Source organism: Elaeis guineensis, chromosome 3, assembly GCF_000442705.2.
Source record: "Elaeis guineensis isolate ETL-2024a chromosome 3, EG11, whole genome shotgun sequence".
Taxonomy (NCBI): Eukaryota; Viridiplantae; Streptophyta; class Magnoliopsida; order Arecales; family Arecaceae; genus Elaeis; species Elaeis guineensis.
Window position 1 is genome coordinate 114,428,096 of NC_025995.2, and position 51,439 is coordinate 114,479,534.

The following is a 51,439-nucleotide window of genomic DNA, read 5'->3' on the forward strand; positions in this document are numbered from 1 at the left end:
GGTCGCGCAGGCATTTCGCCTTTCTTTGATCGGGGCCCGATCGGCGTGTTAGCCGAGGGTCTGGCTCAAAAGTTCGACCGTAGAAGGAGTGTCAACTCCCGTCAATATAGATACGTCGGTCCTCGTAAGAGTCCGATGCATCGTCGAAGGTCGAAGGAGTGTAACTCCCGTCCATATGGATGCGTCGGTCCTCGTAAGAGTCTGATGCGTCGTCGAAGGTCGAAGGAGTGTAACTCCCGTCCATATGGGATTGCGTCGGTCCTCGTAAGAGTCTGATGCGTCGTCGAAGGTCGAGGAGTGTAACTCTCATCCATATGGATGCGTCGGTCCTCGTAAGAGTCCGATGCGTCACCGACGGTAGGGTCGTCGGTTTCAGGCGGATACCAAGTCCAAGTCGACATGTCGGGGCTTGACCTTGGCGAGCGCCGATCGTTAGTCGAAGAGTTAAAACTCTGAGATTTCAAACTGGATTTGTATTCCGACTGGTCAAGTACAGAGTTCATTGGTAGTATAATTTCAGGTTGTCGGCGTTCCATGTTCGGGGGATGGTTTTCCCTTCAAGGGTCTCCAGTCGGTAGGCTCTCGGACCATAAGTGTCTGCTACCTTGTAGGGCCCTTCCCAATTTGGAGCCAACTTCCCTTGGTCCAGGGGCTTCGAGACCTCTGCCTTCTTCAGGACCAAGTCTCAGGCCTGAAAAGCTTCGGTTTGACCTTGGCGTTGTAATACCGAGCGACCTTCTGTCGGTACGAAGCCATGCGAATTTGAGCCTCATCTCGTAGTTCGAGGAGGAGGTCTAGGTCGGCCCTCCGACACTCGGAGTTGTTCGGTTCTTGATACCGCTCGACCCTTGAAGACGGCAGTCCAACCTCGAGCGGGATCATCGCCTCCGTCCGTAGGCCAAGCTGAAAGGCGACTCCCCGGTCAGAACACGGGGGGTCGTTCGGTAAGCCCACAGAATGGAGCCTAACTCGTCGACCCAGAGGCCTTTGGCTTCATTTAGTCGGGTCTTGAGTCCGTGGAGTAAGGTCCGATTGGTCACCTCGACTTCGCCGTTGGACTGTGGGTGCCCGACTGAAGTCAGTCGGTGTGTGATGTGGAACCTGGCGCAGAAGTCTCTGAAGTCTTGGTTGTCGAATTGCCGTCCATTGTCGGTGATGATAGTATGCGGCAACCCGAACCTGAAGATGATAGATTTTTGGATAAAGTCCTCCATCTTCCGCTCGGTGATCTGCGCCAATGGTTCGGCCTCCACCCACTTGGTGAAGTAGTCGATGGCGACAACTATGAACTTTCTCTAACCCGACGCTGGAGGAAAAGGACCGAGAATATCGACCCCCACTGGGCGAAGGGCCACGGAGCGACAATAGGAGCAATTTGGCTGGCCGGTTGGTGTTGAATGTTGGCGTACTTCTGACAAGGTTCGCACCTCCGGACCAACTCGGCCGCATCCTTCCTCATGGTAGGCCAATAGTAACCCTGTCGCAGGACTTTGTAGGCCAGGGACTTGCCCCCCAAGTGATTCCCGCAAATTCCTTCGTGCACCTCTCGGAGAGCGTAGTCGGCGTCGGTCGGTCCAAGCACCTAAGCAAGGGGAGGGAGAACGACCTCTTGTAGAGTCAGTCGTCCATGATCACATATTGGGAGGCCGACCATCAGAGCCGCTTGGCCTCCGCGGGATCCTCGGGGCCGATCCCGTCGGTCAAATACCGAACGATCGGGTCCATCCAGCTTGGTTCGACCGTTAGTTGTAGCACCCCGTCGACCCGGTCGACACTCGGCTGCTCGAGGTTCTCCACGAATGTCCGACCCAAAGAGTCGAAAGCCGAAGTCGCCAGTCTAGAGAGTGCATCGGCACGGGCGTTCTCCGACCTAGGGATGTGGAAAATTTTAAAATACCTGAGGCGTGCCACGAGGTCCTTCACTTTCTGAAGGTATTTGACCATGGTCGGATCTCGCACCTCGAATTCGCCCCTGACCTGCCCCACGATCAGCTGAGAGTCGAAGAATGCCCGGAGGCTGTCGACGCCCAGTTCCCTCGCCATCCTCAAGCCAGCGAGGAGTGCTTCGTACTCGGTTTGGTTGTTGGAGGCCTTGAAGTCGAATCGAAGGGCATACTCGGTGACCACCCCATCCGAATTTGTGAGCAGGAGCCCGGCCCCGCTCCCCTGAGCGTTTGAAGCCCCGTCGATGTGCAATACCCAGGTGGAGACCGGATCTGGCTCGGAGACCGCATCTCGTCCCGGGTCTTCAGCTCCCGATCCTTGGTCGGTTGTCGGGCACTCGGCGATGAAGTCGGCCAAGACCTGAGCCTTCAAGGCGGGCCGCGGTCGGTACTGAATGTCGAACTCGCTGAGCTTCATCGCCCACTTTGCCAGTCGTCCAGATGTATCCGGTCGGCGCAATATCGCCCTCAGGGGCTGGTTGGTGAGCACCACTATGGCATGAGTCTGGAAGTATGGACGGAGTCGTTGCGCGGAGACGGTCAGGGTGAAAATTATCTTTTCCGTCTCCGAATATCTGGCTTCGGCGCTGTGGAGCACCTTGCTGATGTAGTAGATAGGCTGATGGGTTCGGTTCTCATTTTCTCGGACGAGCACCGAACTGATCGCCTCAGAAGATGTGGCCAAGTAGAGATACAAGGTCTCCCCGACCTGCGGCTTTACGAGCAGCGGTGGGGAAGCCAAGTACTTCTTCAGATCCTCGAAGGCCCGTTGGCACTCATCCGACTAAGAAAAACCATTTGCCTGGCGCAAAGTTTTGAAAAAATGGGAGGCACCTTTCAGCTGATCGAGAAATGAATCGGCTCAGAGCGATGATTTTTCCGTTCAGCTGTTGGACCTCCTTCTTGGTGTTCGGATGACGCATGTCGAGGATTGCCTTTATTTTCTCAGGATTGGCCTCAATCCCTCTCTGAGAAACGAGGAATCCGAGGAACTTCCCTGAGGTCACCCCAAAAGCGCACTTGGTCGGGTTGAGCTTCATTCGGTGTCGTCGTAGGGTGCGGAAGGTCTCCTCGAGATCCCGAACATGATCCGAGATCTACGCACTTTTCACCAGCATGTCGTCCACGTACACCTCCATGTTGCGCCCGATCTGGTCTTTAAAGACCTTATTGACAAGTCGCTGGTAGGTGGCGCCGGCGTTCTTCAGTCCGAAGGGCATCACCCAATAACAGTAGAGGCCCTTGGGAGTCACGAAGGCGGTATGCTCCTCGTCTTCAGGTGCCATCTGGATCTGGTTGTATCCGACGAAGGCGTCCATGAAGCTGAGCAGTCAAAATTCGGATGTCGCGTCCACCAGCTGGTCGATCTTAGGAAGTGGGAAGCTATCTTTTGGGCAGGCTCGATTTAGGTCGGTATAGTCGATGCAAATCCTCCACTTCCCGTTGGCTTTTTTGACCATGACAACATTGGCGAGCCAATCGGGATACGTGGATTCTCGGATGAAGTCCGCTTCGAGTAGCTTGTCCACTTCTTCGTCGATGGCCCTCTGCCTCTCTAGAGCGAAGGACCTTTTCTTCTGCCTCACCGGCCTCATCGTCGGGTCGATGTTGAGTCAGTGGGTTATTATTTCTGGAGGGATGCCCGACATATCTGCTGCCGACCAAGCAAATATGTCGGCGTTGGCCGTCAGCAGCTCTGCCAATCGTCGTCGTTCGGGGTCGGGCAGTTGGGACCCGACCCAAACCTTTCGATCCGGATTTTCCGCTATCGGGATCGCCACGAGCTGCTCGGCCGGCGAACCTCGTTCTTTCTCCTCCCGCTGGTCCAGCTTGTCGATCGTCAGGGAGCCCTTCGACTCGTCATTTTGAGCGGAGATCTGGAAGCATCGTCGGGCGAGCTGTTGATCCCCGCGCATCTCCCCGACCCCATTTTTGGTCGGGAACCGAACGAGGAGATGGTACGTCGAGACGATTGCCCTGAGGGCGTTTAGTCCGGGTCGTCCAAGTATGGCGTTGTAGGCCGAAGGCACTTGAACGATCGCGAAAGTTAAGTGGACCGTGCTTTGCCGTGGTTCGGTGCCGGCCGTCACAGGTAGGGTAATTTCTCCTTCCGTCGTGACAGCGTCCCCGGCAAAGTCGATCAAGGGCATAGAGACCCTCTTAAGTCGGTCGGTTGACAGTTGCATCCGGGAGAAGGTCGAGTAAAACAAAACATTCGTCGAACTTCCATTATCAATAAAAATTCTTTTTACATCATAATTTGCTATTGTTGTCGAAACAACAACAGCATCATCGTGAGGAGTTTGGATGCCCCAAACGTCTTCCTCCGTAAAAGTGATTACGTCGTCCGGGCGCGGCTTTTTCATCGGCTCCCCCCCCGCAGACGTCCCCGGGCCCACCGCTTGAAGATCATGTTGATGACTCCGACCGTCGGCTGATTAGTCGCCGCTTCTTCAGTCGGCTGGGGTCGTCGATCGGCAACTGGTTGGGTCGGCGGGCCCTTCCAAAATTTATCGAGATACCCCCGGTGGATGAGAGCTTCAATCTCATCCTTGAGCTGGATGCACTGCTCAGTGTTGTGGCCGTGGCCTCGGTGAAATCGGCAGTACTTCCGACGGTCGAGGCCTTTTGCCTTCAGAGGCGGAGGCCGTCGCAGGTATTCTTCCCCCTCGATCTCCATTAGAATCTGTGCACGAGGAGCGGAGAGAGGAGTGTAGGAATCATACCTGGGGCGTGCCGGCCTTGGAGTCTGTTGCCGGGGTGACTTTTGGATTCGTCGGGGTGGCGAGACCCGACTTTCGGTCGGGGGCCTTCTGGGTTCGGCGGGTTCCCGACCCTTCCTTCGCTTCTCCTTCGGGCCTCTAGGTTCGGCCAAGCGTCGGTCGGAAGCTCCTTCATCCGCGTGCATGTACTTGTATGCGCGCTCCAGCAGCTCGGCGTACGTTCAAGGGAGGGTCTTGTCCAGAGAGTAGGTGAATCGGGACGCCCTCAGCCCCCATTTCATGGCTGAGATAGCCATGTCTTCGTTGAGGTCCCGGACCTCAAGCGTGGCCGTGTTGAATCGCGCCACGAAGTGTCGGAGCGTCTCATTTTCTCCCTGTTTGAGGGAGAAAAGGTTGTCCGACGTTCGTGGCGGCTTCCGACTGGTGCTGAAGTGGGCCACGAACGAGTGCTCGAACTGTCCGAAGGAGTGGATACTTTCCGATCGAAGATCGGAGTACCAGACCCTGGCGGCCTTGCGGAGTGTGGTGGGGAAGCCGATGCAAAAAAGAGCGTCGGTTGCCCCTTGGATCGTCATGAGAGCTTTGTAGCTCTCAAGGTGGTCGATCGGGTCGGTGGAGCCATCGTATGGCTCCACGTGCGGCATCTTGAACCGACTGAGAATCGGTTCGTCAAGAACTAGTCGGGAGAGAGGTTGGGCAGTCCGGAAGTCGACGTCGTTCGAAGACTTCTGGCCGTCCACCTGCAACTGCGCCAGCCGACGATCGATTTTCTCGAACCTGCGCTCGTAGTCGTCTGTCCGTCGGTGCTGGGAAACCCCAGGAGTGGAGTCTCCGGAAGATTCTGATAGGGAGGCGGACGGCGTTCGCGGTCGCTTCTCCTTCCTCGCTCGTTCCAGCAGGGAAGGAGAGGGCTGCTGGGACCGTCGGTCATCGCGCCATGGCCGTCCCTCCTCCTCTCCGTGGGGGTGCTGTTGCGGGCGCTCGCGTGGAGGCAACGGGGATCGGCGCGGGCGTCGGTGGCTGCTCCTGGAGGGCATCGGATGGGCCGCCGGTTGTTGCTGGAGGCTCTTGACCACGTCCATCAGTACGGTCATCTGCCGTACGATGGCCGCGATCTGCGCCTCCATGGTCACCGCGAGGTGTGGAGAGTTGGGCTCCGCCGCTGAGGGTGGCGGGGAGGCCTCTTCCCGGCGGGAAGAGCGCCTCGCTGACCCGGTGATCCTCGATCGTTGGGCTCTTGTCTTCGTCATCGTTATCCCCTACCTGGCGCGCCAATCTGTTGCGGCCAATCGCCTCATCGTCTGATCGTCGGGGAACGTGCGCCTGCAAAATGAGAAGTCCACACTGACCGGAGGCGGCTCCGGCGGGGACCCTCCGACGGTCAAGTCAGAGAGGTGACTGGACAACAGTAAAATGAAGACAGAGAGCTCAATCGAGAGAGAGAGGGAGAGGAGCGAGCCTGTGGATTCGAAGTCGAGAAGTGGGGGGGGATCCCTTGCATTGTTGCCTTCCCTGATTTATATAGTGGAGCACGGTATGGCGCCGTCATTAATGGCGCGGACAATTGAGGAATTGTCAACTCACTGTAGATTGTCAGAGTCGCCGTGAAAGTGTCATATCGCCGTGGGGCCGTCAAATCACTAGGGTTGACAATGCCCTCGGCGGGACAATGCCCCTAGGTGGCCGTGCCGCATGTTGCTGTCAGAACTGACAAGCTCTGGCGGCTGTACGACGATTGGAGGAGTTGACCGACCCTAGGTCGGTGGCCAGCTGAGAGGCGTCGGGCCCCTCTGTTGGTCGGCGAGTCTTACGTGAGTCGGCCATCAGACCTCCGGGTTCAGTCGGTCGGAAAAGGTACGCCCGACACATCCTCAGTCGGTGATGGGCCGTTAATTGGCCGGTGATGGCGTCCGTCAGTCGGTCGCTTCCGGCTGTCAGTCGGTCGGTCGGTCCCTCCGGCCGTCAGTCGGTCGGTCGGTCCCTCCGCCTGTCGGTCGGTCCCTCCGGCCGTCAGTCGGTCGGTCGGTCCCTCCACCTGTCGGTCGGTCAGTCGGTCCTTCCGGCCATCAGTCGGTCGGTCGGTCCCTCTGGCCATCGGTCGGTCGGTCGGTGGATATTTTCTAATAGATCTAAATCTATTTAATCTAAATCTAAATTTATTTATGATTGATTGAATATGAATCGGATTGATGGATCGAATCATATTTTAATAATCCTACCACCGTTATATCTTTGTGTGTAATCCGGACCGACTCTCCCTTATCGGGCAATTGACTCATTTAGTATGACCATTTGTCTGGTTTGAGAAGTCACTCGATAAAAGACAACAAGGTCAGCCTTATCAAAAAAATAAAATAAAAGACAATAAAGAAAAGTACTGATGATCTGTCCGTTCCTTTCATAGTATGCTCGTCTCGTCCAGATAGCGGCAAGGTTTGGTGGGCGCCGGTGTGGCTGCCGGTGACCGGACTCGAGAGCAACGAATCTTTTGTAGAGGTGTTTTTTAAGAAAATCTTTAGGCCGGTTTAGACGCAGCCTTCTCCCCGACAACCTTCCAACGCCGCAGTTTTTTTTCTTTTCTTTTCTTTTTTTTTTTTTTTTTTATCGGAACTTTGAAGCACCTTTTCTGGTGATGTGAACTAGGCTTGCGCACCTCATCATCTCGGACAAGCGGCCGACTTTGATTAAACGAACAAGAAAAATTTCTTATGAGCTGTTTGTCCGGGGAAGGGACTTGAGAAAAGTAACAAGGTAAGATGTGGGCCATAATGACATAACGAAACAGAAACATACAAATTCTTAGGTTTATATATGTATACATACATACATACGTACATATATATATATATATATGTGTGTGTGTGTGTGTTCCAAACTTAATTCTTCATAAGTCTTGCTGATCTTGAGTGTGATACACAAGAGCCAATGGATTTTGCGAGAGCACAATTTGCATGGTTAGCCTTATATGAGTTAGATGAAAATGATCTTTTTAAATAGTCACTACCTTAGCTATCAGCCGGCCTTGTTATGAGTGTCATTAGATATAAAGTATTTTTTCTGTTTAACACTAACTGCACCATTTGATGAATTTTAAAATTAGATATATGAGGACTATGTAGGCATGCGTTTAATCCTATATCGACTGTATATCAGATAGATTTTGAATATTTATATAAAATCAAAAATTAAAATTATATCTTTCGATTAGCTTTTTCGAGTGAGATATTAGTTTATGACAATATATATATATATATATATATATATATATATATATATATATATATATATATATATATGATATGCATCAAGTTCTAGCTATAATGTGTCCATTAAAGATTGAGTGCATAAAAAACAGGCAATAGTCAATAGATCTAGTAGAGGAGTGAGGTTTAGAAATGCATTTTTTTAATATAAATAATATATATTTTATATTTAATGATCTAGATTTTTAGTTTAAGATAGATTATTGAATTTGATAATGGATGTAAACTTTCCATTAAAAAAAAAAGGTTGGATGTAACTCCCTCTCTTCCCATTTGATCCGTATCGTAACCAAACTCGTTACTTTTTTTTTTTGGTAAACACGATAAGCTATGCTATGAAAAAATCTGGACATGCAACCTTCCCCAGTAGAAAATACTTGACAACCAGCTAGAGTCCTATTTGCAAGCTGCCAGACCTCTAGAGCTCTCTCATCTGTTTTGATGGGAAGGGAAAAGTAGCGCCACCCGCTTCATTGAAAAGAAAGGATGATGTAGAGCGCTCTCATTGTTCATCTCAATAATCCAAAGAAGACAATTTGTAGCCCTCAAACTTTTGATTTAGTCATGCGAGCACTTTCCACGATCAAGGAATCCGAAGCGCCGTCACTATACCAAAATAGATTCGTTTGTCTCATATCTTAGACGTCACACCAGAGGTTAAAAAAAGGTCGTCCATCTAAGGTATATTTGATCGGCCAAAATTTGGAATCGGCGTCCGAATAGTCGTAATCAGAATTAGAATGAAATTTGATAGATGAAAATAAAAAAATAAAATAAAATTTTCTCAAATAAGAGTTTTCTCATTCTCATTTTTATCTCATTTCTAAAGTCGAACTCTCCCCAACCAAATATATCCTCATAGTAAAAGAACCAAACGAAGGTAGCCATGTGCATTAGGACGACCAAAAAGCTAATTCTTTACACCAATGATCTTCAAACCCCTATAAGCCTTATCAGTTATATCTCACCCAAAATTTAATTTAAGGAAAGAAAAAAGCCATTCTTTTTAAAGCCTAATCAAGTTATCATGGAATCTGATACAGGAGGTTGTCACGCTTAAATTCCATGGACTGTTGGGCAAAGCCCAAGGACCAGAGATCCTTACAGCTAACATGTACATGTTGTCTTCCAGACTGCTCATATCTACCAGGAGGCAAATGATGCAATGGATTGGATAGCTTCATTTGTCACCAAGCACACATAAGATTTGATATGATCTGACTGGTCTATCATTCTTAGGGCTTTTTTTGATATGTGGCTTTCTAATTTCTTTGGATATACTCACACTAAATTAGTATGACTTCTCCATCTCATTTTAATAAAAAAAAATAATAATAATCTCCGTTCAAAGCTGCCAAGCGCATACCAACCAAATATATTGTGGATCCAAAACCAACCATAGCAGCACATTAGTAGTCAAAGAAACTGCAGTCAAATTGACATCATAGAAATGCTCCGATGCTTGTATATGAGCAAGAATTTTCCTTCCCGTATAGATCTACAAAAATCTTGTTGACGGAGAAAGTTGAGCTCCTCATATGTGTGGGACCATGATGGATGTTGTCCTATCAGCCTTGAGCTAGCACCAAAAAAGCGCAATTGTTTGGAAAGTTTGGAAGTATTGGCCGTGGTTTCTGTCAGTCCATTTAAGGTAGTGTTTTACCTTGGCGCTGAAGGACCACAAGCCCTTTCAACAGCTGAGGAGCGTCTTGAATGGATCATATAAGCAAAATTTCTCTGCTAGACTGCCACCAATTCGATTAAAAAATAAATAAATAAAGCAATGAAAAACACATGAGACAGCTGTAGAAAACTAGCTATGATTGCTAACCTACACTAAATTCACGTAATGAAACGCATACATGCACCACAGCTCGATCTCTCGTCTAAAAACAAAAAAAAGGATTTTTAAGAAGCGTGATCAGACATGATTGTGCCTTGTCACACATCTCAACATATGATCGGCTGATCATACACATGTGAAAACTCATGATGATTAAGGCATGATTAATTTTATAGCTTGAACAGTTATTTTTAAGGGCCGTTTGATACGGATAATCTGGTATGGAAAAATGAATTTCATATCAGATTATCATATTTAGCATGAAAAGTGAGAGAGAGAGAAGATAAAAAAAATTGATGGATTTCATGTTTATTTTCTAGAGGAAGAATGTAAAACAAAACCATGAAGAATTGATATTTGATAAATTTTCAAGTTATGGTAATCCATACTTGATAAAAATATCTCCAATAAAGCTGCATATGTAATCATTGAATTTATTCTAATGCCTTTTCAAATTCATTCAATAAAGAGCTTTTGCAAAAAAATTAAGATGAAGATGGTATTATGCAGAAGAGTTATGTGATTATAGTTGTTATGGTTCTAATAATATGGAGGGCACCAATAGTCCCATATCGGTTGTGAGTCAAGAGGGACTCGCGCTTATAAGGAGAAAAAAATTCTTTCCACGTGAGGTGCATTTTAAAGGGCAAAACCGTAAGGCCCATGGACCAAAGCGGACAATACCTTACATGACGGACCGAGCCCTTGTCCACAATAATGGCACCCTAGATAGAAATCGAGATCTGCATCGGCTGACTGTAGGGCTTTTCGGACTGTATACATCAGAATCTCTCTTGATTGGAGGGTTCTGTTATGGTTCTAATAATGTCGAGGGCACCAATAGTTCCATATCGATTGTGAGTCAAAGAGGACTCGTGTTATAAGGAAAAAAAATTCTTCTCACATGAGACGCATTTTAAAAGGCAAAACTATGAGGTCCATGGACCAGAGCGGACAATACCTCACGTGATGGATCGAGCTCTTGTCCGCAATAATAGTTATTATATTAAAATTGATGGAGATGATAATGCTATTTTGATATTAAAAAATTATTTTATATTAAATAATATATTTATAAATTTTATTATATTTTTATATAGAATTATTTTCAATCAAATATAATAATTTTTTTTAATATTATTTTCTGCGATCAGTTTTTCAGAAAAATGATTCCCAAGAACCGTTACATTGACTCATAATCTGAGACACTCCCACCAAATGGATCGCTGGAGGTTTGATTTCTTATTGCAAGAATGAATAATACTAGCCCCAGCTGTTGATAGTTCGGATGATACCGTCTCTTGTTCTTTAAGCAATAAGCCAGGGCTTGATTGAGCCTAGGTGGGGTGGGGTGGCTTTATTTAAGACTATATTAACCAAATGAGTTTTTCACTAATTTTTGAGTGGTGTTTGACTAGCAAGCTGGATAACATTTAACTATATTTTACTACTTCTGAATGGTGTTTGACTGATTAACTGGGTAATTTTATTTATCCATCCTTTGATGGCTTGGCTTGTGTGGAGTCCAGGTATAATCCTCTTGGTCTGAAAAATCATTAACAATGTTAATCACTAAGATTGTGTTGATTCACTAAGTTTATGTACTACCTTTCGATGAATGTTTGGCTAGTTAGTTGGATAATTTTATGTTAAGTATATTTACAACTTCTTGGGTGGTGTTCAATTGGTTAGCTAGATAATTTATGTTATTCATCCTTTGATGGCTTAGCTTACTCAGAATCTAGGTGGTGTAGGGTGGATACAAGGTATTGGGTGGGGATTAGCCCCCTCGAGGGCTCAAAAAAGAACGAATTACATTAATCACTAAAAACTACATTGACTAAATAAGTTTATTACCACTTACTGGAGTGGTGTTTGGCTACATAGCTGGATAAATGAGTGCTTTTAGTTGAGTCGACGATAGGCACAAGTGGAATTAATTGGACATAGCATAAGGATTTGGCTCGAGGACTTTGATCTGATTGAGCTGAATCACCAAAGAGAAGGGGCTAATTCGGGTGACACAGTGAGGAGGTGTTGGGCAGCAGCACGGTGGAAACCAAGCAGCACGCCTGAAGTCTGGCCCAATAGACTTCAGATATGGGCTAACAAATTGCAGGCCCAGTAGTAAAGAGCGCAGAACAACATAACTATTAGGACCAACAAATCAAAATAATACTCTAACCTCATTGAGCACGGATCCTCAGTGGTGCACCATGGGGTGCGGTGCATCACGTGTACCATCTATCGTATGATGGATGGTTATACATGAATGCAGACCATGTGATGCACACCTCATGTGGTCACATACAACCGTCCATCGTGCTACATCTGATGCACTACGCTCATGAGTACCGCATGCTGTGGTGCACTGTGAGCACCGCAGAGAATCTGCTGTCAACATCGCAAAAGAAGAGCAATTGCTCTTTGGCGTTAAAGATGCAACCCTGAACCCCCACACACACACGCAAAAAAAAAAAAAAACAAAACAAAACACAGTTGCAGCTGGAAGCAACGAATAGCAAATAACAATATTTGGAAGAAAATATTCTTGGCAGACAAATACGCAATGAATGAGCTATCACTCTCGAGCACCCATCAGCAAATCTTTTACTTGCTGGGATCAAACGAGGCCCGTTTCTGAAACGGTGGAATTTGATCCACACCATTTGCTTGCTAGTGCTCTCTACGAAATTGGAAGATTAGTTCACAAGAAACCAAAACTGGGAAGTCGAAAGCCAGCAAGGTTGGTATTTGAAATCCGGAAGTAAGTTCTTGACAACTCCAAACGGAAACTGGAGACAGGACGCGAATCTCGATTACAACGAAAAGCCAGGAAGCGTGGCCCAATTCCAATCCGTCCACCATGGTCTTCTTGGGTGTTTAGAAAACAAAGACAATACCAAATGGGCTCTTAATTAGCAAACCCTCCCCCCCACCAAACTTTCCTGTGATCATTTGTTCTAATCGGAACTCAAATAGATGCCAGTAAGCATTGCTTGGTGCATCATCATTAATCTTTTCATTAAATTGTCAAAAGGAATTCCCTTCATTAAATCCTGCACGGCTGGATCCAAGAAACGGATCTATAAGCAGCTGTATCTATTATTATTTTTTTTTTTTAGATTTCATAAAAACTCACATGTGGCTTAGATCGAACCCCTGTTGGCTCGTACAATTAAGAACCCTCGTATCTCTCTAATAAAATAAATTATTCACCAAGTCTCCTCATCTACCTCCTCCCCGTATGAGTCAAGGCCTGATGCAAGAGTTGGGCATCCCCTGCAAATAGTGGAAAGGTGACAAAGGGAAGAGGAACATGGGTGGTAGCCCATGGACCTCATCCATTCAAGATAATTTTACAAAAATATTTCTATTTCTTTTATCTGGAAATGATTTAATTTTGAAATTTTCTGAGGGTTTTGTCTTTGTCCCCATGAATTCACTTCAGTCATTTTTCACAGAATTTATGCCCAATAACATAAAAAATATAGAAATTTTTGTACAATAGTAAAAACATTCAGTATTATATATTATAAAAGTATTGATATTTTTATATTAAAATATTAACATTATTTCTAGATTGCGGCACAAATAGAAATATAAATTATCTATTTTTTAGAGAGATTTTAAAATATTATACAGAAACAAGGCAATATGTAGAGGTCATTGTGATTTTTTCAGCTCATAAATCATTAATGGTCGCTCAAGGAGAGGCTAGGAATATCACAGGGTCCGTTAATAATCCACATCAAAGATATACAACCTCTATAGGCTGGTCCCTCTAGAGAAGTTTACCACAAACATCCATAAAAGCTATTCGCCGGTCTATATACAGAATCTTACCATCCTTTGTAAGATTATATCCATGAAATCTTCCTCCAGAGAAACAGGAAAAGCTTAAAACTGTGTGCTCGATGCAAAATCCAAAGCCAGATGGACCTTATAAGGAGAACCAACAAATTTAGCAAAACTTAATCTATTGATTATGAGAAATAATAAAAAAAACAAAAGTAAAACATTTATCAATTGATTACAAGTTAATGAAGATAAATGTTAGTTAAGCTGCAGAAATACAACTGTTATCTGTTACTTTCAAGCAATTATTGTGGGGCACTATTCTCTCTGGTCCATACCGACACAGCCACAGTGTTTATCCACAAAACAAAGCAGAAGACAAGGTTTTATATGAAAAAAATATAAATTTTAAGCTTAATATTATACCTGGATTAAAAAAAAATTCCAGCTGAATTAGGAATCCTAAAAAGAGAATCCATCCTAACAAGAAACTGTAATTTCATGATATTTTGATCTTCATAATAATTTTTCTGGTCCTTCCAAAAGCAATTTAGAAACCCAATCATACATATGATAACACAAGATCATCATGAACATTTACACAAACTCCCCTCTAATTCCACATGAAAGAGAGAGAGAGATAGAGTGATTCAACTATACAAACATAAAAATATTAAACAGAAATAGAAACATAGAACATAGAAATCCATCAAACCATACAAACATTAAATCCATCACACCATGTCCATAGAAATTAGAAATAGGTTGGGACGTATGTCCGCCCGTAATATTTGTTTTCAGAAGCAACCACCCAGATGCAAGCTTCCTCTCATGGTCGGCGGCACGCCGTGATCGGTGCAAAGCAGTTTGAGCTTCCACTCCGGCATGGCCTCGCTGTCGGCCCTGCCGCCACCGCCGCCGCGGGGCCGGTGCGACGGCACCTGGAACGAGCTGGCCCTCTCCTTCCCCTTCTGCGGCACCCCGCTTCCCCCCATGGGCCCAGCGTTCGCCACCCCTTGGGCCATCGACGCCATCCCACTCCCACTCATCTCTCTCTAATGTTATTCTCTTTCTCCTGTCTCGGTTCGGTGGTCTCAGAGCTCTAAACAAGGGAGTTGATATGGAGAAGGTCAGGGGTGGGGATCGTAGATAAGATTAGAAGGGGTTGAGGCTGGAGAGAGAGAGAGAGAGGTGTACCAAAGGTCCAGCCTTCACTGTTGTGCATTAATTACGGTTGGGATAATGATTTATTGGCTTCCTTTCGAAAGATTCCGGAGTCCGCATGCCCACGGTACTGCGGGAGATATGGAGGCCGAGGCGGTGGGTGATGAGTCGACGCAACGTGGACGAGAGAGATGAGCCCGAAAGCAAGGCGAGGCCAGCAATTGCAAACATAGTTTTAATCAATCACGGTCACAAGAAAGTGATGGGCTCGTGGATGAGGTGTAAGTTTTTTTTTTTTTTTTTTTTTTTTAAATATCAATTTGACTCTTATATATCTTTAATTGTCAGCACGGGCATTTTGGATTATTTATGGGTTTTTCTTTTGAGAATTTCCACCCTCAAAGTGGAACCCACACCAATCACATCCTCTCAATGGCATACCGTGCTGTGCATCCCAAAATGACCATCCTAATTATGAATAATACATCACGCGAGCCACGATCCTCTACACTGACATACAGTATGTATATGATCGCCATTGAACAATATATAATATATATGGCATGGTATGTGCTCGTAGAATATTTTGTTCAATATCCATCGAATTTTGATCATGACTATCCATACTTCTGTAGCATTCTATGATGCCACTCGTACACCATTAGAAAATTTGCACTCAATTCTGAGTTAACAAGAACATGGCCCTGTAGTGAAGCAGCGAAAAGCCAACACGCTTTAAACCATACACAAAGTGAATTCTAGTGGTAGGAAGCATCCATCATTTCAAGAACATGAACTCATGATATACTCAACCTTTGCAAGGTTTAAAAGGGAAATATGCTAGTCAAAATATCTAGGCTTTTAATAATTTTTTTATAAAAAAAATCAGCGCAGGAGTTATATCTGTCCACGGTACCTCTTAAGTGTATATCTCATATCAATATGGAGTATTTTTGTAATAATTTCCTAACCAAATCTAATTGAAGTCTAGTTGAGTTCCACCATTCCGATCCATATAAACTTTTATTTGAGTATAAAATTTACAAGTCACCTCGGGTAAGAATAAGGCCTTAAATGCCAACTAACCACTTAGAGGAGATAACTTTCTTAACGAATAACTTAAAAACCCTAAAAAGAACCATAAAATTGCAGTGCACTCCGGGCCACGTTCTCATTTTCTCATCTGTAGTGCACTTTTTGGAGGATTCATTATGGATATCCAAAGCATTGCTATTAGACGTTTCAACAAATTTAGGTGCCGTATTCATGATTGCGTTAGAAATCACGTGCATGATGGCCCTAACCAAAGATTATGATTAAATATGACTTTGATTCAATATAAAAGGGAATCTAGGCTTCTCAATGACCTTGCCCTTCTTCTCAGCAACTTCATGAAGACTAGAAATTTTGAGGATTTATAATGACTAGCTGAATTGATAATCCAGTTATCCTCTTTTTCCTTTGCATATAACACCTAATCTGAAGTTTTTTTGAAGCACCAATCATGCAGCTTCTCATGGGACAGGTTAATGATGCAACAATGCAACCTATAAAGGATTTGGGAAGCTTATTTAACATTATACACATGTAACGGATATTTTAATAATGGCTATTGTACTTATCACATAACCATCTTTGTTTGACATTTTTATTATCCATCTATAAAGCAATAATCAATACGTAATCCCACCCAGAAAAAAGAAAGGAAAAATGACCTGGTCACGTAAAGTCATTTTGCTTCAATCGTTGTCCATTATTTCCCTTGACTTGGCTAATAGTGGGTGCTGTAAGAGGTGTTAGATTAGTTGGTGAAGATCTAGTCAAAAGTTGGAGTATTCAAATAACTCATGTTATTTCTATAATAACAACACATACGACTTCAAAAGAAGGGTCAACTACTATTGGAGAGTTGGGGCTGCCGAAACCGTGCCAGGATGTAAGATTTTGAAAAATGAATTTAGTAGAGTAGTTGTCTGCACTCTTCAGTTGCCTGACAGCATTCTGTGTCCCTCAAACTGATGTTATCAGTGGAAAAACATACATGATCCCAGATTTGAGCTTCCTATGACTACTTGCTTCGTCTAAGCAACTACGTCGAGACTAAAAAATCTTACTTTTAGAATGCACCACCACAAAAATAATTTGCTTCTAAAAAATTTTAAAATTTTATCAAATAGAGAAAAGAAACAAGAACATTGGAGGTTAACCCTTGCCACTTTCTTCTCTCACAAATTAATCCAGGATGATACCAGCTCGAGATGCTTTGAACTGAGATCAGCCCAGATTGCAATGAAAAATGATATATTTTCCCACTAACATATATCAAATCAATTATAATGGGTTTTTAATTTCTAGCAAAATTGCCCAAAATAGTCTGGCAAAATCTCCCAAAACATCGGAGCTTTAACAGTAAGTAAAAAGGAAAAAAACAACAAAAACAACGTCAATCAGCCGGTTAGGATGGCAACTGGACCAACTTTTCATGATACAAGTTGCATGAGCTACATGATCCGAAAAAAATAACACTAACATGATGGCTCTTCAGTGGTGAAATCATGGGTCCACTAGCTTAATAACATATGTTAAGCATAGAACTTCTCTTTATTGACTGGCTTGGTCAAATCTGCGAGCTTCTGCAGCAAAATAACTGTCAATATACATGCCTCCTATTCAGCATCTGCCGGATGACTAGTCTTTGTAACAGGAGTTGCGTTCATTCAGTAAAGTTTCCCTATCAGGGATAGATTTTGTTGCATGATGCAGAACACACACCACTTCATGAATAGATATCATGTATATGGTCTTGTTTGTAATATTTCTTCCCAAGGAGACTAAACATTTATACTCATGCACTTCTAAACGTTCATATTTTAAAGAATATCTTCAGGAACTTCCATAGAACTGGAAAAAGAAACACTGTTATCAGCTCACACAATAGATGAAGGAACGAAATCGATATTGCACATGCAACGACTCCCTTGATTAATGTGTGTACCAGATCAGGGCTGACCTTTGTGAGACAAGTGATCCAAAGCATAAAGTATTACAACAATCAGCAATTCTATTAAATAGTTATCTTGCTCTTTTCTCATATTTGTAGCAACATATTCCATCAGCATTTCACATACCTTAGATTTTCCAGCAGCATAATTTGTTTGGTTAATTATAGCCCTACTTTGGGCTTTGGATATTTCTGTAGGATTGAACTGAAAATCCGGTAGGATTCATGAATTAAGCCGTCCATTTAAACATGGCTCTATATCAACCAAGTACCACCAAACCCAGATCTTGTGGGAAGAAGAAAAAGATCTTTATAGGTCCATTTTTTCCTACAGCCCAAAGACCAGAACTTGGGATGGGTTGGGACAAGCTCTTACAAAATGCAAGCGAGATGGGCCACAGGCCTGATTCCTATAGGACTTTCAGCCCAATCCTGTAGCAATATCCAAATAGGCCCTTATATATATATATATTGGCGTGACTGCTTCTATAGTATTATATCCCAGATTGTTAGAGAAAAACAAATCAGAAACCTGCAAACAAGGTTTGCTATCAGGGATAAAGCATCAAAATTAAGGCTGAAGTGATACATTATAAAAGAGACTTATATATGACATATTTAACATCATTTGTCCAAAATTAAGCATGAGTTATTTTGTGCAGGATACCATCACAAACCAAATATATGGTCATTTGAGCCGAAAATGGCATTGCTGAACTGCCTAGTATTCAAGTCCCCCCCATCCAAGGCAGAACTAAATCGGTCCAGCCACTGGGTTGGATTTGGGTTTTCAGTCTCTTCCACCCAATCTGAGGTCATGTCTATTTCATCAAGAACAATAGGATCCACATCTGCTGGCTTTCCCCTTGAGCGAAGCTTGAGATTGTAGTGAACATATAGAAGATCACTCATTGTCTCCTTATCCAGCCTATTATTTCTTTCTGAGTGAATCTGCTGAACTGTGCTCCAGTTTCTCTCAAAGGTAGACGTACTGCAAACTTGACTAAGTATTCTAACAGCAACACGTTGAAGACCAGGTGCTGAATCACCATACTGTTCCCACCACATACCTACATGCGTAAACATCAGCAAAATTGATACCATAAGAGTTACACACACACACATATATATAAGAATTAAGACCAAAAAACACATACCAGGAAAGGTGGTAGTGCGTGCCTCTCTAGCTAGATTGGAACCAAACATCCCTTGTGCCTTTCTAAACACAAATATTTGACCTGTGATATCATGTCTCAGTTCTGGAGTTGGCAGCAGTTTGTCCAGAACAGCAATGAACTCCTCTTTGATGATTCCAAGAAATTTAACTTCTGGATTATACTGAATGCTAGGATTCAGATAGGCCGCTGCTGCATGGAGGGGTGAATGAAGCTGATTGTGCCACCTTCTATCAACTATGTCTAGAAATGTCTTGCATTTACCTTCATCCATTATGTAGTAAGTCCTTATAGAGTCCTTTGCCTTGGTCATAGATTCATATATAGAACCAATTGCTGGTTTCCCTCCTGAGACATCCCTCAGAACCTTCAACAGAGGTTCAGAAACAGCTGCAATTTCTTCAACTGCTCTCCAAAGTTCATTGTCATCGAGGATGTCCATGCAAGCCATACTATGAGGCCTATTTGCATAAGGAGAAGATGAATATTCCGGAGAGTTGAACATATGTTTCAACCTTGATTTGTGTTTCAATATTGACTGTAAAGTAAGAAAGATTGACGTAGACTTCGTAATACCAGTGCGAACGATCTCCTGACCACCAGTGAATTTTCTAACTAAATCACGCAGCCAAGTATGGTTATATATAAATCTTGTGATAGATTGTGCTTGTAAGATACATCTATTCACCCAATCTATCTTGGAAAAGTCTTCTAAGATCAAATTCAGACAATGAGAAGCACAAGGAGACCAGAAGATAGTACTGTAGTTCTGCATGATGTGATTTCCCACATTTGCATAATTCAAGGCATTGTCCGTGATTACTTGAACAACATTTTCTGGGCCAAAATCTTGAATAATTGAATCAAACAAATCGCAGAGGCATTTGGTATTCTTGAAGTATGTAGATGCATCAACAGATTTGTGAAAAAAGGTTCCCAGGGGAGATGATGCAAAGAAATTTATTAAGGCTCTCGATTTGTTATCTGTCCATGTCTCAGCTATGATCGTACAACCTGTTGTTGCCCAGTCTTTTTCTATGTCTTTTATTTGCAAAGTGATTTCAGATTTGAGCTTTTGCAACCATGTTGTCCTCAGGGCTTCTGCTGATGGCCCTTTGAATCCTGGGCCACCAACTGCCTCCAGCATAAGCAGATAGGACGAAGAGTTTGCAACACTGAAATCCAATTTGTTTTCAAAAAAAAATTCAGCAACACATCTCTCTACTTCCAAAGAAGGCTGAGGCCTGACGGTTGTACATCCAGTAAGAAGTTTCACTACTGGAGGAGGCGTCTCAACAGGGGGCATAGGCACTTTTGGACTAGAAACTATTCTAGGAGATTTAGCTTCAGCAAGTCGTTGTTTTTTAGCATTGGCAGCTTCCTTCTCCTCCTCTTTCATCGCAATAATAGCTTTCACCCTCTCAGTAACTTCATCTCTTACTTTGCTACATGGTTGGACCCCTTTGCTTGGCAGCCGAGACAAATGAAATTTCAATCTACTTATGCCCCCATTCAAGACTCTGAGGCAAAATTTGCATCTAACCTTGTTTCCCTCCATCTTATCACAGTATTCCCAACAAACATCTTTCTCCCGTACCACTGGAGTAACAAATACAGAATAAGCAGCTTTGCAGTTTGAAAAAAAAAAAAAAAAGCCTAATGCAAAAACTTTTAAAAAAACTTTGAAATGCATTTCATGGCTCTATGTTATCAAAAAATTAAAGTGCATATATTCAATTTACAACATGTTTTCCTGTAGGCAGGTGCCAAATGGTTGAGTAGGTAATGAGAGACCTTAGTTCAATTCTCACCCTCGAAACATTATAGCCCTCCTACTTTCTCAATTATTTTCTTTAAAAAATGAGAAGCTTTTATTTAGTAAAGTACTTCATATTCAAAAGATATCCTATATTCCACACAAATTTACATGACTAAGGGCAACAGACTTAATTGAAAAAACTTACTGATGATGAAGGAACTGTCTCCAATAAGTTACCTGCAGAAATATTGGAAAAGATAACTGTAAGCAAAAACTTCAGCCAGCAAAGTAAATAAAGCAGAACCATGTTTGATGTGCAAAGATTGAATTCAGGAGACAGGAGATCTCTGTTATAAGTAGTTATGGCCATGAATCTTTGCAACATGATTACAGATACTCTGATGATTTACAATATCAGTATGCTAGGTTACAATTTTTAACATGGAACGGAAGTGCCCGCAAGAGTTCTCTGCTAACAGCTCAAATAAACTAGGGATACATCAAATACAGAGAATATTTTTAGCTCTAATAAGAACAAAACAGAGGGATTCCGGACAAAAATGTTGTCAAAAGAAGCCCAAAATCTGAAGAATGTGGGCAAAACCAAAAGCCTAAATAAAAGGGCAGGAATGCCACTGATAAAAGCAAAAGGAAATATACACGCATTCACACATATACATACATACACACATACATGTATCTTGGGTACACATACACAAAATATATACATGTACACATGTACGTATCTTGGGTATTTGTGTTCGCTACTCAGTGCATCAACTTGATAAGCTGGCAACTGGTTTCATCTTAAAACTTTCAGATCATGAACTTGTGGTTATTTTAATCAGAAACCATTCGCATTCTAGCAAAAAAGAAAAAAGAGAAAAAAAAAACACACACACATCAATACTTTAGCTGTCTAGGTCAAAAACTTTTATAATGCTAAATGACAAAACACATTCTCATTGCTTTCATAGTCTTCCCTCCTCTCTTCAGACCAATCAACATGAACCTAAAATTCCTCTTATATCGTCTTCTCTGGCATGTTCTGCAATAATTCACTTCTTCCGCAAATCCAAAGCTTCCAAAAACGAATTTATAGGTCCAATTTTCCAGTCTTACAGCACAAGGAGCTCAATATCTCCATCACTACTATCTAAGATAATGCTTTGATGTCCAACATTTCCAATCTGTATGACAAAGCTAGTGTTATGTCTTATAAAAGTTTCTGAAGTTTCAATTGCATACAAGAGTCATAGAACACTCTAGAGCCACTTCTCTCTTCATGCACATTGCTTGAAACCCATTTGAGTGATCAACATTTGCCTTCACATACCCTGATAAAAGAAATCAAGATAGCAATTATATTTTTTTTAGTTCAATATTCCCTTCCATAACTGCTCAACTCCACACATACTCCCAACAAAGTTGCACACCATATATATTTTCTGATTCAACATTTCTTTTTACAATAAGAACCATCCAGATTTTTCTACTAGTATTCCAATCTGATGATCACCACTTCCATGATTAATTGACTACAAAATATCATCTAAGAAATGAAGAGATGGAACAAACCAGGATCATGCCATTGACATTAACCAACTGGCCACCTAGATTGGCACCATTGTGAAATTACATTTTGTAGAACGAATTGTACTCAATGGCTAAGCATGATGGATCTAAAAAGTCATGATTTAATATCCCAAAATCATGAATTTTAATATATGTTGTTTTGAACTAGACTTGATCTAACAGACCTAAAACTAAGCCTTGCCAAGCAACAACCAAGCTCAACCGGAGTGAACTAATAACTGCTAGGTGCCCATTGTTCTCTTCAACAAAATAGGAGAAAAAAGGTACAATAGATTGAAGGAATGATTGAAGGTACAATAGATTGAACTAATAACTGCTAGGTGTTGCATCAAGCAATGATTGAAGGAATTATTCTGTGTGTCTGGATACTGACAAGGGATCAAAAATGGAAGCAGGAACCTCATGCAGTGCACCTTTTGCACTGCCGCGGTCTATACATACCTGAATCACTACATGGTGCTCATCTCAGAAATAGAAGGCTCTTGCACATTCTCCCTGTCCAGCATATTTAGCAACCATCCACTTGTTTCCCATCCCCATGCGATGGCCTCAGTTTCCCAAATGAGTGAGAGCCTTCCATTTTTTGAGATAGATGGCATGGCAAAGATCTGTGCATGCACTACTTATTGCGGTGCAAAAGTTGAACCACAAAGTATCCTAAGTCATCAAAAATATAGTTTAGATGTTACTTCAGAATAGGCGGATGAAAAATATTTTTCATGAAATTGGACATGTTTGCCCTTCTAATATGTATTATTTTGTAATACAATAATATATTATATAATATAACAATATGATAATAATATTATACTATGATATTATATTACATATTATAATATCATATTATGATATTACATAGTATTATGCTACATGATAAGATTATAATAATATTTAATATTATAATAAATATTATTAATATTGTGGGAGGTATAAATTGGTCATTTTCTTGAATAATGGAGATAAGAGAGGGCATTTAAACAAAGTCATTCCAGGTTTAAACTTGTACATGGAGGCCCTAAGTATAAATTACACAGATTTATCTACCCAACAAACTTGCTGCGTTTGCCACTAAAACCCAATGACAAACAGGGATAAACCCCCTATATTCTCAATCTAAACATAGCCTAAATTTTTAAACAGCGTAAATATAAGCATTCAGCATGTCTTTCCTCCCCAAAGACCATGAAGTACGTTGACATCGAGCTCTTAGACATGGTTAGCATATGTTGAAATTATCCACAACTCAGTGCTATACGTTGAGTTGCTCTATTCTTTCTCAGCATTAAGAAAATGACGTTAATAGTCGACCAAAACATTAACCAGTATCAGCTGTCCAAAATCTTTATCACTTATCTAATTCCTACTATTATTAGTACGACTCTATATGAATCCATATTTTCCTATAAATCATGCCTGGTCTTCAAATTCAACTTTTGAAGAAAATTCATTTATCAAGCAATCCGCTTATCACAATTTCAGATTTCACTAAAATCTCTTAAAAAAGCAAAAAAGACTATAACATCACAGAGTGAGACATTGTCTTCAAATTGTCTTCAACAACTGATGCGTGCAAGCTAAAATATGTCCATTGTCATGACCACAATACCATCATCATACTTCAATTCACTGCTTAATCAATATAACCTACCTACGAGGAACAATATTAGAAACTGTGGCATTTTACCCCTTTTTTTTTTCTATTAACATAAAAAAGTAAAATGCATATGGCCTTTTTTTTTACCCCCGATTTTACCCCAATTATTTTTCGTTCACAAATTATAACAGTGTCCAATCAAGCTCTGAAAAATTGGAATATCTATGAGAAAAAAATGGCAACGAAAAATAAACGAAATGCAAAGGGGAGTGGGAAAAAAACTAAAACGAGAAACAAGGTAGAGGAAAAATAACGGACCTAAAATACACGAGCTTTTCAAGGGAAGGGAAGAGTTGGAGGGGTTTGACGGAGAGCGAAGAGACGCTGGAGAGAGAGCGAGCCCCGGGGCGGAAGGAGCGCAAATTTTCGTCGGAAAGCGTCCGATTTATCGCCGGCGCCTTCGTCTTCTCAAACGCGTCTCTTTTTTAGAAGAAAGGAGAGACCCTCTTATGGTAAAGAAATATCGCGAGATCTCGGCCGCTAGGGTTTTCTCCCGTCCCGTCGCCGCTCCTCCGCCTTCCATTCTAATCTTCGATCGAGGGCACTTGGATTTCCTTCTTATCTCTTGGGTGAGTGGGAACGCGATAACTCGGCGATAATGGACACGTGTACGATTAATCCCAGAGGATGAGCGACGGAGAGCTCGGATGCTGCCATCTGTGACGTGTCTTCTCGCTATGCTGTTCCTGTATCACGATTAATTGACGCTTGGATGTTGGAATTGAGTAGTTAGCCGCTGTTTTTTGTCGGAGTTAACGGAAATAATGATATAGGATAACAGGGCCAATGGGCCTGAAAAGCTATGCTTTAGCTGGACCCTGGAAAGGTCACTCCAGTTAGTCCAGCCTTGTTCCTGGTACTGCGTTGTCCAGCCCAAACTCATTTGGCCAGGCCATTCCAGTTTTTGTCTGAAACCTTTTTTTTTTTTTTTTTGGTCTTTTGAGGATCTATTTAATTGAAGGTAATCTGACATAAAAAAATAATTTTTATTTTAAATTATTATATTTGATATAAAAAATAAAAAAGAGAATAGTAAAAAAATTGATGGATCCCATAATTATTTTTCGAAAAGAGAAGATCAACAAATACCATAAGGGGTTCGTATTTAATAAATTTTTAAATGATGGTGATTCATACTTGATAAAACTATTTCAGCTGCATATATAATTATTAAATTTATTTTGATGTCTTTTCAAATTTATTCAATAAAAAATTTTTGTATATATCTTTCCAAATTAAGATGGAGATACATTATGCATAGGGCTATGTGGTTATAGTCATTATATAAAAATTAATTAAAGATGATAATATTATTCTAATATTAATAAATTATTTTATATTAAAAAATATGTTTGTAAATTTCATCATATTTCTATGTAAGATGATCTTCAACCAAACATAATAATCTTTTTCTAGTATTATTTTTTAAAATAATTTTTTTACTAATCAAATATAGTAAAATTATTTTTCTCTACAATCATTTTTTTCAGATAAGTGATTTACATAAACCGCCAAATTATCCTATAATTTATCACATCCTGGCCAAACAAACCCTAAGAATTATTGTAAAAAATATTTCTAGTTTTCTGAAACCCTCGTCTTCTCAGAGTTTCATTTAAGCAAAATAAAATTCAAGGTGCTAACATGTGTATAGGAAAAATTCATCAGGCCTCCAGTCATTGACATGGCAAGTTTATAATCAACTAACCCATGCTGCTGTTGCACCCAGATGGGCACCATTGCGAGGACCGCAATACGCATTCAGCCTCTACATGTGATCCCACTTTCGACGGTGTTTCTCTGCCTCTGGTAATATCTAAAGTAGGGCCCATTTATTCAATATCTCTTCTCCTCTCTCTCCTCCTTTTTCTTAATCTGAACTTTTTTTTGTATCTTATATAATAATTAATAAATTTGAAGAAACTAGCTTGCTTCCTTCGTTCACATCAAAAAAAAAAAAAAAAATCATTTTTTGATAAGAAATTTGTGAGTTGCTCCAATACCCCCATCACACCATGGCGTGAGAGTTCTTCGAGCGAAGCAGCATTCCTCTTTATTTAACCATATAAAGTTCATTTATGTAATTTGCATCTTTGAAAACCTAACTAGCTTCCATCATTAACTAAAGAATAACTTGTATTTGACTTCATGAACATTATATCCTATCTTCTAGATTCTAGCCAACCACTAGATTTGAAAGTAGAATCTAGCTGCTGAAAATCATCATATCAGATGATTTGGGAGTCACCTGGCCCACGTTACGCATTAGAATTGCATTATACTTGGACCTATTTTCATGTTTATGTGTCAACCTGGCAACAAAATAATTTCTGTAGCCCTTTCTAATGTAGCTTCACATCATCACCGTAAGCACTTAAGACATTTTTGTCTGTGCTTGTATACTTTTTACACTCACATCCAAAAAAAAAAAAAAAAAAACCTTCTCTGTCCCTTGCACTCTTCTGACTGTTTGAAAATAATTTCATTTTTTGAAGCCCTTAACCTTAGCACTAGACAAGCCTCAATTCAAATAATAAAAACTTGGTGCTGCATTTAGCTAAGTCTGGACTTTTTCCTGCTAACTAATTTGGTATCCATGGCATATTCATACACCTCTTCATTCATACATGCTTTTGACCCTACATCCTTTTTTTCTTTTTCTTTTTTTCACTTAAACCTCATCCTTAAATGCTTCTAACCCACCTCTGTTTTTTTTTTTTGGGTACATTCTAACTCACCCTTTATTTTTATTTTTTTATTTTTGGTAACATATCTCCACCTTTTATAAGTCCTTGATTTCACCCTTTGAGGTGAGTTGTCCGATCTTCCATTATTCCTCACCCATTCTTTATTCCAAAGCATTCAACATTCGGACACCTACATTGATTTTAATGTCTTTTTCCTCCTGGCTAATTCTTAGAGATGGGGTTAATCCAAGCCATGGTATCCTTATATTCCAACCCCCGGATCATTAAGCAGGGCAAATCCTTTAAGCACTTCATTGGATTCTTTTAGAGCTATGTTTTTTATGATAAATCTGACATTTAGAAACCAAAATTACAGTCCCTCCTATACTAATGTCTTCAAAGGCTTAATATCTTTCTCGTTGAGCTCTCCCTCACGGACTCGCTGGCTCACTCTCTCTTTCTTCGCTTTTCACTTAAAATCTTCTCTATTTTTTTAAAAAAATCTAACTTAAATATCAGAGGATCCTCGCAGAAGCAAAGATCCAACCATTATCGACCATCTTGAGATCTTCGATCATCATCCTAATTTCTTAACATCTCATCGAGCTCTCCACATATCAATCAGCTCAATGGTTTGAGTCAAATCGATCCTCAATAATAATAGTCTATACTTTTTTATTGATAGTCTACGAGAGAGCTCATATTTGATCTATAATGTTACCACCATTTCATCTTTTTTTTTTTTTTTTTTTTTAAGTACAAATAGGGGAAAAGATCCTCAAAAAGAACATACTAAACTACATTAAGCTAAATATAATCTACTTTATAATAAATTGGACTCCACAAGCCTTTGCATATAATAGGGCCATCATCTCTTGATAGGCTATGGTATTGGCTTGATAATCTTTATTAACTCCAAAGTTTACTAGTCTATCTGCTGGTTGGCTGGCTTCTTTAAAAAATAGCTTGTAAAGAAAAAGTCCAACTAAGAAGCAAAATGGGTGATATTTTTGAAAGTAACAAATGCTTTGAAGCTATAAAGAAACTGTTGAGATGTTTCATGATCCAATTGATAATGGTGCTTGAATCCCCTTCCAACCATGTTCTGGTTAATCTAATTAAGTTGGTTAATAGCTGCTAATATTCCTTCCCAACCTCTTGTAGTTCTACTTCTAGGCCTGTAGATGCTCTAAATTTCCTTGCTCTTGCAAGTAAAATGGATCCATTGGGATCTCTTATAACAAATCCTACCCCCACTTTAGTCCTTCCATGAATCATCAAAGTTCACCTTTGCGATTTCAAAAGCCTCCATGTAACCAATTTCGGAAATTGTGAGTTTGAGCTCTATGAGCTGCCGGCACCATAGTGCTGTAACTTATCGGCCTCAATGATGACATGGTTCCATAGAATTCTTTTGTAAGATGTTGGGCATGATGGCTAATTTCATATGGGTTATTTGATTTCCCCATGAAGATGCGCTCATTTTTTGCATTCCAAATAATCCAGCCTGCATAACATATCAATATCAATGATCTATCAAAATCTGCCACTTGCTTGTCTGAACAGCACTCAGTTAGATCTTGCTAAATGTGGGAATTGCTGCATTATTTTTATGCAACTCATTCCGTCATGATAGCTGCTACCAAAAAAGTAATGGTGCAATGTTCAATATATTTTTTAATTCCTTAGCCAATGTCGCATTCGGTGCTTTGACTCTAGGGGTCTCTTGATTCCAAGAATTCTTTGAATGGTAGTTGGCCCAGTCTACTTTCCACCAATAGAGTTTGACTCTCGAACCTGCTGATATTTTCAACTTTGATGGTCGCTGAATGTAGTGGAAGGAGATCTCATGATAGTATGCTCGCCACTTTCAAATTTCTTCATCAAAATAATTTGTTTTCTATTTTTTTATTTAGAAAAGTGCAAAATAAAATCTGTGGTCATCAGAAATCTTTGAAAGTATATGGAAATTTCAGTTTCGTATTTGTTAGTTAAATTGGTCCTATAGTGCAGTGCAAAATCAAACCAATAGTATGAGCTTGTTTGATTCCTTGCTAAGCTCATTAACATGATCTATCAGTTCCAACCTTGTGTGGTTGATGTGTTATTGGGATGTAAAACTTGAGTATAGCATCTATTTCATTCATAAACTATAAATAATAAAAAAAAAATCATAAATGCTTGTACATCAACAAATTTATGGATTTTAATGATATTTGAATCTATATCAAAATTTTAAGTATCGATAGAATGGGGGGCATCTCAGGCATCCCATCTCATTTTTTTGAGAAAATTAGGTAGAACAAAATTGGAACTCCAAAACTATTTATATAGAAAGAGAAGAACAAAGAAGAAAAAAAGAAAGAAAGAATGGAAGAAAGGAAAGAAGAAGAAAAAAAATAGAAAAAATAATAAAAAAGATAAAAAATAATAAAAGAGAGAAGAAAAAGGAAAACAATAAAGAAAGGAATAAGAAAAAAAAATGAAGATAGAAGAGAAAAAAAAAATAGAGGAGGAGAAAAATGGAGAATGTCTATAGGAATATATACCTAGGATCACTGCTGGGATAGAATGAGATGATAGGATATCCCATTTTATAAAGAAATGTAGATATTTTCGTTCATTTAAAACTTTTATTCGTGTAGTGGACTAATTGATCCTTTTATTTTAAAGAGCTTTTTGATAGGTAAATTATATATTATTATTTTTAAGAGTAAGTATATATTTTTGTATGCAAAGTCTTTCTATTAAATATAAGATTGGTTTCATAGTTGAATCGGTTGAATTGTTATGGATTGCACCAATTAAATGTTCAACTAATCTATATTCATATATCTTTATCTAAAAGAAAAAATCTATGTTCATATATATTTTTTTAATTTTTGAACAAGAATTCTAACAACCTTACGTGCCTCATCCCTTTACACGTAGCGCAGCGGAAAATAATATAAAAACAGATAAAACAAATTTTATTTTTATATGGACCTTACGTCCCGTTACTTCTTTTCTTTTTGCGGATATGTCTGCTTACTTTTAGCCGTTCGATCCCATCATTGTTTCGATAAGCTCAACTGCCCGAACCGTCCAACCAATCAGCCATTACACGGACGAAGCCACCGCGCATAAAACCAAACGGTTACTGTCACCGTCGAGCATTGTTTGCTTGTCCTGCCTAAAGGCTCTGATCCGACGGCTAGAAATCCTGGTCCGCCCTCACATGTTGTACGGATGGTCGCTTTTGGACGGCTACTGACCAAGACTTCTCCCGTCCAATTTGTGTTGCGGTGCGACTGATCAGCACGGTGGAGAAATTAACAACAACCGTCTGATGTTACTGCTACTTGGAATTACAGCGTTCTCCTTCCACCGTGATTTGACTTCATTTCTTAATTCAACGTTTTATTTTTAATGACGTCATTCGCACTGATCCCAAGCGTGGAATTTTTCGGCCGGGTGGAGCGGTGACAAGAGCACGTGGACAGCGGATGAGACGAGGGCCCCACCCTCAAGGCCCGGATCGCGTCACCACCCGACAACGAAACAGTGTTCGACCAATCTGCACCAACGGTTTCGCGGACCTTCCATCTGTGTGGACCCCACCGCCAGCTGGTCAGGGTGTGGTAGCCAACTTAGGTTGGACCAGCTTTTGCGGAGTTTGGTGCTGCTTTCCAGCCGGGCTTCGGTTGTATCTTTAGTGCAGAAGAATGATTCTCCTCGTTCGCGACTCCAACCGTTGGATCATGTAATATCTATTTTGCCATCTGTGCAAACAGAAAAATAAGAGATTGAATTGTTTTGAAAGTCGTGCAAAATATGATGCAACGGTTGATTATCGTAAAAAAGGATGAACCATTCGTTCGCGCGAAAGATACAATCCAACTTCTTCCAGACTGGCACGTCAAGGCGGGTCGGCGCAGGATAGTGACCTAGGAGGAGTAGCAGCCACATGGAATGTACTGCTATAGCCCTAGGATTTAGGGTTAGCTATAGATAGACGGCTCTGATTCGTTCATTATGCGTCGTCGGCACGGATGATTAGATGGAAGTCGCGCTTAGGATATGGTATTCAAGGGGAAATTAGGCACATTCTATTCTCCTTCAACGGCATTTTTTTTCCGCTACTACTTTCACGTGCATTTACGATACCATTCGGTAGGCGGTTGGTGAGAGCACAAACACTGCACCCGGTTGGTGAAATAAAATCAGTTTATTTTTATTTTTATTAATTTTGAGTGCGATGCCCTATGTTTAATATTTATTTTTTTAAATAAAAAAATTAAAATATATCAGCAATCCATCTTTATTAAGAAAACAAAATATTTATTATTGTTTATTTCGATTGAAGTCGAAAGATGAGTAATTGGATCTTACTCAGTGATTTATAAAATAAAATTTAAATTGAAGATTTTTGTTCCGATGAAAATCTTTCGATGTTCTAATCAAAAATCAGAAAATAACGAAACTAACAACTGATTCTTTAAAAAAAGTTACTTAAATCTTCGACTTTAGTTATTTATAAAAGATATGATTTAACAATCATGAAAATGTGGTTCCGAGATTATCAGATTGTTGGACGGACGAGATATTTTAGTTTTTATCTACTCGAGATATGAAGAGTTGATTACATTCAAACTTATCTACTCGAAATGGATAGCTATTGGAAGTTAACGAGATATGAGGAGTTGGTTACATCTGAACTTATCTATTTGAGATGGATAGTTATTGAAAATTGGTTACATCCGAATTTATTCATTTAGAATGGATAGCTACTGTACATATCAGAAAATGACGATAGCTCGTTGGTGTAAGATATTCCATGATAATACATATTGATCTGCAATATTTATGATACCACCGTAGCAATATTGGTGAGAGAATTAACTGTATAAAAGATCTATTTAACGTCCAACATTTAACATTGCACGTGATGTATTGATAAGATCTATTTTCTATTAAAACATAAAAAAACTGGGCTGTCTTTTTTTTTTTAATTTAAGGTACATAGATGCCGGACCCGTCTTTTCACCTTAGCAACAGCAGTTTCACACTGAATCGAAATAACAAAGGGCGGCCATTGTAACCGTATTCAAATCAAAGCATAATTTAGTTATCATTTGAAGTACAGTTTTCTTTAGAAACATATCAAAAGATTATTTATGATCACATAAAGTTTTTGATCTATTTACTGTACTGCAATAGGCTTGTCTGAATGATTGCATTAGTTTGTCTGTTAATTATAAGATGTACGAAAGTTGAGTTGACATTGCAATGAGTTCTTTTAATAGAAAGCATCCATGGACAAGAGTACATAATAGAAATAGTTTTTCTTTTTGCCGGATGAGGCGACACGGCTACACATCCCTGAAGTAAAACCATCCACTGGCATCCACACATAAAATACCATGGAATTGAAGTGGGACGGACTAAGCGGGACACCGAAATAGGTCTATTTCAAATACTTCTATCCCCTTTTTACCAAAAAAAAAAAAAAAAAACCTCCTATCCCTTACTTTTGGTGGCAAGGGACTTCAGGGAAGAAGTTTCCATGGGAGGTACGTACATTCTTCTGAGGATATAATCCGTAAAAATCAAGGTGGTTTTCGCGTTTGCAACTCTACGGATAAAAATTCAGTGCAGTTAATTCTTCTCAAAACGTACGTATCGTATATTCCACGGACAATACATTCGAAAGCCAAAAAAAAAAAAAAAAGAGTATAGGAAATTTCCACTACGTAGGCCAGCCTACATTAAATACTGCATCCGCTTCCTCTCTAAACCTCACCTCTCTCCTCATAGCAAAAAAAAAAAAACCCTCACCTCTCTCCTTTTTTACCGCCAACTTCCGCCCGACGGCCTAGAAAATTCCTAAGTCAAGAAAGCCGCAGTGGGTGCAGGTGAGGAGCGAGTGGTTACTTTTCCTCGCCGTCTTTCGGCTCAGATTATAAGCAATTGGGTTCCACCCTTTCTCCCTCGGCTCTCACGTGGCGACTCTCGTCGCATTAATTTCCTCGTTTCCTTTTTTATTTTAAGTTAATCCGTCAATAACGCTGCCTCTCCCTCGCTGTGTACGATTCCCCGAATAAATGATTGCATTCATTGCCTGATTGCCTCTCGCTTGCGCCGGTTGCCGTTCCCCAAAGCGAGTTCGGTCGGCGCACGCTTCGCTTGCGTCGCCGCGACGCCTCTTCCACCCCTCTAGCCAACAACGAAGAATTCTCCTTCCAAGGCTCCGGTATTCTATCCCTGGTTAGATTCCACCCTCGGACGGCCACAGCTTCAGCGAAAGTGAAGCAAAAAAAAAAAAGCTCAAAAATTTGAATCTCTGTTCACTACCGTGGCGGCACTACAGTTAAAGCTGCAACTCCAGCTTTATTTTTCCATCTTTTCTTCTTTTTAAAAAAATATTTTGAAGGAACAGAAAATGATGTTATAGGCTTCAGGACTCGGTCGCTTGATCTGAAATGAGCTCTGGGAGAGGAATGGAGGCAAAGCTGGTAGTTTTAGCGATTGTCTTGCTGTGGTCGGCGGCGATTGTCGGGCGAGGAACCGCCGAGCCGGTGGCGGACAAGCAGAGACTGCTGGATTTTATCCAAGGGCTCCCTCCCCGGCGCCCGCTCAACTGGAGCCCCTTCACCTCGGCGTGCGACAGCTGGCGGGGCGTCACGTGCAGCGTCGACCGGGCCCGCGTGGTCGCCGTCCGATTGCCCGGCATCGGATTCAACGGCTCGATCCCGCCTAACACCCTCGGCCGCCTCACCGCGCTCCAGATCCTGAGCCTCCGCTCCAACAGCCTCACGAGCCCCATCCCCGCCGACTTCGCCAACCTCACCGCCCTCACCGGCCTCCACCTCCAGCTCAACAGTTTCTCCGGGCCCCTGCCGTCCGTCCTCTCCGCCCTCAAGAATCTGACGGTCCTCGATCTCTCTTTCAATGCCTTCAACGGCTCCATCCCGGCCTTCCTCTCCAATCTCACCCAGCTCACCGCCTTGAATCTCTCCAACAACTCCTTTTTCGGCGAGATCCCGGATCTCTACCTCCCGAATCTCCAGCTCCTCAATCTCTCCAACAACCACCTCAACGGCAGCATCCCCAGATCTCTGCAAAAGTTCCCGAATTCCTCTTTCTCCGGCAACGATCTCTCCCCGAAAAATATTCCATCGACTCCACCGCCATCGTCGCTTCCTTCTTCCCCTCCATCTCCGCTGCCGCCGCCTCCGAGAACTGGAGCTTCCCATAAGCTCAGCGAGGCGGTGGTTCTCGCAATTATTATTGGCAGCTCTGCTGCAATCTTTGTGGGGATTACGTTCTTTCTTTACGTCTGTTGCTCCAAGAGGGATGCTGATGGCGTGGTCTCTGGGAAGGGGTCGAAGGGAGATCGGTCGCCGGAGAAGGCCATGGCCGGGCACCAGGACGAGATCAACCGCTTGGTGTTCTTCGACGGGTGTACCTTCGCCTTTGACTTGGAGGATCTGCTGAGGGCTTCGGCGGAGGTACTGGGGAAGGGCACCTTCGGGACGGCCTACAAGGCGGCGCTGGAGGATGCGACGACGGTGGTGGTGAAGAGGCTAAAGGAGGTCGGGGTCGGGAAGAAGGAGTTCGAGCAGCAGATGGAGGTGGTGGGGGGCATCAAGCACGACAATGTGGTGGAGCTGCGGGCATATTACTATTCCAAGGATGAGAAGCTCATGGTGTACGACTACTTCAGTCAAGGGAGTGTGGCTTCTTTGTTACACGGTATGCTGCTCCGTTCTTGGTATTATTTTTTATTGCCTTCTGTTAGAATAATAGCGTGATAGAGACTAAGTACCATGTACATAAATTTAAGGGGTTGATTGACTCTAATCTTACTCTTTCTTATGGTTGTTTGTCGTAGTGCTTTTTTTCTTTTTCTGCTTGATTAATTTGTTTGCGTAAGACTTTGCTGATATCTTCATTTAGTATTGTGTTCTAGTTCCTTACATGCTGCAGTTTCTATTATTGATTTATGTCTAGTCTCTCTCCTTAATGGCACTTTACACTGCTGAATGTTTTATACATATGCTATTTGTTTGTGCTTTGATTTGTGGTCACGCTATAATTTGCTTCTGTGCTTTGTATCAAATGTGATGCTGGTACTTGTTCTGGCACTATAGTTTTAGTATGCTTTTCTGCTATTTGCTTGTGCTTTTGATGTTTAAGGTGGTATGCTTGATTTTTTAGGTATCTCAGGATGCACGAGCAGCAATTTTTTTTTTTTTTGCTGTTATATTTCATTAATTATCCTTTTGTTTTGAAACTTATTTATGGATGTTGATTATTTGTATGTTGCTGCCAAGGCCTCGAAAAGGAGGATGGTGATATTGCAGCTCTTATTGTACACTTGGGACTTTAATGGCTTAACTGTTAAAACATCAAATGGTTGCCTGTCCACGTCTTGTCTGTAGTTATTTGAATTGCTTGTAGTTGAAAAGATGAAGCTATCATGCTGATAACTCGATAATTAATTTTTGCTAGTAGTTGTCAATTCTATGGTGTTCCATGGTGCTGTTTCAGGTGTTTGGTTTTTGTGTTGTAGTTATTTCATGGTAGCTTATCTCTGAATTGGTGAACTGTCTCAGTGCACATTTATCTGTAATTTAAGACAAATAAACCTAAGGAGCTGCTTATTTCTCTTTATCTGAATATCTACATCTTATAAAACATATTAACATAGGCATGTTGTTGGACCTCCCATGATTATTCTATAATGTCATTCAGTTAGGGACACATAAACATGCACAATGATGTAACCAAACACAAAATCTGTATGCTTTAAGAATGATTCATGCTAGCTGATGTTAAAGATGTCCAAGAAGGGTCAGAAAGTAAAAAAACGAAGAACAAAGTAGATTACCTTAATAAGTTATGAAAAAAAATAAATTCTTTTAAACAAAACCAATATAAGGCAATACAAAGCAGTTCAAATTACACTGAAAATAAATAATTTCCTAGCAAACCTGGAAGTGGAACTTGTATAGATTGACTTGTTTATGTTTCTATGATCACTGAATCTGAACATATCCAGTTTTATGTACCAAAATAGACATCAGTACTAACTGAAGTTATGATACCTCAGAGAAACTGATTCCAAAACTTGTTGCTTTGAGCCAGCTGTCCTTTTGTCTATAATTACTTTTTATATTAAATTTTTTTTTGTTGAGCATCTCCGTTATTATGATTGTCGGTGGTCTGTAATCTGTTCCTTTCTTCTCAAATATATCAGTTCCAATATATTTGCTTGTTGTCCTGATTCCTTTCACTATATTGTTATCTTTCAAACTAATCAGACTAATTTTGAATTCTGGTTTGCTGACCATGATTAGTTAAATTAATTTTTGACGATATTGAATATGACCTTCTTGCTGTACTCTTAATAAGGTTGTACAATGTGTTCTGTTGGGTACATTATAATCATACGAAGAATTACCCTCCTATTGAGCACTATAGCATCAGAATTCTTAAATCTAGAATATGATAATACTGATTTAGAGTTTGACCATATATGTTTTTGTTATACAATGTGTATATAAACTGTATCGAGTATGCATTAGTAAAGCCAAATATGTATGTTCTGATCTATTAAATCTATATTTTTTAAATAAAATCTTATAATGCGGGTTTAACATATACATGAATTTGTTGCCAACATTTTGTAGATAAAGCCTACTGCTTGGTAAAATAAAACCAGCATATGACATAAGAGTCCCAACTTAAAATAAATTGCATCTCCGTTCAGGATTTCTGGCACGAAATCGGCCAAATGCTTCCACTCATTTGGAAAACCATTAATTCTGATTTAGCTTGTTTCTTGTGACAAGCTAACTTGCCATCTGTTGCACAGCCATCAAATACTTCATTCTCTGTTTCAATGTCACTGCAGGACATATGTAGCTTTTTTATTTTACCTATCTTTCAGCTTTTCTAAGCGAATAGTAGTGAAAAAACTAAAATTAATCTCCCAGTAGCTGATAGTAGACACTTGTTTGTACCTCCTCTGTATGTGTGTGTGTGTGTGTGTGTGTGCAAGGATGCACCCTTCAATTAGTCTATTAGTCTCCAAAAGGAATGGCCCCCACTTCCAAGACAAAAGATCATCAGGAAAATCAGAGTTACAAACCATCTTTTGCTGTAGTGCGCAAGCCAAGCCAGCCTTGTGGTTGGCAGCTTAATTATATTCTTGATTTTTCTCAGGAGAACTTTCTTGATATTTATGTGAAGCCTTGAACCACTTGAACTGGCCCCCATACTCATTACATCAGACCCCGGAGTCTTGACCTCGTTTTGTCTATTGTAGGTCTATTAAAAAATATAGCACTTCTCAGGCTTAAGAATCTCTAATAGTTCTTGGTGCAAACCACAAACAAAATGTTCGTTCGAACTTAACAATGCAATGAAGCTAGATGTTGTCCTTATATTTTGTGGTTCTGGTCTGACATATCATCCATTACATTCAGAAGTGCTTGAAGACTTTGGTGCACATTTAGTAGGTTGGAAGATCATTTACCATGTATCCACTGCATGTTTAAATTTAATGCTTGAAAAGAACATGCATTCACTGTTTGTAGTTTAGGTGTGGTTCCTTCTATTGCTAGGAACTTCAGTTTACAAATACTTTCAGCTGCTGCATTAGAAGACTGTATCTTCTCTAATTAGTTTTATGAGGTGCATTGCAGTCTGGTTGCCGGTTCATTTATCAGCAGACTTCCATGTAATACAGTAGTTAGTTTCTTTCATGTGAGTGAAAGATTCATGTCTTGATCAACAACTGATTAAACAAAAAAATTGCAAAATATGCACATATAATTATTTGTGTTTCTCTGAATAGTCATGTTTTATATTGTTCATTATTCCATTGTTCTGCAGGGAAAAGAGGGGAAGACCGGACACCTTTAGATTGGGAAACTAGATTAAAGATAGCCATTGGAGCTGCAAGAGGAATTGCACACATCCACAGTCAGAACAATGGCAAACTTGTTCATGGGAACATAAAATCATCCAATGCCTTCCTCAACAACCAGCAATATGGCTGCATCTCTGACCTTGGGCTGACGTCGTTGATGAACCCAATGGTTCCTCCTGTGTCCCGGACTGCAGGGTATCGTGCACCTGAGGTGGTCGACCTGCGAAAAACAACACAAGCTTCAGATGTCTACAGTTTTGGTGTGCTCATGTTGGAACTTCTCACCGGGAAGTCACCGATCCAAATAACAGGGGGTGATGAGGTGGTCCACCTAGTAAGGTGGGTTCAGTCCGTGGTCCGCGAGGAGTGGACTGCAGAGGTGTTTGATGTGGAGCTGATGAGGTATCCAAATATAGAGGAGGAGATGGTGGAGATGCTTCAGATCGCTATGACTTGTGTGGTGAGGATGCCGGAGCAAAGGCCGAAGATGTCAGAGGTTGTGAGGATGATTGAAGATGTCAGAAGGTTCGATACCGGGAACCGGCCTTCATCAGAGGGCTCAACACCACCACCAGCACAGGTTATAGCAGAAACCCCGGCCACCCCCCAGTAAAGCTCTTACCATTTTGAGAGCTTACCGTATTATATTGATTCGTCCCTCCAGGCTTGCCGCATGGCCTGATTGGTAGAACAGTCATTGCATGTTGTTTTGCATTTGGTCCAACATTTTTTTCTTCCATCTCGATACTTGTTTGGGATTAACTTAATGCAGGGAACGTTGTAGTTTTAAAGGTTCTGTGACGATGAGGGTCCGGCCTTTTTTTCCTCCTTGGTTACAGAAGTATCAATTATTAGAATGCTTGCTCTCAATGCAAAGGTTGAGACTGAAACAATTGGTCCTCTCTTTCAGGCAAACAAATTATTTAGTTCCGGTTTTCCATTTGATCGTGCTATCTTAATTTTTGATTATCTTATTTTGTACTACTGAATTATATGCTTACATTTTCAAATACCATAAGAGTGATTTAGCAATTTTAGATTTTTTCCACTCACAGAAATTTACCAAGCGTGGAAGGTAATAATACATCCGTTGAGAACCACCTATGACCTCCCAAATCGCAGGTAATTTCACCTTGTCACCGTACAAAAGCCTGTTAAGAGTGTAAACTGAATCCAATGCCATCGACTTGCCTTCTTGCAAGCAATTCATTAAGCAACTTGGCATGGCAAGGAGACACGGAAGAAAAATGTGCGTAATCTCAGCATATCATATTGCTGCTCGTCCCTGATGATACAACTTTGTTTTCTTACCAAAAAAAGGTACTGGTGAATATTGAAGAACAACTTAGATGCATATCGAAGTCTTGAAACAGATGCGGGAAGGTCCATACTTACCCATTCAAGAAAAGCACACTAAATTTCAGAGGTCCTCTTGGTAGCATCTTAAGACAGACAAAAACCTTGTCAGTTCCTTCTTCTGTTCAAGACTGAAAGTAGTATTTCTACACAGTTCAGTTCCTTGTGTTATCATCTCCTCACCGGGGCTCATTTTCTTTAGGGGTGCAAATAAGTCAGAACAGAGTGGCACCCAATTTTATAATTGGGTATCTAATGTTGAACTCAAATCCAACCCAATAGAAAATCAGATTGAATCGGACCCACGGTCAAAATTTTTTGATCCAATGAATAATTCAGATTGAATCGGATCCATATATAATCCAGTCCTAATTCGAAAAATTAATATTTAAATCGAATTCAAATCAAACGTAGCCGATTCTATTTTAATTATCATATAGTTAACTGCTATTAACCACATAAAATATATAATAAACAACATGACTCTCAAAATAAATTAAAATATAAAAATAATTTTAAGCATATCTTTATATGTTAAAGATATTGCCCATATAAGTCTTTAATTATAATTTAAAAGTTTAAATAAATTTAGATTTTAATAATATATCAAGTTCGGATCCGATCAAATTAGAAACAATCCGAATTTAGTAAACTCATATTCGATCTAAAAAATCAGATAAATCTAATTTTAGAATCCGATTTGGAACCATGGCTCGGATTAGGTTTAAGTAGATCGGACAAGCTGTAGCTAAGATCTAAAACTCTAAAATAACAGAGGAAGAAGATATCTTGCTTTTCGAAATTGTCATTGCCAATTTGATGCAATCCTATTGAAAACACATCACATAACTCTTCAGCAAGTTTTATGGTACTACAATTACTAAATTTCAGAATTTGGCCCCTGTCAACCATTGAATTCGATAGATGTCACTTGAATCCGATCCAGTATAAGAAATGAAACAGGCTTGAAAGTGAGAAGAGGCAAAGCAACAAAGACACGTAGAAAGAGATTTTGGAGAAAATAGTAGTTTCTCTCGAATCTAAAAGCTAACAAGAGATGTAAAAGATATGATGTCAAAAGATATGATGTCCAAAGACATGAAACTCTCAGAGTTCCACTGAAAGCATGGCATCAAAGTGCCAGATGGCGTGGAGTTCTCGCATGTTGCACAGCCTCGGTATAATAAAGCTCAAAGAACTTTGACATGGAGAATAAATTTATTAATAAAATCAATTTGACGTTTTTGACGCAATGTAGCCGATGCTGTTGACCTCCAATCTTTGTTTGAGATGATCAAGGCTCCGATCCTTGTTTGGAATTAGACTTGCGAGACCAAAAGAGTTAGGACTCCGGTCTTTTCTTAGGATTAGACCTGTGCGACTAAAAGGGCAAAAGCTCTTATATTCTGTCACAGATGTTGGAACTCTGTCCGTCCGTCTGTCAACCTCCTTGTCATTTCACAAATGCTTGAATTAATTGCTGGAACAAAGGTTCTGTGGATGATTGAAGCTGCCAGAAAATTGTTATTGGAAGACCATACAATGCCACAATGACTGTACAACCCTATTCACCCAACACTGGTTCTTTATTTTCAGAGCCTCTTGTTCTAATTTGTCCCTCCATGATCGTTTCTTGGCCTAGCAGAGAAAGGTATCATTGCATGTTAGTGTATCATCCTATTCAGATACTTTCACTTATATAATATAACCTGTTAAAAGATTAATTTAGCAGCAAGTGTACTGTAAAGTTCAATGCGGATAAGGTCACCCTGGATTCGAGATTTGTCTGGCTATTCCTCATCTGGCTCCTCCGAAGAATCCTCACCCTATTTGGTTATAGAAATTTCAATTATTAGAATGCATTTTGATCCTTCTGTTTGTTTCTGTTTCTGATTTCCCTATTTTTCCACTTATTATGGTATTGCATTCCACTAGTTTGCAATCTAAAACAGGTAAATATAGCCTAACCAGCCAAGACAAAGCAGCATGAAAGTATGACTGGCCCAATGGTCAGAGTTAGTGCAGTAACTTGATACGAACGTAAGTTCAGTAAAATCTTTTTACATTTATATACTAAACTACAGTTACTGCTTTTAGCACAAACGATTTATAAAGACAGGATAGTAGTAATGCAATACACTAATGACTAGAAAGGTGAGATTCACCTCCAAACTTAAAAGTTTTTGAGAAACTTCTGACTGTACAGAAGCTGCTTTCACTGTGCAAACCAAATCCAGATTTCAACTTGTCTTCTTTGCAATCCTTGTCTTAATGCCTCCTGCAGAAATTCAGGAAACATCGATGATGTTAGAAACTCGAGCAATGAGATTATGGGTTTGAAATGTAGGTTTGAGGAGCAACATGTTAGCAGCATATGGAAGCATGAATACAGAAAGCAGCTTGATTGGAACGTTATCATATACAGGAGACATCACTATGCTGATTATTTAAGGGATACACATGACTTGATCAGGAGGAGCTTGGATGAACCAACCCTGACCAACCAAAGCTGAGTGTCTGACGCCTCTTCTGAATACTGTAGACTACGGGGCAACATACCTTGCTTGCCTTTAAGCCCATGGATGGGCTTCAGTAGGAAAGTTGCAGTACAAGTCGCATGCATTGCCTCTATAACCTAATCCACTTCCAAAAGATAGCGATAATGCAAAAAGTACCTTCTGTCTCCTCAAAATGAACTTCCTTCACCAGGTTAGCAGAAGCATGGTACTCAAACCTGCCATTTCACAGCAGCTAAAATGAACAAAGCAAAATAGTCCTCTTATTCTAGCTAAATAAATAAGTTTTACAACAACCCCAGAGAGAGAGAGAGAGAGAGAGAGAGGACAATGATTCTTAAAAGAGATTTATAGCCTCATATATTCCGTTATTTGAAATGATAGATGTGCAATGGAATTCAAATTTGGAAGCAGGCTCTGAGAAGATGGACAAGATGCCTCCTTTGAGATTGTAATATCGTAAACAAAGAAAAAGAAGGCACTGACTGATTTGTTATGATTAATGATAAACACAAGCTCAGGTAACTGTTATGAAATAAAAATAATTATTTTCTAACTCTGCAAATTTACAGAGATAAGAAGAACTAATGACATCGAAGATGCAATTGCATTCATTTCAGCAACTGATGTTCAATGTACCAATGAACAGTAGCAAGTAGCTTAACAGCAATATGATAAGGTTGAATATCATTGATTGCTTTCGTGAGGAAAAAAAATGAACATCAACCAAATCCCAACTACTTGGAATCAGCTTAAAATCCAAATTTATTCACCATTTGAGTTTCTACTTCATGGATGACCATCAAATTATTCCTCAAAACCACATTTACTGTCCATGATAAGGTCTGCAAAGCAGTGCTGGTTACTTTTGCAGTCTATACAAATTGTCTAACCTGGTTAAAATCATTAAAAGTAACAGAACTTGCACCTAAAATATTTATTTCTTATTTATTAAAAATCAAGAAACTAGTCTGCCTAGATGTCATATACACGAAGAGCAAGGCTATGCTACTCTATAAAATTTTTTGGAACTATTGATCAGAAAGAAACTTTTTCCTTTTATAGCAGCTAATCAAGTATAATAGACATAGTGACTGGACAGGGCAAGAGTTTGTTTTTCAGCTAAAATAGAAAAGAGAAGAATAGAAGACATAAGCTCAATTCTTTAATAAAAAACAAGGTCACATGAATCATTTTAGGAGAAGAAATGAGGCGGTGGACACTCTAATTAAGTAGGGAGGTTAGATGGACGTGTGGTGTGTGAATCCTTGTTTAACTCTGATTTCTTGAACTATATCACTATTTTATCTGAAAGGACTTTTGAGCAACAAACTTAAAATAAAAGAAATACGTACAATTTTTGAAGTAAATGGGAAAAAAAGTTTACATATTGTGTGGAACCATGAGAACTATAAATGATATAAAGTAGTTAGTCATTGTGATAGTGCTACTTCAATTGAGATCAGTATAAAATAGTTTACAATTGGATTTCTCAAGCAATTATTAGTCTAAGAGTTACATAATGATTTTATACTTAGACAGAGATCAGGATAAAACAAGATTTTGTACGGAATCCAAGTAGCAGCATAAAACAAGATAAGGTGACATAATGAGAAACAACATATTTGCATAAATATATGTCAGGCTGCATGACTTCCATCTATTGACATGCTAATTGTGGGTGACAGAACTGCTTGTACCAAGGTCACGCATTTGCACTCCTGGTATGACAGGTTAAGACATGACAATACTAATAGAGTTGAAAAATGTTCTTTGACAAGTACTATGCCATGTGATCAGCCAGACTATATGGCAAATGATTATGTACTTGAAACATTATTCTAGAATGACTGCATGTTTGATAACTATAAACTGCAACTTTGACATCAAGTGATAGGAGACCTTTTTTTTCTGAATTATTGATGTAGACAATATTCCCTTTTCGAATAATCATTACATCTGAATTCTAATCTTCCTTCTACAGATGGATGGTTTAGCACTCAAATGTTGTGTATTCTTGCACTAACTAGCACACACATATGGTTTTGATGAAGCAAATACCATGGTTTGGATATTGTAATATGCTATGTTGCTGCTCCTAAAGAATGACCCATTTTCTTTTCTTAAAAAAATAAGGCATGGGTGCATATAGATTGGAAAAATTAAATGCATGCTAAAGTCGGAAAATGGAATGTGGAATGAGAAGGTCCCATACATACCTATTTGAGAAAACCACCCCAACCTCATATTCAGGTCTGCCCTTGGTAGCTTCAACAAGCACAGTAACAATTTCTGTTTTCCTTGCGCTGGCCATAAGGCAGTCATATTCACTAGGAACAATGATTGCGAAAAAATTATCACTCAGCTTGCTCAGGCATATCATATGAACAGCTGCCAGTGCTATACGCCGTTTCAACACATCAGCATCTGGATCAACCAGATAGATTGCGCACTCTGTGATCAAGATTATGCGTTGCTTTATTTTTCCAGATCCCGTAAACTTCAAAACTTTGTCAGCAAACAGAACTTTCTGATCACCTGCAGAGATGGATGATAATTTCAGGCAGGAGCAAAATGCAGATCTTTGATTTGTCTTTCATGGTCTTTTTTTTCTGTTGTTTTTTGGATAAATGGTCATTGAACTATTGACTCTGTAACGTTTAAGTCAATGAAAGTAGATGGATTTAACTAAAAATTTGTTGGCATTAGCCACAGCTAGAGCATTCCCTCACTAAACTTGTCCATTACCATAGTAACGAAACCAGCACTAAATTGTTACTTTTCAAGTTGCGCATCCATTCTTTTCTCAAAAAAGCTGTGTCTATTCCAGTTAAGAAGAATATCAAATATTGAAAAGTGGTAAAACAACCACAAATGCAACATTGTGATCCACATGATTTTGATATTCCTTATTTCATGTATTTCCTATTTAGCTATTTAGCTCTGGTTATTGCATTTTGATCTGATATGAGTAGGCTGTACGCAGGACAAATTTGCGTCACCATGGTCCATGGTCAATCTGCCGGCGAGTGTATGTCAAAGAACACCTACTTACCAGCAGTTAGGGTCAAATTACAAGTTGAGACAATAGGCCGATTCCTGTCTGTATGCAAGATTGACTGGACCTGGACCTGGACCTGATACAACCCAAACGTTCTATTATTTATTTATTATTATTATTATTATTATTTTTAAGAAAAGGGAGGGAATGAGCCCACCCAGATTTCATTAAGTGATGCAACCCAACCAATCGCCATCCCTACTTCATAAAATACAAGAAAAACGCTAAATTAACATGAACCCAGGCGAATACAATCCATGCGCATACTCTTACAAGAAATGACATAATCTTACACGAAACACATGAAGCTAATAAGTAGAAGGTACTCACATGCTACGAAGATTAAACTTGTTATGTTATTATTAAATTTCATTTCACCTTGGGGGAAAAATTTAACAAGTGCTTCCATACATTCAGATTGCAGAACTGCTGCAGTGAAAGCCTAAAACTCGAAAGACCAATAAAACAAGCCCCTTCACAACCCAGAAGTATGGTAATAATATCAAGACGAGTCCAACATAAGTAAATATTGTTTCATGAGAACTGAAGTATGAAATTGCTAAGAATTTTTTACATTAAAGAAAAAACACTGGAAAACAAAAATTTTACTGGATCGATAGTTCTATGTTACAGTTACATATATGATATTTTAAAAGAAGAAGAAGAAGAAGAAGAAATAAAAGTGAAGAAGGATTAGAGGGAGAGGGTAATTAATCAACCTCGCTTGGATAAGATGGAAGAGAGGCAAGGATCGGAGGGGACGTCGAGGTAATCTCCTTTACAGTCTCGCCGGAGGGAGGCTCTTCGCCGGACCTTCACCCCCATGAACGGCTTCAGTTCCCCACCGGTGTTGTTAGCTTCTGAAATCTTTTGGCCCTCTGAAGCTTGGATTTGAACTCCCCTTGGCAGCTTCAGTCGATCCATCGCCTTCCGTTCTCTTTTCTTTCCGTATTTGTTTTCTCTCACTTAAAAGCTTGCAGTGCCGGAGGAGGCTATTTCCTGGCTTAAAGATAACGTATAACGATTATAAAGTTGGTGTTGGGTTTTGTGGTGGGGGGGGGGGGGGGGGCCGCGGGGGCGTTGGGGAGAGGAATCCGGTGGCGATGAGGCATGAGACAAGTTGGTGTTGGGTTAGTGGGTGGGGGGAGTCCGGTAGCGATGAGGCATGAGACAAGTAATTATTTTTCTGGGAGCGATGGCAATGAATAGAATTTGAATTAGTATTATATTATCTGTTGGGTGTAAAATAATCTCAGTTAAAATTTGTAAACGGTCGATCTTTTCAAGATTTTTTTGATTTTCGATCTTGTGCGGCATCTTTTTAAATTCTCTCGACCATCCGAACTTCCATAATATCATCCGAATATTTTCAATCATGAGCTTCTCCATTCATCTACCGGATTGCTCCAAACGTCCTCTGAATTCTACTATCAGTCAATTTTCTACAGTGATCGACTATTCTTCGAATCCCTTTCAGACTTCTTCCGATCACGGACGACTCTACTCCGAACTTCTTCCAGACTTCGTCAGTGTCCGATCTTCTCCGACAACGGAATTTCTACAGTAACCAGACTCCATCCAAGTTTCTATAGCGGTCGACTACTGATGCGTAGTCGTTGATAGCACCAAAAATAACTCTACTCACTACGTAGATAGGATGAGTCGAGATCGTATCCTCAGGGACCTTGGACTAAGTTGAGATTGTAAAATAACAGAAAGAAGCGTTGTTTTGAATTAGAAAATAAATTATCTTAAAATTGATGTAATTAGAAAATAAAGAGCTCGAAAGTTTTGAATTAATTTTGCACTAGTAGAGTTGTATCTCTTTTTTTTTTAATTAAATAGATACGATTAATCTTAGAAAAAATACCTATCTTTTCTCGACACACTCCGTACCCGTAGATCACGGCACGTCTCCAGAAAGTACTAGGTAAACAACTTTTCTTTCCTCGGCACGTTCTGTACCCGTAGATCACGGTACGTATCCGGAAAGTAAAAATTGTTCTTAATATTAATCTAACAGGAAAGCATAAATAAAAGCATATAAAAGAGAGCAAATAAAGAACTCATGACGATTTAAATAAAAAGTATAATATTTATTACATATAAAGAAATATAAAAAATTTAGAACAATAAACTCACTCTGTGTCGTTACAAAATTTTTTCTCCACTCTCGAGACTGCTAGCCTAGCTGCTCATGGAGTAGTCCCTTTTTCTTTCTCTATGCAAGGCTCTAGAAGAATTTCTGAGCTCTCCCTTCAAATGGAAGTATAAAAGCCTTTTTATAGGTGTTAGGAGGGAGGAGTTTTACATGATTTTCAGATGTGGAACTAAAGAAAATACTAAGGATTAAAAGATGGATGGATGAGATGGAAAGATCACAAGCAGATAAAGAAAATACAAATTCTTCTTTTTGAAGTATTTTTAAATATTATATTTTTTTCTTTTAATTTTCAGATCCACTATCTGTTCGGCACTGTGTCCACACACCCGCAATGTCGCATGAACCCGCCATGCTGGGCGAACCCACTACGCCGCGCGCCCGATGCCGCGCGCCCGCACCACCGCACTCGCACTACCGCGCTAGCCGTTAGGAAACGCTCTTTTTTGATTTATAAAAAGAAACTTTTATTTCTTTAAAATGACGTCCATATCCTTTTTGGGTTCCTTGCATAGTATCTTCATTTTTCATAATACCGTATGCATCCTTTTTTATTTTAATTTTATTTTAAATTTAATTTTCTTCAAACTTGAGTCTTTTTGATCTACGAATCGGACTCTTTGTATCGGCGATCACCTTTCTTATAAAACATAAAAAGAAGCATCAAATTCTTAATAAATAAAATAAATTAAATATAATTTTCTACTTTAAATGACTTAAATTAAGTGTTTATCACACCCCCCAACTTGAATTTTGCTCGTCCTCGAGTAAAATAGATATATCAGCATTGTGTATCGACTCGGTCTTGAATAAAAAGTTAAGTTAGGTATCCCAAAAGATAGATGATACATGATCAGACCATCAAAGAGATACTTCATTGGATTATCAATTTGATCCAATTAGTGGCTGAGTATTAACTAAAGAAATTTCAAGAGCTTTTCTTTCACCAACTCCTCACTTTACTCTTTAAATCCTCTAACTTAATATGAGAGAGATTTATTATCTTCTTGCAATTTAGTCTCCTTATTATCCACTATTATTATTATTATTATTATTTTTAATATTGTCCACTTTTTTACGCGAACCACAACGCTTACTTAGGCGAAGGGGCCCGGTTACTCAGTAGGAAATCAATATATTTTTTTTTAATTGATTTTTTTTTAAAGTAAATTTTAAGGAGAATTTTTGCATACCTCGACCTTTCCACCCACTCTCTCATGAAATAGATTTTTTATTGAGATCAGTAAGAAGAGGATTGTAGAATCACTCCTAAAATTTGGTCTAGTCTAAACCCTACCATTCATTGAATTTTCTTAATAATTTATTCCTCAGTATCTCTAAAATTATCTTGACCGTTAATCATTCATTGATTAGGATGCCTAATTGACTCTTAATCAAAATAAAATTTCGATACACAAAATTAATTATTTCTGGCCATACTTGAGGATTTGATTAATTTCTTTCTTCCCTCCAACTTAATCTACATTGTCCTCAATGGAGTAGGAAAGCAAAAAAAATAAAAGGAGAGAGTGCACCTGAGATAATTTTGCTTCGAAAGTTGAAGATAGCTTCATTGATTAATAGGCTCTTGTTCTAAATTTCTGCAGCTGCAGTAAAGTAAAAAAAATATAAAATCATTGGGTTGCCTCCCAACAAGCGTTAAGTTTTACGTCTTCAGCCAGACGTCAAGTTTATTATTCATTATAAAGTGGATCACACAGGTAGATGATGTCGATTCGTTCTTTATGTGCAATTTCATCTACATATGGCTTTAGATGTTGGCCGTTTATCTTAAATGTATTGCCATTCTGGGGTCATGAATTTCAATTGCTCTATGTGGAAATATTTGTGTGACAATGAAAGGTCCATCCTATCGGGATCGAAGTTTATCGGAAAAAAGGCATAACCTGGAATTGAAAAGCCATACCTTTTGATTTAGCTCTAATGATTTTCTAGAGATATATTTGTCATGAAATACTTTGGTTCGAGCTTTCTAAATTTGTGAACTCTCGTATGCATCGTTGCGAAGTTCTTCCAGTTCATTGATTTGCAACCTTCGATTAGAACCTACATTCTTCATGTTAAAATTAAACATTCGTATGGCTCAGAGTGCACGATGTTCTAATTCAACCGACAGATGGCAAGCTTTGCCATAAACTAATCGGTAGGGTGACATACTGATAGGAATTTTAAAAGCTGTACGGTAAGCCCATAATGCATCATCTAAGTGAAGAGACCAATCCTTTCTATTGGGCCTAATCGTCTTTTCTAGGATATGTTTAATCTCCCTATTTGACACCTCTACCTGACCATTAGTTTGGGGGTGATATGGTGGGCCACTTTGTATGTAATATTATATTTTTTCATAAGTGCTTCAAAATATTTATTCGTAAAATGAGTCTCCCTATCACTAATGATCACCCTTGGGAAGCCAAATCGACTAATGATGTTTCATTGGATAAAACTAGTTACAACTTTATTATCATTAGTCTGTGTAGCTATTGCCTCTACCCATTTTGACACATAATCAACTGCCACCAGAATATATTCGAATCCAAACGAGGCTGGAAAAGGTTCCATGAAATCAATCCCCCAAATATCGAAGATTTCTACTACTAAAATGGGGGTTAGCGGCATCATATCCTTCTTGGATAAATTTTCTGTTTGCTGACATTGCAGATAACTTCGACCAAATTCATGTGCATCCTTGAAAAGCGTTGGCCAATAAAACCCACTCTGCAGCACTTTTGCTGTAGTTTTTCTTCTACTAAAATGTCTCCCACATGCCGAAGAATGGCAAAAAGTGAGAATGCTTTGGAATTCACTTTCGGGGACACAACGGTGAATAATTTGGTCATGACAGTATTTGAATAGTTCAGGTTCCTCCCAAAAATAATGTTTAATTTGTGAGAAAAATCGATCATTTTCTTATTTTGTCCAGTGAGAAGGTACTTGTCCTGTTGACAAGTAATTGACAATATGGGCAAACTATGGAGAACGGCTAGAGAAGATTGCAAAAAGTTGTTCGTCAGAAAATTTCTCTTTGACCTCATCTATGCCTATCGTGTGTTCAACAAGATCCTAGAGATGTGATCAGCTGTCACATTCTCGGAACCCTTCTTATCTCGAATTTCCAGATCAAATTCTTGTAAAAGAAGGATCCATCTGATCAAATGCGGTTTAGTATCTTTCTTTGAGAGGAGATGTTTCAGAGTCGCATGATCAGAGTAAACTAGAACTTTAGACCCTAATAGATTTGAGCAAAATTTTTCAAAGGCGAATACTACTGCTAGTAGCTCTTTTTCTGTTGTGGTGTAGTTTAATTAGGCATCAGAAAGAGTCTTGCTAGCATAATAGATCACATGTGGCTCCTTATTGATTTTTTGGTCTAAGACGACACCTATTGCAAAGTCAGAGGCATCACACATAATCTCAAATGGAATGGACCAGTCAGGGGGTTTTATTATGGATGCTGTTGTCAAGGCTGTTCGTAATGTGTTGAATGCTTTCAAACAGTCTTCGTCAAAGATAAATGGTATGTCCTTGGCCAACAGATTGCACAGGGATCTTAAAATCTTGCTAAAGTCTTTGATGAAGCGTCTATAAAATCCGGCATGACCTAAGAAGGATCGTATTTGTTGGACCGAAGTAGGGGGTGGTAGTTTTGAAATGACCTCAACTTTGGCTTTATCTACCTCGATCCCTCTTTTAGAAATAATATGTCCTAATACAATTTCTTTTCGCATCATGAAATGGTTCTTTTCCCAACTTAGGATAAGATTTATCTCCATACACCGTTTAAGAACTTTGGAAAGATTATGGAGACAATCCTCAAAGGTGGTTTCAAATACAGAAAAATCATCCATAAAAACTTTAAGATATTTGTCCACCATATCCGAAAAAATGGTCAGTATGCATCGTTGAAATGTAGCGGGTGCATTGCAGAGCCCGAATGGCATACGTCGAAAAGCGAAGGTGCCATAGGGGTAGGTGAAGGTAGTCTTTTCTTGGTCATCCGAAAATACAGATACTTGATTGTACCCTGAATAACCATCAAGAAAATAGAAGAAACTTTATCCTGCTAACCGTTCTAAGATTTGGTCGATGAAGGGCAATGGAAAATGGTCCTTCCTAGTAACGGCATTTAGTTTTCTATAATCTATGCATACTCGCCATCCAGATGATATGCGAGTGGGAAGCAGTTCACCTTCTTCGTTCTCAACCACAGTAATACCTGATTTCTTAGGTACTACTTGAGTGGGACTGACCCATTTACTATCGGATATGGGGTAGATGATTCCAGCATCTAACCACTTTACCACCTCTTTCTTTACTACTTCACGCATGTTTGGGTTCAATCTCCTCTGCATATCTCGATGGGGTTTGGCATTTGCCTCAAAATGAATATGGTGCATGCAAATGGAAGGGTCAATTCCTTTTAAATCGGCAATGGATCAACCGATAGCCTCTTTGTGTTCCTTCAGAATACCAACTAATTGTGCTTCCTGATTAGGGGTCAAGTCTGATGCAATGATTGTCGGGAGGGTGTCATTGGGTCCTAGAAATACATACTTGAGCATAGCAGGAAGGAGTTTCAATTCTAACGTAGGTGGTGATTTTAAAGATGGGACTATTGGTGTACTGGCTAATGTGGGCAATGGCTCATACTTGATTATCCATGGAGGAGTGATTTTATCGTGTGGTGTATCCAACAAGGTGTTAACTTCTTTCATATATCTCTCAAAGTCATACATTTCAAAGTGAGCCAAGCAAGTATCTAAGGGGTCTGGTGCTAGAATTGTGGGTGTTGCATCTTCTATA

The 51,439-nt window shown here is 40.0% G+C and overlaps 3 protein-coding genes across 11 annotated transcripts; 1 reads left to right on the top strand and 2 right to left on the bottom strand.

Annotated features, from left to right (window-relative positions):
* Nucleotides 1-18,321: 18,321 nt before the first annotated feature.
* LOC105040746 (uncharacterized) lies at nucleotides 18,322-24,455 on the bottom strand. 2 transcript variants are annotated; one of them, XM_073254517.1, is made up of 5 exons: nucleotides 24,178-24,455; nucleotides 22,707-22,922; nucleotides 20,875-20,906; nucleotides 18,893-20,509; nucleotides 18,322-18,805 (listed from the first exon to the last, which is right to left on the bottom strand). In XM_073254517.1, coding segments are annotated over exons 3-5 (2,019 nt in total). In that variant the 5' UTR covers nucleotides 20,876-20,906; nucleotides 22,707-22,922; nucleotides 24,178-24,455; the 3' UTR covers nucleotides 18,322-18,404. The 2 variants fall into 2 exon arrangements, with proteins under 2 accessions (XP_073110618.1, XP_010915722.1); XM_010917420.4 differs by lacking the exon at nucleotides 22,707-22,922.
* Nucleotides 24,456-32,535: 8,080 nt separating this feature from the next.
* On the top strand, nucleotides 32,536-38,508 carry LOC105040745 (probable inactive receptor kinase At4g23740). 2 transcript variants are annotated; one of them, XM_010917418.4, is made up of 3 exons: nucleotides 32,536-32,954; nucleotides 33,040-34,340; nucleotides 37,488-38,508. In XM_010917418.4, the coding sequence occupies exons 2-3, from the start codon at nucleotides 33,068-33,070 to the stop codon at nucleotides 38,135-38,137; spliced, it is 1,923 nt and encodes a 640-aa protein (XP_010915720.1). In that variant the 5' UTR covers nucleotides 32,536-32,954; nucleotides 33,040-33,067; the 3' UTR covers nucleotides 38,138-38,508. The 2 variants fall into 2 exon arrangements, with proteins under 2 accessions (XP_010915720.1, XP_010915721.1); XM_010917419.4 differs by having other exon boundaries at nucleotides 33,047-34,340.
* Nucleotides 38,509-39,673: 1,165 nt separating this feature from the next.
* LOC105040744 (uncharacterized) lies at nucleotides 39,674-45,515 on the bottom strand. Of its 7 annotated transcripts, none has more exons than XR_012140106.1 (6): nucleotides 45,177-45,515; nucleotides 43,616-43,934; nucleotides 41,440-41,614; nucleotides 41,046-41,158; nucleotides 40,649-40,706; nucleotides 39,674-40,518 (listed from the first exon to the last, which is right to left on the bottom strand). XR_012140106.1 is itself a non-coding variant. In XM_019849427.3 (4 exons), exons 1-4 carry the CDS (start codon nucleotides 45,379-45,381, stop codon nucleotides 41,121-41,123), a joined length of 621 nt encoding a protein of 206 aa, XP_019704986.1. In that variant the 5' UTR covers nucleotides 45,382-45,513; the 3' UTR covers nucleotides 40,868-41,120. The 7 variants fall into 7 exon arrangements, 1 of the variants encoding a protein (XP_019704986.1); XR_012140107.1 differs by having other exon boundaries at nucleotides 40,622-40,706; XR_002164314.3 differs by having other exon boundaries at nucleotides 41,556-41,614; nucleotides 45,177-45,514.
* Nucleotides 45,516-51,439: the final 5,924 nt, after the last annotated feature.

Bases quoted from the DNA above. Each gene is read 5' to 3' on its own strand.
- LOC105040746 (XM_010917420.4), bottom strand. The intron at 18,806-18,892 runs GTATGTGTTTTT...TTACGCATGTAG, and splicing joins ACGCACTACCACCTTTCCTG to GTATGTGGTGGGAACAGTAT.
- LOC105040745 (XM_010917418.4), top strand. From the start codon at position 33,068: ATGAGCTCTGGGAGAGGAATGGAGGCAAAGCTGGTAGTTTTAGCGATT. The intron at 34,341-37,487 runs GTATGCTGCTCC...ATTGTTCTGCAG, and splicing joins TGTGGCTTCTTTGTTACACG to GGAAAAGAGGGGAAGACCGG.
- LOC105040744 (XM_019849427.3), bottom strand. From the start codon at position 45,381: ATGGATCGACTGAAGCTGCCAAGGGGAGTTCAAATCCAAGCTTCAGAG. The intron at 43,935-45,176 runs GTTGATTAATTA...CCATCTCTGCAG, and splicing joins TTCCATCTTATCCAAGCGAG to GTGATCAGAAAGTTCTGTTT. The intron at 41,159-41,555 runs GTACTTTTTGCA...GAATTTCTGCAG, and splicing joins TCATTTTGAGGAGACAGAAG to GAGGCATTAAGACAAGGATT.